Source organism: Helianthus annuus, chromosome 8 (assembly GCF_002127325.2).
Source record: "Helianthus annuus cultivar XRQ/B chromosome 8, HanXRQr2.0-SUNRISE, whole genome shotgun sequence".
NCBI classification, from domain to species: Eukaryota; Viridiplantae; Streptophyta; class Magnoliopsida; order Asterales; family Asteraceae; genus Helianthus; species Helianthus annuus.
The window spans coordinates 63098384-63170472 of NC_035440.2; positions in this window are offsets into that span (position 1 = coordinate 63098384).

Consider the following 72089-nt stretch of genomic DNA (forward strand, 5'->3'; position numbering starts at 1 on the left):
TGTTGTTTATTGAGGAGAGAGAGGGCCGGAGAAGAAGTCCGGTTAGTTTCGCCGGAGGAGGTGGTTGCTGGTGCTGGTTATTTGTTTCTCCTGGAGAAGATGGTTGCTGATGGTGGTTGTTTCTCATGTTTGTTTGTCTTCAAGATTGGGGTAGAAGAAATGAGAAAGAGAAAGAGGTAAGAGAAAGATGAGGAGTGTCATGGTGATTTGATTGCACTGATAGTACTTTCCAATTCAAAAGGTGATTCTTCACTACCCAAAATGCCCTTATAATTGTACCAGCATGGAGTATTTTAATGTTTTAAATGCTAAAAGTTGTCTAAACAAATCATGACCCTTAATCTATTAAGATGAAACAAGATCAATGGACCACATAGAGTTTCCAAAGTTTTTTAAAAAAGATGGGGTTTCTTATAGAGCCCACCCCTATGTATATATGTGTGTGTATATATATATATATATATATATATAGGGCCATGATCATTTCAGAACCATAAATATTTACAGAACTCGCAGAACTCCTAATAAACAATCTTTTTATTTATATATTTTTGTGTTTAGGATAATTTTATCATTTATATGTGTATTTTTATGATTACATACATGTTACGAGTAATTTTATCATTTTTTATTTATAATTTTATAATTACACATATGTAAACTAGTTTTTTTACATATATGTAATTAGTTATGACACATATATATAATTTTGGAAATTAAACATATGTAAACTACTTTTAACATGTATGTAATCAAAGAAATACATATAATAGATGATAAAAAGATCCTAAATACAAAAACTTATATATAAAATGATTGTTTATTAGGAGTTCTGAAAGTTCTGTAGTTATTTAGAGCTTTGAAATGAACTCAACCCTATATATATATATAACCACCTTTAGATGCGAGAACCATAGGAACCATTATCCACCCTAGATCTCTGATATATGAGTGGTTGAGATTGAATTATTTAAGTTTGAGTTGTCTTGTAGTGATTTATTGATTAAAAAGAATAAATAGTACAAGAAGGATATTTTGGAAATTTTGACTTGTGTACTATTAATGTCAACTTGTCAAACTGACAATCAAAATCATAGATTACATCATTCTTCATGTCAACATTAATTATGTTTATCTATTTAAAAAAAATAATTATAACACATGATTTTTTATACAAAAAAATTACACTACATGTATAAAAAGAAAACATCTTCAATCTTTGATCTTAATCTTCATTTTTTGTTCGTTATCCTCGTTATTTGAACATAAAAGCCCCAACACCTACAAAAAAAGAGCGTTTACATTCCACCAACTTCACAAAAATGGATTCCCCCACAACTTCCTCAGCCATTGCAAATTATTATTACCAAGAGTTTTTAGCCGATGACGGTGACACGACCGACGAGGAGGTCGAGCAAGAGGCTATTACGAGTGCGTGTCAACTCGTGGCGAGGTATATGAAACATGTTAGTCGGCCTCCACGCCCGATTTTGCAAAGAGAATATACGGAATGACAGCGAATTGCGGCGAACACTTATTTGATGAAAGATTACTTTGATGAAGCACCGATATACGCAAAGCAAAATATTATTAGGCGTTGTTTCCGAATTAGTAAACGTTTATTTCTACGCATTACCAGAGATTTGGAAAAACAAGTTTGATTACTTTAAGCAAAAACCGGATGCAATAGGGACGCTTGGATTTACCACTATTCAAAAGTATACTTCAGCGCTACACATGCTTGCCTACAGAAACACGACCGCCATCAATGACGAGTATTTAAAAATGGCTAAGAAAATAACACATGAACCTTGGAGTATTTTTGTTACAATATACTACAACAATGGCTGAAAGAGTGAACAATGTGAATCAAATGTGTTACCGACTAGCAAATTGCGCCTTAGCGTTGGATTTGGTCTAACATGCATGGTCGGTTTGGTATATTTCAAACAAGGGTGAAGAAGAAAAGGAAGATGAAGACAAAGGCGAAGATGACGACGAAGACGAAGATGAAGACGAGTATGGCGAAAGAGAAGATGAAAATTAAGACGGATAGTTATTTGTGTGTTTTTTAATATAATTTTTTAAAAAAAGAAAAGAAATTAAAATATATAATTGAATAATCATTGTAAGGGGTATCATGGGGCATTATTCCACTGCACTACTTTTGAACTTCACCCTCCATAATGCCCCATGTTGACGGGGATGCTACATGTCGATTCATGCCTAAGGAAGGGGCTTGATTTCAAGCCCCACTACATATGATCTTATATTTAAAGTAAAAACGAGTATCTACAGAGATAGTTCTTTTAAAAAAAAAAAAAAAATTCTCATATAGAGAGAATTAAACTTGACTCATGAGTCCGAACATATTTTGTCAAGATTGATTTTATCTAAAACTAAAACCCAAATGTAAAGTTCTTTTAGTTATGATATTCGAACACAATATTGAACGTTTTAACTTGTATACAATGTGTTATGGCTAAAGGGTCTTTGCCCTAACGATATTAATATGTTAGATAATGTTTTGGTTTTTAAGTGATGAGCGTCCGAACCTCGTGATAGACAAAATATGTAATTTAGTGATTGAATAAAAATGTGTGTGAGTTACCGTTTAAAACAAAATTTGTAAAAATGTTTGATCATTCAACCGTAAACAATATGTTAAATCCAAGACGATGATTGAAACACCTATTTGTGTCTTTTTATAAATATGTGGAACACAAATGGGAAACAAATGGAATCAAAATATTACTAAAAGGATCTTAGAGTACACAAATGGGAAACACATGTGGAATGAAAAACAAAATGTTTTTTGAACAAGTACTTGGGAAATCCTACTAAATCCAAAGATGACACATCAAGAGAATCATAGATTTTAGAGAATCCAAACAGACCTACTTTATACAAGTGTGGTCATCCAGTGAGATGTGACCTGCAACTGTTCGTAAATTATCAATTCTGTATTATTTCAATGAGGTAGTGGTGGAGTGGTTAGGAATAGACTTGACATTTTTATCATCCAGGTTCGACTCGCAGTTTTCCCATTATTTTTTGTGGCATCGAGGTGAAGGGCGAATATGGGTGGCGCCGGTTCGTCTTAGATGAGAGGTGAGGTTTTACCGATATTCCACTGTCGTGCTTTCGGACGGGTGGAGGTCGGATTTCTGCGCATCTGGGAGAGCCAAGGGGCTGACGGCGGTCGAGTAGTCGAAGTTGACTATAGCGCCCGGTATCATAATGGTTGACACATTGTGTTCTTTGCCATTAAAAAAAATAAATTCTGTATTATGCATTCATGATTTATGGTACAGGTAGCTACAGTAGGAAACTATTCAGTTTGTACTGATGAGAGAATTCAATTTTATATAATATTATATATTCTTTTAAACATACTCCTATTAAAAAAAGTTGCTTGGATGTTAGCACTAACATTATTTTAATTCATTTAAACCAAGAAAATATTTTTGTCAATTAACTTATTTTATTATTGAAATAAAGCTATAAATATTCCATCACTTTAGTTAAATTAGATTTAATTATTTTGTTTTGCGAAGTAAAAACTTAAGTATATGTAATTATAATTGTTTGTTTGATGGATTGTTAGGGTTTATAACAAATTAAGTATACGTAATTATAATTGTTTGTTTGATGGATTGTTAGGGTTTATAATAAAGAGTAGTGGCGAAGCTTAACCCGAATGACGGGGGGTCGTAAACGTAAATACCCAAAAAATTCTATAGAACCGGGGGGGGGGGTCGAAAATGTATATACCCAAAAATTTCTATACGAAAACTACATATATAACACTACTGAGCGAAAAGTTCAGGGGGTCGGGCGCCCCTCCCTGCCCCTTCTATACTTCGCCCCTGATAAAGAGGGTTATATACTTAGGCGAAGGTTCAAATAAAAACCACTAGTTATCGTGAAAACTCGAAAACTAACTAAAAAAGCCTAAAAAACATACCAAAATTTTTTATTTTTTATTTTATTTTTGCATATCAATTTTCGCTATTTAAATTATATAAAAAAAAGTTTTTTTCAAAAAAAAAAAAAATTGGTAGTGCACATGTGTAATATTACACATGTGATGTGTAACACATGTGTAATATTACACATGTGCACTACAAAAAAAAAAAATTTGTGAAATTTTTTTTATATAAAAAACATGCGATTTTTAATAAAAAATTGAAAAAAATAAAAAAAAATTGTGTGTTTTTTAGGCTTTTTTAGTTAGTTTTCGAGTTTTCGTGATAAAAGTGGTTTTCATTTTAAACATCCCCTACTTAACCTATATTTATATAAAGCTATCTCTATTTTTTACTAATTTACATTGTATCTAATATTCATCCACAAGGTAAGGCCGGGTAATGATCTATAGCTTGGACTGTAAAAATGTAAATCTATGATTAGGTAAAGGCTTTGTAAAGAGGACCCACAATTTGATCTTTGTTTTTGCATGGAAGACAGGGTTTTTGGAGAGAGTAGCATCGAGGTTATTGCACCAAAGAGTTGGGGCCGAAGTTATGTCTGACCCGAGTTCTTTTAGTAACGCTTCTAACCATGTGAGTTCAACCATTGTGTCTGCCAAAGATTTGTATTTTGATTCTGTGGAGGACCAACAAACTATTTTCTGTTTGTATTAGTGTGATCCAAGAGACGAGGTTCGACCCTATATACATAGTGAATCCCTGACCCTGTGGATCGATGGTCATCTGGACAGCCACCCTAGTTAGCATCTGAGAAGGCATGCAATGGGGAAGAGCCTTGTAGTAAGCATGAGTAAAGGCTAGTAGATAACAACAAAAACAACAACAACCAAGCTTACTAAATCCCACAAATAGCACAGCTATCGTATGGTCCCCTACAGTCACCAGAATCTACACACACTAAGAATCACGTCTCCCTGTCACGTGCAGAATCCATAACGTGGATGTAGGAAGTCAAAGTCACAATCACAAATAAGTAAAATTAAAAGTTGCTTATTGATTCCTGTAACTGATTACAAGAGGTACTTGGATACATACACATTCACCAACAAACTTACGAAAATTCTAAACATAATGACATATATAACCTATATACAGACAATTATACGACAAACTCGCTAAGGATAGCTAAACCGACCATCATTAGTAAACTCACTATTCTTAGATAGATATATTAACACTTAGCATATCTACTAAGTCCGCTAATACAAAGGACACATACACACATTAAGCTAAGTATGCTAAGCCTTAGCAGACTTGCTAAACCTGCTAAAGACACTTAACTCTGTTAACACTTAGAGATTTCATGAAATATATCCAAGTGTTGTACAAAAGCATAAAACATGATTTCCGAAGCTTTCTTTACCAGTAAGTGCAATTACAGACTCCCCCTCGATGAATGCTTGGAGATTTCTTCAAAATCTTCAACAAATCTTGGTCAATTCCATAAAGAAAAAAATTTCCTACATATATTTGTTCTCTCACACAAAGCTCCACCACGCGCTTGTACTGCAATGCCAACAACCTCTGATCTAGATGATATTAAATAGAATATTGATGAATCCTTTTCTAATCTTCCATTTTCAAATTGATCATACTTATTGGATCAAGAACACGTACAATCGCATCCAACAAACTCTTTCTTGTAATCACTAGTTCACTGTTGATGTGATCAACATGCCAACACTTTATCCCCCTTAGACTATCCAAATCAAGAGTTCTTAATAGAATCTCCATCATAGAGTCAGTTGGCTTGTATACCATATAATACAAGAATTTGCCAGTCTTTGAATCTTTTCTCTTTGTATCCCTGACCCGACATCCTAGACGTGGCTTGAACTTCTTCCATTTACTATTTATGCTTTCAGAATGTAATCTATTCACCAAACCATCAACATATGCCACATTCGTGCGCTTTATCAAATCAAGTTGTGCCACATGATGTAAATCACTTGCCGGAAAAGTTCTCAACTTCTTTGGCGTATTCTAAAAATACTGAACTCCATAAGGTCATTTGATGTAGAATAACTTGTTAGCTTCATCATACATCCAACTATCTTTAAACCAAGACTTGAATTTGGATGCATCTTTTTCTGGTTATTCTTCTGCTTAAGAATTTCAGCATCAACCTGATCATTAAAAATTTTAGGCATTATCTTATTCATATCCATTCTAAAGCTATCATCATTCACATAAACTGACTTCTCTTTGTTTTCTTTAACCTCAACTTCAACATCTTCATCAGATTTCCAATCTTCAACAGTTTCTCCTTCTTTTAAATCATCAGTTTCATTGTAATTCTCATTTCAGGATTCTCTTTATCATCAGAATCAGCTAACAACTCATTTAATCCAATAAGAGCATCAATTTGTTCATCACCTTAAGCATCAACTACAACAAATTTTCCTTTATCAATTCCAGGAGAAACCTCTTGATTACCATTAGCACCAACACTTTTATCACCACCACTTCCATTTCCTCTTGCTCCAGACTCCCCCTCAGCAGTAGCCTCGGTAACATCACAACTTGTGAGCTACTTGGCTGCTCGATTAACCCCAGATGCCTTACATTATCTTTTCAGCTTATTTCTTGTTTTCCTCAACTAACTTAGTAATTTGTTGTTCATGATCCTTAGTATTTTTTTCTAATATTGGATCATCAATCCTTGCTATGTAATAAGTTCTCCCTAAATCCGAACAATGATACTCTAAGAAGCAACTTGTGTAGTAAAACACTCAACAAAGTTTGGTCTTTGATCACTTGCTCCCGGTGTTTGAGGCAAAGTTTTAGATCGTTGTGGAATATCACCAGGTTGTGGTCTTGGAAATTAAAAACGTTGATGGAATGTTCTTCGAGGCATTTGATGTCACACCCCAACCGATAGTGGAAACATCAAGACTAGACTTAATAGATTGTTCAAAGACAACATAACACTAAATTTGTGACAATAAATTAAACTTCAGATTTCATTTCATATCACTAAATCAAGTATTACATTGTTCATGAAAATGGAAAATGTAATAACTGGAATTCCATACTAACTCATAAAAACATGAATAAATTTGGTGAATTTCTAGTCCACCCTAGATAAATTTCTTGTATTCGCATCATTATTGCCTGTAACATGTATAAAATATCCGTCAACACAAACTATGTCGATGAGCATACTAGTTTGTCTACATAACATAAGTATGAATAAAGTCTCAAATCCACATGTTAATTGTATACTACGTTTTATAATTATACTAGCTTACAATAACTATAAATCAAACCAAAGTGTCCACTAGCGTAATCTTATCACTAAAGTGAATAAGACCGTATTTATTGAATACTTAACAATGACCTAACAAACGTGGAGGTGTGCTACTCCTATAACGTTATAAATGTTAAGGGAGACTTGCAAAGTTAATGATAAATAGCATGCATACGAGTGTCCTAGTATATATAATTAAGTAGCATAACAAATAACATGTTTAAGGATTGAGTGATTGATTGATTGATTGTATGTGTGATTGTGAATTTAATATCGATACATGTTGTAACCCAAAGTAATTTAAAAGCGTAAAACGGGTCAATTATACTCACGGTTTGAGAAGATTTCCATAAAAGTGAGTACTCTGTCTTGAAGGACGGAGTCACCAAAATTTACCCTAAAATGCCAAACAAAGGTGTATGAGTTTATGGAGTTTAAAGACGGAATGTATTTGGGAATTTATAAGTATGAAAATACATAAAAATATATCTTGCTTAGATACTTATTTGGACGCTATTTTTAATTAGTGTTTTTTTTTCATGAGTGTTACACTCATTAGAAGTCCAATATAAGGAGTCCCAGACTAAGATAAATTCCACCTTAACATATAACATTCAACCATGGTCTCGGTTGATGTTATAGTTCAGTTTTTGGAAGTATTATTAATAAGTATATTATAGTCATGTAGTTGTCATGTATTCGAGGTAGGGTAATCCACTAACCTCATGTGTTCACCATTGCATGAGCTCGAAATTCACTTTTTGGAGTTACAACTTTCTCCCAAAAAGTGGAAGATTTTTTGATGAATTGAGAGAGTTTGAGAGTGGTTTAGCAGTGTTTAGGAGGTGGGGAAGGGTTGTATTTATAAGCGGGGATTAGGGTTTGTAAGTTAATGAAGGTAGTTGGGAGTTAGGACATTAAAGAAAGTGGTTGGGGAGATGGAAAAAAAATTCATTTTTAGTCCTTTGAGTTGTTGGGTTGGTTATTTGGTGCTCAAAACACATAAATAAGCATATTTTTACGGTTTTAAAGTGTATGTAAGCATGTGTAATGTATGAACATGTATGAATATAATTCTGAGAAAATATAATCTAGATGTATGGCTTAGTTTTTAAAATAAAAACGCGTATGTCGTGATTGTTTACGTATTGTGCATGTATGATTTAAACAAGTATGGTATAAAATATAGTTTCCACTATGATCAAGTCTTGAATTGCAATATATATATATATATATATATATATATATATATATAATGAATTAAAGTAAAATGGAAAAAGATTGAAAAATACAAAATGTAACATTTGAGGAAATGACCTTTATGGTATTTGAGGAACACCACGATGAAGTTATCCTCTTGGAGGTGGAGGAACAAATCCAAACAGACGTGGTGCTAGAACTCGAGTAAATGGTGAAGCATGTGATATTTGTATTCTAACAGTTGATGTGCGCCCTGACACAATCGGCATTGCAACACACAGTGGTATCTAGAAAACCACATGCATCATACTGTTGAAATGGCGCAAAGGATAATGAAATTGGAATAGGCATTGAAGTTTGAACTGTCACTGGTATGTCTGGCAAAGTTGTACTTGAAGTACTTGGAGCTTGTGTTACTTCATGTGTATAACTCGAACGACCTTCTTCAGTTCTGATTCTCTTGGATGGACGAATTCATACTTACTAGCATTATCGTCATCATCATTATCGGAAAAATAAGACAACCAATCTTTGTCTTTTTCTTCTCAATTTCCACTAGAGGGTTTTTACCATGAGGCGCATGACAAACCAGAATCTAAGACACCGGTCATATTGAATGACCTCTATATATGAATAAAGAAACATAAACTTTAAATAAGATGTGAAAGCGTAAAGCAAAATGTAAAGTAACCAGTGCGTAAAACACACACCCGAAATAAATAAAAAATAGTTCAAAAGGTTAAGCCATGCAAAATAATAAAATATTTTTGACACTCCATGCAATGTATCCTAGAAGTATGTGATACCTTAGCGACCTGAGAAAGACATGCAAGAAAAAATGTCAACACAATGGAAGGTGAGTTCACGGGTTTTATTATATGATAAATAGTTTATGTGTTTCAGTTAATAGCAACAATGTTATATCTATAGGTAGCTAACCTAGGCGTCATGTCACTAGCTGTTCATAACCGAAGCTAACTGTGTTATGCGTTGTTTGCCTTGTTACCATGTCTATCACTAACAATGGTGGAGTGTTAGGCCAATTTTAGACCCATTCGACGTTAACCGGTTGGGTTAGCGCGACTAACACAGATGGGGCTTGTCAAATCCAGTAGTACCACAAAAACATTCCCTCGCAATCTAATATTAACGATCCGAGATACAAGGACTTAACTTGTGATATGTGGCACTTTCATGACGATAACTGATATAACAAAACCCTAAATATTGATAAATTACTTTACCATAATCTGGTGCATTCTTTCTCCCCTTGTGTTAAAATAATTTAAAAGAGTATAGGAGCCGTGAACTCACCTTAGGGTGCTCAGCAACAGTTAAGTAACTATACAAGTTATAGGTCAACCACGTTGTTGGTGCATATTTGTGACAACAGCTTAGATTTGGTCTTTGGATATCTTGTAATTAGTTAAACGATAAACGGTTAGCGGGTTTAGCTTTGTAATAGTTAGTTGTAATGTTTGGGCTAACTAAACCCAAAGGATTGGGTGATGGGGGGCGAATTGGGCCTGTCCAATTCGCAGCCCAGGAGTCTTTAACCTAGCCCAGTTGTAAACCTTGTGTTATATAAACAAGGTTAGACATTAGGGTTAAGGTTAATCAGCCAAAACAGTTTGTGAGAGAGAGAATTCGTGAGAGCTAGGGCTTGGACGAATTTGTGGTCTTGATTGATTGTAATTCGTCAAGATTGATAATCAATAAAGACCGGTTTGAAAGTGATTTACTGTTTTCTGTTTCTACACGTTTTCTGCTAATTCTGATCAAGAGGATTCCGCACTCTTGATTGGAAAGACGATTCTGTGAAGATCCATAACATCAAGGGGACCTACAATTGGTATCAGAGCATTAGGCTCTTGATTGCTCGGTTCAGAATTGTTTGCTGTAGAAACAGGGAGTAAAATTTCGAAATTTTTGAAACCTGATAATTAGGGTTTTTAAAATTTTCGAAATTTTGGTGTGTTTTGATTCTGATTTTTGATTTTTGTTGGCTGTTTTGATATTCTGGTTTGTTTGATTGCTGTTTTGCAGGTTTTAGGGTTTGCAGGATTGTTTTTTGGTTGATAGTTTTGAAGAATTTTGGCTGAATTTCTTGAAGATTCGAAGACTGTTCTTCGTGTTCTTCATTAATTTCATCAAAATTTTCATCAAAAGTTGACTGATTTGCTTGTTTGATTTTGCAGAATTGTGTTGGAGAATAATCAGAATTTCGAAAAGATTAACCTTCCAAATTTGCAGATCTGCGAAATTAACTGATCCAGCATATTTACCAGCGATTTTGTGATTTAATTACTTGGTGACCAGCGAATTTAAATCCAAAGGCGACTTTGGTAACCGTATAATTTTCCACAGCGAAATTATTACGGTTTTTGGCGACTGTACTGGTCGTCGTAACAGCGAACTGGTTTCCAGGCGAATTTAACAGACGAAATTGAACAGCAAAATTGAACTGTTGAGCGAAATTGAACTGTTGAGCGAAATTGACCTGACAGCATAATGACCAGCGAAATTACTGACATTTCAGCGAAATAACCAGCGAAATTAAGCATATCCAGCGAAATTAAGAAAGGATTTAAGTGGTGGAATTTCAGTTGGTAAGCTTCGGAAAATTTCAGTGTTTTGCAAATAGAAATTGATCCGTAGCTCGTTTGACAGAACCGTTTGCACCGTTGAACTCGTGTGATTTTTAGGACAAAAAAAAAATTATATATCATTATATATCATTGGATTCGTCTTTTCGAGACGACTCTAACGGTGTAATTTAGTAATCACTGTTTTCCGGAAAATTTGTGCGGTTTTCTCAGTCTGTTAACGTTAAAATGTCAAACATGTCTACTTTGAACGAGCTGTTGAAGATGGAGCATGAGGTTGGTACTACCAACAAACCACCTAAGATGATAAAGGTGGAAAATTATCTAACATGGAAGGATCGTTTTCAGTCCTTCATTGAATATCAGGATACGCGCATGTGGATATGCATCGAAGATGGGTACGTGAATCCTACACACGACTTTGAGGGCAGACCACGACGAACAGAATATGTGAACATGCAAGATAATGATAAAAAGATGTACGAGGCTGAAAAGAGAGCCTTGGCTGCAATCAAAATGTCGTTACCTGATAGCATCAAACATACCTTCAAAAAGTACACTAACTCAAAGGATATGTGGGATGCTTTGGAGAAAAGATACGCTGGTAATGCTGATGTCAAGAAGAACAAGATTGATCTACTGAAGAAGCAGTTTGCTGTTTTCAAGTACATGAAGCATGAGTCACTTGAAGACATCATCACTCGTTACTACCATCTGATGTCAGAAATGGACAATTATGAGATCGATTGCTATTCTGACGTAGAGAAGAATGACAAGCTGCTAGATGCTTTGCCTACTAAGTGGGATATTTACACTTTAATGATCAAGGGTGAAGCAGATTATGAAACAAAAGAGCTTGAAGAGGTTGTAGGAAAGTTGAGAGCTTATGAGCTCAGCATGAAGAAGAAAGATACTGGATATGATCAGGTTCAAGATCCGGCAGTGTACAATAGGCTTACATCTTCTTCATCTCACAACGCTTCTAGCGACTCTGCTACTGCGTTTTTATCATGTGAGAATGAGCAGGTTATGGTGAATCAGGATGGTGATGTGTGTTTTGTTGCTGCTTTAGGAGGATCATCAGGAGTAAAGAAATCGTCAGCTTCTAAGCAGAGTACTAGTGCTAAGTCAATGCCAATGAGTGTGAAGTCTGCTGAAGAGCATCTGGCTCTACTCGCTTCGTTTGTTGCTTCCTATGAAAACTATATTCAGGGAAAGATTTCTGATCCTGCTACTTTAGATGAAGACTATGATCAGATTGACCCTGATGATCTTGAAGAGATGGATTTGCAATGGCAAATGGCCATGATTTCTAGGCGTGTGAAGAGGTTTATGAATAGAACTGGAAGGAAGTTTGTTGGGAGGTCTGTTGGTTTCGACAAGGCCAAAGTGAGGTGCTTTAACTGTCAAAGTTATGGGCATTTTGCTAGGGAGTGTCAGAAACAAAAGCAAGAAAATTCGAGTCAGAGTTCAAACAACAGGAATGCATCAAGCAACTCTAGCTCAAAGGCGTTGATCTCTACTGCAAGAGAGGGTTCATATGATTGGAGCATTCACTTAGAAAATGATGGGAATGTCACTCAAGCATTCATGGCAGAGATTACTCCAGTCGATGATGGTGAAGCTAAAGTAGATGATGCTGAAGTGAAAGTGGATGCTGAGGTGAAGGTAGAGAATAGAGCTGAAGAAAAGAAGGTTGATCAGACAACAGGTGCTGAAGATGAACAACAAAAGTCTGAATATGAAAGAGAAGCTGAGGAAAAGGATGCCAAGTATAAACAATTGGAAGCTCAGCTTGCAGCTCTAATGGCCAACCTTGACAAACAAACAGGAGAGGTAAAATCTAATTCTGTGTGTTTAAAATGTCGTGAACTACAAGGTGAGGTTGACAGGTTGTCTGCACAAAACAAAAGTTTGGTAAGCGAAATGTCTAACATTAAAGAATCAAACCTTTTTGCTAAAAGAAATGAAACGTCATACTTGAAGAAAATAAAAGGTTATGAAAGTGACATTGAAGTCGTAACATGCAAATTAAATGAAAAACTTCAAGTCATAGACTTAGCTCATGACATGATGGCTGAAAAAACAAAAGAGATTTCTGATAAAAACAAAGAGTTGTCAGATGCTCAACTCAGAATTGTTGAACTTGAAAAGAAATTGGGTTAATTCAGGGATTCTACTTTTGTTATGAAACATATGATGGGTGGGTTAAAGAAGAGTAATGACAAGACTAGTGTGGGATTCCAAGGCTATAACGAAGTCCCACCTCCTCTTAGTCATGATTATTCATTCCTACCTGATGAAGATGAGCTAACAAAGTTTATGTCAACAGCACCAAGTAGTTCCACAGCAAGTCGAGGTGATGAGTCTGAGAGAGGTGATGCTAAGAAGGATAATAACAGCAAACCAGTTTTGAAAAAGAACACTTCACAACCTAAGAATAAAAATTCGACTTTTGCTAAAAAGATAAATTTTGTTCAAGGAAGTGACATGAAAAATGAGACAGTTGTTATTGAAAATGAATCGAACGTAGAGTTTGCTAAAAATAAAAACAAAGAAAATTCTGAAATTAAGCAAACTGAACCAGATTCTTCTAAAGCATCATCATCAAAGCCTGAATCTAGTTCAAAGGCTTCAGATAAGAAGTCTTCGAAAAGGATGTCATGCTTCAAATGTCACACCAAAGGACATGTAGCCAGCTGCTGTCCTAACAAAAAGAATGAAGCACAGGTGGATGAGAGGAAGAGAGAGAAGTCACCAGAGAAAAGTGGTGATAAGCAGGAGAGAGAGTCCAACTCTCCAAAGAAATCTGCTCCTAAGCAACCAGAGACAGTTGCTGTTGGTGTGGATAAGGCTGAAAAAGGAACTCCACAAGTTCCTCGTTTTCAAAGAAATCAACCTAGATTTCAGCCTAGATCTCCACCAGGCAGATTTGAGAGACCTAGAAGCAGTTCACCAAGAATGAACAACCAAAATACAAATAATTTCAGAAGTCAAGGTCAATATCAAAATCGATACCAAAATAATGGTGGTCGAAATTTTTATAACAATGGCTTTAGAAATTATAATAATAATGCTTCTTGGAATCATAATCAAAATTTTCAAAGGTCAAATAGTCCAAACACACATAGGAACCCTCAAGACCAAAGACCTAGTGGAAATCAAAATCAAATTCCAACAGGTCTAAGATCCAAGACTCCAATTAGGAGTAATGGATATTGGATGGATGTTCCGGTGGTTGGTGAACTTGGACGACCCAAGACCATTAAGGCTTGGGTCCCCCAATCTAACTAATTTTTTGGTTGGTGTGTGCAGGAGCTGCTAAGGAGGATTATCAACTTGTGGTATGTTGATAGTGGCTGCTCCAGGCACATGACGGGGGATGCGAGATTGTTGACTGAATTTGAAGATTATGATGGAGGACAGGTGAATTTTGCGGGTGCTAAAGGTGGTAGAATTACAGGACGAGGAAAGGTGACCAATGGGAAGATCACACTGGACAAAGTGAACTATGTGGAGCAGCTTAAACACAATCTGATGAGCGTGTCACAAGTCTGCGACAAGGGTCACTCGGTCCATTTTACCAAGACTGAAGCATTAGTGTTGAAACCAGGTTTGGAGATACCGGACGATTGGATAGTGATGCGAGCGCCAAGGAGAAATGACACTTATGTCATGGACATGGGTGCTAAGGATCCAACTGCAGTGGTGGCGTGTTTACTATCAAAAGCATCTGAAGCTGAATCGATGTTGTGGCACAGACGCATGGCCCATATTCACTATCGCAAAATGAACTATCTTGTTAAAAATGAGCTAGTGAAAGGGGTTCCATTACGGAGGTTTCAAGTGGAAGACAAATGTCTTCCATGTCAAAAGGGAAAACAACACAAGAAACCTCATAAATCAAAAACAGTAAATTCCATAGATGCCCCTTACGAATTACTTCACATGGATTTATTCGGTCCAGTGAACGTGAGGAACATAGGTGGAAAGTACTACTGTTTAGTTGTCACTGATGATTACTCACGTTATTCATGGGTTTTCTTTTTAGGTACAAAAGATGAGACAGCAGAGATGTTGATAGATCTTTTTACAAAATTGGAAAACGTCCATGATGCAAAGATCAAGAGGATAAGGAGTGATAATGGCACGGAGTTCAAGAATCGTATTCTGGATCTCTATTATCTTCGCAAGGGAATTGAACATCAATATTCTGCTCCTTATACGCCTCAACAGAATGGAGTTGCTGAGAGGAAAAACAGGACGTTGATTGAAGCCGCTAGGACGATGCTTTCAGATTCTAAGCTACCAGTTCTTTTCTGGGGAGAAGCTGTGAATACAGCTTGCTACGTCCTAAACAAAGTTTTGACTGTTAAACGTTTTAACAAAACTTGTCATGAATTAATGTTTAACAAGAAACCAAACTTAGAAGGCTTTGAACCATTTGGATTACCCTGCACCATTGTGCGAAATAAAGATAAACAAAAATTCGGTGAGGTGGCTGACGAGGGCTACTTTCTAGGTTATGTACCTGGCGCACCGAATAAAAGGGTTTTCAATCTAAAAACTGGTAAAATTGAGGTTGTGTTTAATGTTGAAATTACTTCTTACAAACCTCAACAGTCAACGAGTGGACCAGCTATATTATATGATTATGAAAGTGTTTTTAAATCATTAATATTCCTGAGTTTTCCAATGCAGATGAGTCTCAGCTGATTCAAACAGTGATTGGTGATGATGAAGGCGAGTTCATGCCTAGATCGAATGTTGATATGACAGATGCTCCGGAACCTTCCCAAGATGCTGCTGGTACTGATTCAAGTGACGATGAACCCGAACCCAATCAGGGGGAGGATTTCATTAATCCGTTTGCAAATCAGAATATTCAGGGGGAGGTTGGCTCAAACCTGGGTGACAATTTGGAAGTCGATGCTGTTGCTACTACACGAGCAAATAGAGATCATCCAGTTGACATGATACTTGGAGATCCTACTGCAGGTGTTCAAACAAGAAGAAGCATAGCAGCGAATACAGGGTTATTTGTTTCGATTGAGAAGACTGGGATAGTGAACGAATGCTTGTATAGTTGCTTTATTTCCCAAGAGGAGCCGAAGAACATTCATATGGCTCTTAAAGACAATTCATGGGTTGAAGCTATGCAAGAGGAATTGGCCCAGTTTGCAAAGTTGAATGTTTGGGAGTTGGTTGATCTTCCTAAAGGTGAAAGAGAAATTGGCACTAAATGGGTGTTTAGGTGCAAGAAGGATGAAAGAGGTATAGTCACGCGAAACAAGGCTCGATTGGTGGTCAAAGGTTTCAATCAGCAAGAAGGAATTGATTACAATGAAGTGTTTGCACCAGTGGCAAGGTTGGAGGCAATTCGTTTGTTTCTGGCTTTTGCTTCCTTCAAGGGCTTCAAAGTTTACCAACTAGACGTGAAGAGTGCGTTTCTTTACGGGAAAGTCCAAGAAGTGGTGTATGTCTCACAACCAGATGGGTTCGTTGATCCAGATTATCCAGATCGAGTGTACAAACTTGATAAGGCTTTGTATGGGTTACATCAAGCTCCCAGGGCGTGGTACGAGACACTGTCTACACATCTGATCAAGAATGGTTTTGAAAGAGGTCAGATTGACAGTACACTATTCATCAAGAGGAAGAAGGAAGATTTTCTGCTGGTACAGGTGTACGTGGATGACATCATCTTTGGGTCATCTGATGAAAGCATGTGTAAAGAGTTCGAGCAGGTGATGAAGAGCAAGTTCGAAATGAGTGCTATGGGTGAGCTGTCTTACTTTCTGGGATTACACGTTGAACAGAAGGCGGATGGGATGTTTATTCATCAAACAAAGTATGTGTATGACATTTTGAGTCGGTTCAAAATGAATGATTGCACTACTCCCAACACACCCATATGTGAAAATCACAATCTTGGCCCAGATCATGAAAGTACTGAAGACGTTGATCCTACTCAATACAGGGCAATGATTGGTTCTCTAATGTACTTGACTGCTTCAAGACCTGACATCATGTTTGCCGTATGCTTGTGTGCCAGATATCAGGCGAATCCTAAAGAGTCACACATGAAAGCAGTGAAGCGGATTCTTCGTTACTTGAAGGGGAAACCTAAACTTGGGTTGTGGTATCCAGCTGATAGTGATTTGATGTTTGTTGCTTACACTGACTCAGACTTTGGAGGATGCAAGTCGAACAGAAAGTCTACAACAGGTGGTTGTCAGTTCTTAGGAGGCAGGATCGTGTCTTGGCAATGCAAGAAGCAATCCTGTGTGTCTACCTCTACGTGTGAAGCTGAATATATTGCTGCTGGAAGCTGCTGTTCTCAGGTTCTTTGGATACAACAGCAAATGCGCGATTACGGTTTGGATTTCACTCGTACTCCTATTATGATAGACAATAATGCCACTATTTCAATAACTAATAATCCCGTGAACCACAGTCGCACAAAACATATTGACATACGTCATCATTTTATACGGGATTGTGCTGAAAAGAGACTAATTGAATTACATCGAGTCGACACAGAGGATAACCTGGCAGATCTTTATACTAAAGCATTTGACAGGGCTCGCTTTGAACATTTAGTCGAACTCAACGGGATGAGGAATCCTGAATAACTGGTTTTTCATAAGAATTTTTGTAAATAGTTTACTGCTTTTCTTAAAAAAATCAAAAACACACAAAAAAAAAAAAGAAAAATCAAAAACATATAAATAAATAGAAAATCAAAAATGAGATTTCACTGTGTGAAAAAGAAGAAATGATAGTACATCGGCAAGTTAGACTGTCACACTGAAGTTGAACCATAAATTGCTTAAGTATAATAGCAGCTTCATCATATGATGTACCAGTAGGCAAAAAGCATGAAATAATCAACTTACCAATGTGATATTAAATGAACTGAATATGAGTGGGGAACACATTAGTGGTTATGGTTTAATGACCTTAATTCTTGCGTTGATAGATTGCCAAAATCTGAAGTTTTGGGTCTTTATACTGTTGTTTTATCTAGGGATATCTTGGCTGTCTGTCTGTTAGATCTAAAATTGTACATGACCCCAGGAAAGATAGTCACTTGGAATTAGCTCATTTCTATTTGAATGTCTGTATATTTCCCGATACACACAATTTTGATCTGATTCTGAAATCTTCTCTGACAAAAGTCGTGTACCTCCTCTGCTGCATCCAGATATATGCTGACCTGGAGGTGCTAGGCAACGACAGCTTCTGCTGCATCCAGATACATGCTGACCTAGCTGTTCGTTGTCGCGCTATAGATCTAATACACCCGAAAGAGGCCCTCAAGTGCCCAAAAGAAACCCAAGAAACCTATATCAAACTGAGAAAATCTCATTTGATTTGTATATTATACCATCTCTTCTAAAGATCTATTCTGTTCTCTTCTCAACCTATTCCCAGTTAAGATTTCAGAAATCGGGATTGGACTTGTGAGATATGTGGTAGGGAAGATACTTGCATGATAGAGTGTGCTGTTTATATTTCCAGGATTTGATTTGTATTTAATTGGGTGTTCATGGTTACGAAATCAAAACATGATAAAACAGGTTAAATGCAGAACTAGACACAGACAGGATATCTTAAAGGATGACATCAGTATACTCACCTACTACGATGAATCTTTGTGCATACCTTGATCGCGGGGGTATATCCTGAAGTGGGACACACTAGTATTTCAAAAAATAAAATTACCTTAACATATCATACGGTAATGGTACTTGAAATGTTCATGCATTTTGTTTAAGTGGACAAACATACTGGTAATCGTCTTGAACTGCTTTTCACTAAAAATTAAATACAGAATTATCTAATTGTGTGAAACAGTTTGATTGTGCTGATATGATCTTCTTACCAGTGATTCTCACAAAAATAGAGTGTTTATTGTTTTTGTTATTTACTTGCTTTCAGAAAATACAAAAATACAAAAATAGTGTCTTTTTCTGTTAAAATTCTTAACGTACGGAAAACTGTTATTCTTGGAGGAATTGTTACTGATAGGGGGAGACGGTGTTAGAAAGTGAGTTCAAAATTTTCAATCAGGCAGGTTCTTGTGTGTTGAACAAAAAGTTTTGCGTGTTGGTGATGAAGTTGAAAATGCTTAATCTGTGATACAGTTTAACTATCTCTTGAAAAATAATAATTTATTTAACTTATGTTGAAAAATTCTTATGGTTTCTCGAGATGTTTGTTTTATAGTATACAGATTGAAGCAGTTTGTTGCTGAGAAGTTGCTGAGAAGATGAGAGTTTGATTGGATGCATGGTAGAACCTCCTTTCTATATTGCAGACAAGATTGAAGAGTTTGAAGATTGCTTTGCAAATGCTGAACTGGAGTTTACTCAAACGCTAACGTTTTGAAGATTTGGTGATTGGATGCATCAGCTTAGGGGGAGTCTGTTGCTGACAGAAGCTATTTGATGCTGAAGCTATCCAAAGACCAAAGACAGTGCAAGACTACTTGAAGATTGCAAGAAGACTAAAGACAAAGTTTTGACACAAGACAAAGTTTTTATGAAGCTATTGTCAAGGGGGAGTTTGTTGGTGCATATTTGTGACAATAGCTTAGATTTGGTCTTTGGATATCTTGTAATTAGTTAAACGATAAACGGTTAGCGGGTTTAGCTTTGTAATAGTTAGTTGTAATGTTTGGGCTAACTAAACCCAAAGGATTGGGTGATGGGGGGCGAATTGGGCCTGTCCAATTCGCAGCCCAGGAGTCTTTAACCTAGCCCAGTTGTAAACCTTGTGTTATATAAACAAGGTTAGACATTAGGGTTAAGGTTAATCAGCCAAAACAGTTTGTGAGAGAGAGAATTCGTGAGAGCTAGGGCTTGGACGAATTTGTGGTCTTGATTGATTGTAATTCGTCAAGATTGATAATCAATAAAGACCGGTTTGAAAGTGATTTACTGTTTTCTGTTTCTACACGTTTTCTGCTAATTCTGATCAAGAGGATTCCGCACTCTTGATTGGAAAGACGATTCTGTGAAGATCCATAACATCAAGGGGACCTACACACGTCCTGATATGTTTACCATTTTATTGTTAGTTATCTTACTAGGAGATCATAGTGCGGTTTCACGTACTCACTTTTATAACATACATTTATTCATAGATTTGCCATATTTAAATAATGCATCCTCATAACTGTCTCGTGTGAAATTAACTATATTCAAGTTCTCATTGCACGTAATTCATGATCATGCAAGTTTATCAATCATCTAGTGTACACGGGCGAAGATTTCATACATATAAATTGTAGGACACCAAGTAACAAACGTTCAATACTACGTAAACATGGATTTGTATACATACACATACAAGGATCATAATCATTCTCACACTTATCAGAACAATACATACAATGTCATCTCCTTATATACGACTATATCTATGTACATACGGTTATACATCCATGCAGTTATACATACATACGGTGCTACCAACCTCGATTATGCATGTATACATACAATTCACACACATACCCACATGGACGGTTCACATGCATATACTTATATACGGTTCACATACCATCACACATATATATATGGTTTACACATAAACATCCATACATACGCTTCACATACTAACACACCTAGACTCTCTAACTCAACTAAACTACTCACCGGCAAGTGAACCGGTCGACTCTAGTAAAGAAAAGCAAGTCCGGATGTCGAACCCACAAGGACTCTAATTAATCACATTAAAGACTTTATTTAGGCAGACACTGACACTAACTTAACTGGGTTTTTTTTTTTGTGCTTTTTTAGGGGGGGGGGTTTACTAAAATCCTAGAATTGGAATTAAAATAAAACTAGACTACGACACGAACAAGAACTTAAGGTTTAATTCAATAGAGATTAACGACTACCTAGGCTTGAATCCAGTTTAACTAGGAATGGATTTCTAACGGTACTATTGTGGTATGGAATCGGGATCATAAAATACTAAACCCTAAGGTATCTCTGCTAAGACCTCCCGACCCTTCTCAGGAAGAAACCTAGGAGACCCTACAAGACTGTTATGAACACCGGTTGTTAGACTTCCTCTCAGTCCTCTAACGTCTCTAAAAGTGCCCTAATACGACAATCTACCTCTCAGCACGAAAGTCTAAGGCAATCCTAGATTCTAACTTGGTTTAATAGACACAGATGCGATTAGGGAACTAAGACCGACTTCTCTCAAAACCTATCTTAGCTACATATCGTACCGATATCTACTAACAAACTCGAGCCTCTCAGCGACAAGTTAAGCAGATTCTAATTGTATTTTAATTACCGTTTCTAAGGCTATCAGCCAATTTACCCAAAGATCACCCGAACACGCAAAGATACGAACAATCAACACAAATTCACTATGTGAAAGACATCCACCAAAATTTATGTGAAACAACAAATAATCAACAATCAAATCTAAATACGCTTGTGCACCAAATTAGAGGTTCTAAAATTCTTTACTTTCAAAGATCAATGCATAACCAAACAATAGAAAACCGTTAAAAATCCAAACTTCATTAAACTATCATCTAACCTAGGTAGTAACAAAGGTTTTAGCCAGAAAACATTATGTCTAAAATCTAAACACAAAGTTCAAAACAAGAATTCATCATGAAGAGTATTGAAAACAAGAAAAAAATGAAAACCGGGAGATAAGACCCGAACAATCTTCTTTCCTATGCTCCAAGCTTCAAGCAGGATGATTCTTGTATGCCAAAACACTTCGAAATACGTAAAATTTGCTCTAAAATTCGCCTAGGGTTTCTTGAGTTTGTAACTTGTGGTTTATGAATAATTAAATGACTTTTTATACAAAACCCTAAATGATAACGAAGAAAAGCCGTCCAGGTACCCCGTCGCATCGCGCGACGGGTATATGCCTTCAGCGTCGCGTGGCGCGACGCCTCAAAATGCTGGTAATTATTATTTTAATGGTGGCGTTGCGCCACAGTGATGATGTATAGCCATGGTGCGACGCGAACTCTCAATTTTCACAGAAGGAATCGTTCTTTTCTCAGCTTCAGCATCCCAAAAATCTCTAAAAATTATTCTAACTCTTTTCAACTCGTTTCCCAGCCTATAACACTTCGTTTTTTCGACATTTTTAGTACTGAAGACCTAGAAACACAAGATTCGATCAATGTAACGAAATTCTAAATAAAATTAAACTAACGAATACGAAAAAATGTACAAACTTTACACGAATAAGAGATGTATTTTGCAATACATCACATGTATACATACAATTCACACACATACCCACATGGATGGTTCACATGCATACACTTATATACGGTTCACATACCATCACACATATATATATGGTTTACACATAAACATCCATACATACGCTTCACATACTAACACACCTACATACGCCTTAAATGCAACCATCCATACATATACACGATTCATACACATATATATATATACATGGTTTATATACATAGTTTTATACATATGATCCCCATACATCCATCTCTATACGAATATCTATACCCCTACTCATGCACATGTATACACATATATCACTACTCCTTCATATAACAATACACACATAGATAGTAACACATGCATATAACAATACACATATATAAGATGAGGCTTTTACCGGAGAGACAGAAAGAGCCAACGAGAAGGAGAAAAAGCTGAGAAGGGTGGGGGCAAGTTAGGGTTTGGGATTTTTAAAAGAATGTTTTATTATTATTTTTTATTTTCTATTTCCACCTTGGTCCTTGATGTTTTAAAACTTTGAAACTTGGGTAGAAAGTTAACGATTTAACTTTCACAAGATGATAACATGCGCCCTTCTCGTTCGTATATGAAATTTAAGTGTTCGTGAGCTCGTGAGACACCTATGCATTTAACTGATAAATGACCTACATGTCATGTGTGTTAGTTTGCAGGTGTGAGAGCATTCCAAAATAACCTGAGGTTCAATTAAATAAGTTAACGTCATTAACCTGAAAGTGTTCGATGTCACATTATCTCCATGTTAAAGGAATTTTTGTCCCGAAAATTGAGTAAGTTGAGTCGTGTCCCTAAATCTGAGTGAAATCTTCCAGGATGTCACACTCAGCATCCATAAACTTGAACTTAGCAACCAACACGGAAGAGGGAGTGAGTGATAAAAGTTTCGTTTTATGCTTTGCTAGCTTCAAGTGCTCTCTTCTTCTTTTTTCTAACCATACTTTTCTTGCTTAAACACCGCTCTATACTCAACATCATATAACAACACCTCATCATCATCATCATCATCATCATCACCATCAGAAGGCAACCCTTCTTCATCAAACTAAACACTTTTATCACCAACATTCACATATTCTAACTTGACGTCTCCACTTTGTAATGCATTATCCACCTGTTTAATTATATTATCAACTACATTTTGAACATTTTGTTTAGATTGTTCAACTTGAGGGTTTTGAACTTGTATACCAGGATCTAGAACTTCAGGTATAAAATCATGTTGCACTTGTGCTTCAATAATTCGATCTTGAACAATATGTGGTTGTTGAACTCCCACAAGTTGTTGAACTACAACAGGTTGCTAAACTGCTACTGGTTCTTCCTGATTACCTTGTTCATCATCATCATCATCATTAGGTTGTTCTTAATTCACATTCACTCCTTCATGTAACACCCCAAAAACGGGTTTGGTAATTTAGAACCCGGTTAAGATAAAGGAATGGGTAAAGTACCGTTAGTAGTAAAAGTGAACCCATAAACAAAAATAACTAGGAATAAATTAGCCTAGTGGTGTCATGTATATAAGTAACAAGATGGTGAGTTTTAGTCCCATATGTAATCAAAACGAAATTTGAGGGACCAAAACCGTTAAGATGGAAACATGGGTTTTATTTATGAAAGTTTAACACACACAAACACACACTTCGTGTGTGTTCTAGATCGAGCAGGAGCTCCATGAGCTCAAAACCCTAATTTCCATCCATTTCATCAAATTGAAAGGCAAGATGAAGCTTAAATTCATAACCGAGCATGGATTAATGATCACCTTCACAAGGGGATCTAAGGTATGTCTTAAAACCTAGGTTGGTGATTATGTATGAAGTGGGTTATGTTGTAAATCACGAATTCGTATGAAATTTAGTATGCGTATGTGTTAGAATCATCATATAGAATATGGATTATGCATGGTTTGGGTAATTTGATGTTTGGAGGTGAAACCCACTTCTTGTGGTGAAGATGGCGACATGGGTGTGTCACCCGTGTCCAATCCTTGTTCAAATCTTGTTGTGCTATGTTGCATGTGATGCGTTCTTGTTAGGTAGATTGAATGTGATATGAATTTGTTGATGTTTTGTGTTAATTGATAAATGAAAGCATGAATTAGGAAGTAAAGCATGAAACACTTGTACATTGTGCATAAATTGTGGTATGCACACCAAGTGTTTGATGAAATGCCTAGGTGAGATTAATAGATGAAATGGTATGCAAGTAATGGATGAAATTGTATAATATGGGGATATGATGTATTTAATGATAAATAAACATGAGAAATCTATTTTTAGATGGAATTCATGTAGGATTTGGTTGGCCATGTTATTTGGTAAAAGTATGCATTAGAATATTGTACTCTATGTTGAATTGGTATGATGTTTACTACATGTTTAAATAATTGCTTAATCAAAATTGATGAGTAAAAGTACTCTAAATGTGAATCATATGAGATCATTAGAACAGGATGATGTTAGAATGATGTCGGGTTTTTAAGCATAGGTCATGGTGTTAGTTGTACAATTATGTTACTAGAATGAACGGAATTGAATATGTTTAGTGTGTGCATATAACTAGATGATCATGTGGTTGTATGCTTATTGCATCGTGAGTATGAAATGCATAGAGTGTCATTAGTATAGTCTACTATAATGACATAGATGTATGAGCTTAAGTCGAAAGTTCATATGATAAATCGTTGACTTTCTGAAAGTCAACTGTGCATAAGTAGCGATGTTAGACTTTTTGTCACAATTGTAATATTATAGAAAGTCATATGATGCGTGTTATATCCATATGTGTTATATGTGATGACGTGATGAATTATATGAGTTTGAAAAGATTGACTTGTGGAAATATGCCTTATGCTTGTTGGAATTGACTTATGAAAGTCAAATGTGAAACATGAATTTGATATGATCGTTTATATGTACAATCATGTATGATAACAAGAATGTGAATGCGATGACATGAAAGTATAGGGATCATGTCAAGATGGATGGAAGCATGGAAGGCTAACGGGTCAAATGGAGGCGAGGAAACGGATGCGAATACGGACACTTAAGGTAAGTGATTTCTGGAATCACTTCTTATTTATAAATGAAGTTTGGTATGTTGTATATAGGGAACCATGTAAGAATTTATGGGTAAGGATAAGTACCAAGGTAAGTTCATATGAACTTCGTCTATCCTTAATGTAAATTAAGATGAATGTCCATCGTGTTAATGAATGTTCATTATGTTGCTGAATGTTCATTATGTTGCCGAATGTCCATCGTGTTAATGAATGTTCATTATGTTGCTGAATGTTCATTGTATTAATGGAATGTTCATTATGTTGCTGAATGTTTATCGTGTTAATGGAATGTTCATTATGTTGCTGAATGTTCATGGTATTAATGGAATGTTCATTATGTTGCTGAATGTTCATCGTGTTAAGGAATGTTCATTATGTTGCTGAATGTTCATCGTGTTAATGGAATGTTCATTATGTTGCTGAATGTTCATCGTGTTAATGGAATGTTCATTATGTTGTTGAATGTTCATCGTGTCAATAGAATTTCATTATGTTGCTGAATGTTCATTGTATTAATGGAATGTTCATTATGTTGCTGAATGTTCATCGTGTTAAGGAATGTTCATTATGTTGCTGAATGTTCATCGTGTTAATAGAATGTTGATTATGTTGCTGAATGTTCATTGTATTGATGGAATGTTCATTATGTTGCTGAATGTTCATTATGTTGTTGAATGTCCATCGTGTTAATGAATGTTCATTATGTTGCGGAATGTTCATTGTATTAATGGAATGTTCATTATGTTGCTAAATGTTCATCGTGTTAAGGAATGTTCATAAAAAAAGTTGTTGAATGTTCATTGTGTTAATGGAATGCTCATATGTTGCTGAATGTTCATCGTGTTAATAGAATGTTCATTATGTTGCTGAATGTTCATTGTATTAATGGAATGTTCATTATGTTGCTGAATGTCCATCGTGTTAATGGAATGTTCATTATGCTGCTGAATGTTCATCGTGTTAATAAAATGTTCGTTATGTTGCTGAATGTTCATCGTGTTAATGGAATGTTCATCATGTTTGTTGGAAGTTAGTCAGTTATGTTTGTTTATAATTGCATTGATTTGTGTTTATATGAGGGTAGATGAGACTCAACTTACAAATAAGCGAATGTGACTTTTATGTATGTATGTATGTATGTAGATATGGATCTGTAGCGTGTGTAAGTAGTGCGAACTCGTATGTACATACATATGAATGGGATACGTATGAATGTACTTAGATATATGAAAGTGTATACACATGTTGTAATCTAATGATTGTAGATCACTAGTATACGTATATGTAAGGATGTGGGTTTTCAATATGTTTGGGATTATGTACTCCTAACCATGTTACTTATAAGAATGAAATAAATGGAGTGCAGGTATGGGAACGCCGGACTCTCGAGGAATTGATGTCGGACTCGAGTAAATAGAATTGAGAGGATGTTTCAATGGAATACCTTACATAGTTAGAATGTGACATAGCCTTTTAAGTATATGTATTAAATTATATATGATGTTACCATGTACTAACGTGTTGGTTATATATGGTGACTGCAGGTTAATCTAATATTCATGATGGACATGTGAACGAGGATCAAGTTGAAGTTCATGGATTGTACGGGAAAGTGGTCACGTTGTTTGTAATCATTAGTTATCATAGCTACATTAAATAAATGATAAATGATGTATTTATGTTAGAAGGGTTGACCTAAGCAGTATTTATGTATGTTAGAGTAGTTAAAAGAAAGAAATTTTACGGTTCATTTTCCGCTGCATCGTTTTGGGTCAAAGCGTGAATAGGGTCTTACACTTCAATAATTAATTGCCAATTTGGATCATTGTCGGCGTTGTAGTTTTCATTTATCAGAAATCCAATCAATGGTGTAAATTTAAGAATCTAATTTTGATATTTAAGCTCTTTGCATAATTACGCCAATGAACAAAGATTCTTCTCGACATCCGATCCAAATTTGTCACACCCCGCTTTCCACGTGTCTCACCGGTGGGCCCGGTGGGGGATTATCGTGACGTAGTTGGCAACAATATAGTCAAACCACACAATTATATGAATGCACAGCGGAAGCATAAAGATAAATATATTTCAACATTGAATGTAATATCAAAGTATCACCATTGTTGAAATAAAATCCATAGGGGATCAAATAAAAATAAAGATAATTGTTCAACAGACGTAGGCATCTTAAGCTTGCGAGACTCTTTATTGATGCTAAGGAGAAATATCCAGCCAATTACGCTTAGTACCTGCATTTAGTCTTTTTGGGAAAATACGTCAGTTTACACTGGTAAATACATTCAACCGACACTTTTGTAAAATGTTTAATAAAATTGATTTGAATGCACAAGGCACAAACTCTTTATAACTTGGGATAATTTATAATTAAATCTTGTAAAGAATTACATGTTTACTATGCGTTCGGTCGCCCGGGTCGTGCCGGGTTAAAGTTTAATAGACACACCACATAGCATAAAACCGTGGCGGGAAAGCCAACGGCTATACTTTTATAATTATGGACATAATGCCGGGTGTACGCCTACACCCGGATGTCAAGGTCGTGGCCATTTCGTAAAATGTTGCCAAGGATATCCGGGACATGGTCATTAAGCCCCCAAAGGCATAAAGCCAACAAAACAAATTTTTAAACGGGTCACATTGATAATACCCAACTACTAATGAGTTGGGGTCAATTGCCCGACCAAGCGGTATTTTAAATACCGTAACCCAAGCCCGTATAACGGAAAATAAGTTAAAAGTATTTACCTTTGCAAGTATAAATCCTTAATCGAATAAATTGCAAATAGCTTTTACTGGTCTCCTATTCCGGAACGAAGGTTTAAAATAACCTATTAGAATCCTAGCGGGTCTTTAATTTAGCCGTAGCTTAGACCGGTCAGTTTCAAAGGATAGTTACGGTTTAATTGCGTGAAAGGCGAAAACCGGGAATGGACTGTGATTTGGACCCAACAAGTTTGAAGACTTGTTTTATATGGGTATAATAATCACACTCTGGATTTTGGGGTCAAAACAATATGGTTTGACCCGTTTCGGCTAGTTTATGTAAATTAGTTACATAAGCCGAACCGTGCGCGCAAAAGGCGCAACGGGTAACCGTAGGAGTCCTACACAGGTTTCCTAAGTCAATATGCTTTAAAGAGGTTGTGGTATCAGTAGGATACCTTCCGTAATGCCTGTAACGAGTTTAAGTTCATATTATGCCCCGTAGGGGTATTTCGGTCTTTTTTAAAGATTATAAAAGAGGTTTCTGAGTTCTACAAGAAATCTGAGTTTTCTGAACAGTTTATAAAGTCCAAAATACTTTATTTATTATTTAAAATCAGTCGCAACTGGAATCGGGTCAAAAGACCTTGTAGAACTCAAGTTATGCCCGAAAAGGGTATATTCGGTATTTACCGAACCGTTGCCATAACCGCAGGTTATGAGTAGGTTAAAAATAATTAAAAATCTTTAAAAATCCCAAAATATTATTTTACATCAGTGTGTAAAAGGTTTGGTGTCGAAATCTGGGTTTAGATAGGCGTTATGCTAATTGCGCTATTTAATTACTAAAGTTTCCGTAATTTGCGCTATTTAGCATAACTCCTATTCTGGACCTCGGATTGACGTAAAATTTTAAGGACATGCTTAGAAATCAGTAACCAAGGTTATGGTCCTTTCACATGTTCGAAATTCTTTTTTTAAATTAAAAAGGGCGTTACGGTCAACTTTTAGGCATTTAAGGGAAAGGTGTAAAAGACTCGGACAAACAACGAACCGGTCACAGAGGGTTATACCATCATGTAACCTGGTCCTAAGAGATTCCAAAGGCATATCTAAAACATACTTTAACGGGTCAGAACTGAAGTGAATGCAAAAGTCAAAGTTTTGCGACTTTCGGCTCCGAACCGGGTCAAAACAGTAAATGGTCAGATCAAACAAGCTTAGACTAGTTAATATACTTATTATCATGTTTTATGAGTGTCAAAACAGGTTACACGCCATCTACATTACTGATTATGCATTAAATCGCAAAATAGCATTTCTGTTGACTTTTTCTAAGCACGTTTGACTCGACATTTGGACTAGTTAGAATGGAAATCAGAGGGTGCCCTTTTAGGGGTTTAAAGCCCACATGATTGCCAACATATAACTACCTTTGATTCGACAAACCACTGGACCATTTGTGATTTATCGCAAAGTCAATCGTTAACTACGACGGATTGACTTTTAAGCTAAACTATGCAAAAACTAAGCCACAAAAGGGTAGGCATACTTACAGAAGCTTGGTGCACGACTAGTGATGTTAGAGGAATGCTTTAGAGCTCTAGAAGTGAACCAGAAGGCAGGTTTGAGGTGTGTTGAACATTGGTGCATCACATTGCCTTTTATAGTAAAAAATGATGCACAAGATCATTACAACTCATCCTACAATGGTTCATGGATGATCAGCAGGTGTCCTATAGTGCTAGGGGACATGTAGAGGGCGCCCATGCTTCAATTAATGCATCAATGATCGTTCACAGGCTCAAACAGTGAATCTGTCCAAGTTTTCTACATCTGGGACTGTCACGCGGCCCGCATTAAGATTCAGGCTAGGCTCACGCGGGCCGCCTGAATCTTAATGTCAGTAACCGTATCAATAGATGGCTCGCGGCATGCCTGAACTTCCTTGATTCGCTAATGCGGGCCGCCTGAGGTGTTGATGCATGAAATGTCTGTTGACTACGTCTGCATGAAGTCTTTGGCCAAGTTAGGTCAACACAGGGTCAAAAATGTCAAAATATGTATTGTTAGATGTAGGTTCGCCTATATGTCAAAGTAGTATATAGGTCCGCTCATACTGTCTGAATCAGGTTCGCTTATAGTGCATTTAGGAGGTTCGCTTATGAAGTCCGCTCATATGGTGTCCATATGAGGGAACCACTGATGCCTATATATAAGTTGTTCATTTGAGCGGATCAATGATGCGTGATTGTTCTCTGGAGCGAAACTCTGTCAAAATCTTATTAGAAAGCAATAAAAGCAGTGGAATTGAAAGGATGAGCTGTTGTAACCTTGTATACTCTGTTTCCGCCTTTGTATATGAGGATGAGCTACCTTGACTGACTTTTCGGGTCAAAACAACGGTCCAACAAGTGGTATCAGAGCTCAGAACGAGGAGTTCATACTACTACAGCTTATATCTGCAGAAATCTCTTACTTCTACTCACTTTCTCTCATACTTTTTCGATTTTCAAGGGTTCCTACGGTTGAAATTGTCTGAAAATGGAATATAACGTGTAAAACACACTAATAACAAACCCTAGAAAGAATCAGGTTAAAATCCGGACTAAAAATGGTTAAAACAGGGAAAAACCAAGGTTCGCTTTTTCGGACAAAATCGACTAGGTTCGCTCGAAATTCACTAGTGGTTCGCTTGTAATTCATAACTGGTTCGCTCGAAATAACCTGTTTGGTTCGCCTTTTCAGACAAATTTACTGAGAGTTTCGCTCGAACGGACACATACAGGTCCGCTCGAACGTACTTTACTGGTCCGCTCATCTGTCAAAGTGATAGATTCGCTTTTACAGTCCGTTCATTTGGACAATTTCTGGTCCGCTCGAACGGACATATTTGGGTTCGCTTTTTGATACATTTTCTGGTTCGCTCTTGTGATATTATTGGGTTCGCTCAAACTGTGATTTGCTTATTAGGTTCACTTATTTGAACCTTATTGATCCGCTTATCTGTCATCTGTACAGATAGATTCGCTTTTGTGTACTGATTTTCAAAAGTTTCGAAAATTTTTCTAAGTGTTGGTTAATTTTTCAGGTACACTCAAAATGGATGATATTTTCATGAATCCCTTCAGCGACATGTATGCTTTCACAGGGAGTTCTGGAAACAATGACACCTCTTCAAGCAATGCAAACAAGAGTCCACCGAAAGAAAGAAGGAAGCTTGGGAGTCCGAAAGCGCATTTGGAACATTTAACAAACCTCCTAAGCTGATGGCTATAGAAGATTACAGCAGGTGGGCAACAAAGTTCGAAGACTGGTTGATGGCATTCGCTTTTCCCAGCTGGAAGAGTATGAAGAATGGTTATGCCGAGGGAAAGAAGAATGGTGAAGCATTGAGATCGGTTGATGAGATTGATAGTTTTGTGGCCGAGCAAAAGTGTGTGGCATTATTGTTTCAGTCGGTGCGGGAAGACATAATTTCGCTGATAGATTACTCCAATGCTAAAGATCTGTGGGAGAAACTCGAAAAGAAGTGTCTTGGAAGCAAAGAGATTGTAAAGAACAAACGAAAGCTTCTTAGAAAAGAATTTGATCTTTTTGGATGTCTAAAGAATGAATCGGTGTGTAAAATGATAGAGAGGTTCGGTCATCTGAAACTAGAGTTAGCAAGACATGAAATCAAGTTTTCTGATGAAGAACTAGTTGACAAATTGTTCGATTCATTACCAGATGAGGTTGATTGGAGATATTATGCGCTTATGTTGAAAAACACTATTGCTCCTGAAAAATTGACTCCATATTTGGTGATTGAGAGACTTGAAAGTCACGAGCTGGAACTGAAGAAAACTTACAAAGTCAATCACTCTTCTTCTCAGCAAAATTTGGATCTCTATTATCCAAAAAGCATGATGCCAAAAGCAACTTCTCCAAAGACTGCATTTTCAGCTGAGAATGTTTCTCCAGCCAGCAAAGAAAGTCAAAGCAGTCCAAGCAGCAGAAGCCACAGTGGTTATCACGGTGGATCTTCGTCTTCTGAAAAACGTCCTGATGCGAAGTTTTCTTGTAACATCCGCGATAGATCTGAAGAACGCACAGAATTTTGATGAGGAGTCGGCTAAGCAACAGATGGTCTTTTTGGCATCTTTGTTAGATTCATATGAAGGTTTGGTGGATGGTAAGATCGGGAACACAAATCTGATGAAAGAAGATTACGATCAGATAGACCCCAAAGAAATGGAGCTTATTGACATTTGTTGGGCGATGGCGAGTGCTGTTCGACGTGCTCAGCATTTCATGGATATTACCGGGAGAAAAACAATTGGTGGTCCGTCTACAAAGTTGGGGTTCGATAAATCAAAGGTGACATGCTTTAAGTGTAAGCAGAAGGGTCACTTTAAGAGAGAATGCATGAATGCATATGCTGATGAGTCAGAAAATCCGTTTCGAGACGATTATTACAAGAAGGCAATCTACCATCAAAATAAATCTGAGCCGCCGAGATTGAAGCAGATTGAGGATAACAGAGACAAATCAAGGGCTCTAGCTGTGATTTATGATGATGAGGGGTATGATTGGAGTAAGGAAGTTTTACCGGAAGAAGATGCGGTGGGTTACGCATTCATGGCAAGTAACGATGAACCTATTCCGTGGAAAGATAATCGAACAGAGGATCAGAAGTATAAATACCGGAAGATGATTGCTGAAAACAAGATTATCAGACTTTCTTGTATATTTCTGGAGGCAAAAAGAGCAAATAGATGGGATCCAGATAGAGAGTGCTACCTTGATAAGTATGGCAACATCGCGATTGATGACAAAACGCTAGATATCGAAGCCATCATCAAGGAGTACAAAGAAGAAGATGAATACTGGCAGCACAAGTGGTGGGAACGCCAACTGAGAAGATGATTGAAGAAGAGAAAGAGAATGAGAGAAAGGAGTAAAAGGAGAAAGAGATGAAAGAAAAAGAAGAGATTGAGAAAGTAAAGAAGGTTGATACGGACTTGATCGATACTACGCAGGAGTTGACGGATGAGAACCTGGGAAAGATGGCTGACAAGGTGCTGGCTGCGAAAGCACTTGAGGTAGACCCTAATTCTGTTACTGAGTCAAAGGGGCTGGTCAGTCAAAATGTGTCAACAAATGCGTCAGGTAACAAGATTGATGGAAATGCTGACTTCAAAAATTGCACCAAACAATGCAATTTTTTGTAGCACTGTCACGTACCTTAACAATGAGAAAATCAAGAATCTGACAACGAAAGTTAAAAGTGTTGAGGATCAGATTCTTGGTCGTGACAGAACTGTAAAAGCTTCAACCGAACGGATCAAAGAATTAACGGCTCAAGTTGAACATGATAAAACTGAACGTGAGAAAGTAAAATGTGAAAATGAAAAGTTAATTCTTGAAAACCGTCAGATTTCAGAAAAGTTTGAAAAACTTAAAACCATTGTGAAAGATAGTGATGATCGAAATGGCAAAACATTTAAAGAAAATGAACATCTGAGAGCTGTGGTGAGAATAAAAGAAGAATTAATTAACAACCAACTGGATGAAATTGCTAAACTGAAACTTAAAGTTCAAGAAGCAGAAATTGAAAATGAAAGAATTCAGTTGAAGTTAAACAGCTATAGCTCAGCAAGCTTTGTTTTGCAGCATATTGTTCCTAAACCCATAGGGAAAAACAAAGCTGGCGAGGATGTGTTTTCTGATGGAACGGGTGTAGGGTTTCACAAAGTTCCACCGCCAATTTTAGACAATTACACGAAAAAGCAGTCTAGTTTGTTGGAAATTGAGGAAGAAAGTGATGTTAAACTTCCTGAGAACATTGATGTCACGTTCACGTCTTCCAATGACGAGGGTGTCCAAAATGATGTGGTGAAAAGTGTGGTAGACAAAGTGCTTAAACCGGATTGTGACACTTTTGAGGAGGATGGGTGTTTCTTGGATAAATACATTCCGAAACAAAAGTCCAAGAACAACTTAGATGAAGAATCAAACCTTGTCACGTACAAGATGATGGGTTCGGATAAGTTGTTTTCGGATTCAGAGTTTCCGATCGAGAATGTAAACATGAACAAGTTGACAAATGTTTTTAAACTGGTTGAAGTCGAGTTGTCAGCTGTGAACAATCTAAGTCAAAAGAAAGACAGGGTTTACAACAAGAAAACTGGTTATCCACCACGTTTTTACAATAACAACAGAAATAATTGGTCGGGTGGTTATCAGGGGGGTAAACCATATCAGAAAAGAAATGTTCCAAACAAGAGGTTTGTCGAGAAGAAAAAGTTTGTGAACAGTTCGAGTTCATTGGCTGATGAAGAGAAAGAAATTTTTTCAAAATCGAACAAAGAATTTTTTGAGAAGAGAGCTTCACAGGCTCAGTCTGAAGGCACGAGTCGGGTAGCTGATACTCGTACTTGTTTTAGATGTGAATAGGTTGGTCACATTGCAAGAAAATGTACATATGTGAAGCCTAAGACTGAAGCTGTGAAGGTTCAACAAAAGAAGGTTGATGTGAAGGGTAAAGCACCGATGGCTGTTGAGAAGAGAGTTGTTGAGAAGAAGATTGCTAAAATTGACAACTTAAAAATGAAAAATGAACCTGTAAAGAAATTGGTAACTAAAATTGATACATTTTACAAACGGATTGCATTAACTCAACAGGTGTGGAAACCTAAAATTGAGTCAAAAGTTGAGAAGAAAAGTTCACATTCTGATGAGAAAAAGGCTGAAGAGCCAATTACTGTTGATTATGATGCAAATTTTCCGCCTCTCAAGGCTGAAAATTTCAAAATTCAAATTGCTAGAGTCAAGGTTACACCTAAGGATGATGAGGCCTGGGTGGACTCAATGTTTGACTAAACAGTTTGAATTGCCGGAGCTTCCTGGTTAGCGAAGCATGAATCGGCATCTTTCTTGAAGTTGTTTAAATGATGATTTGTTATGTGCAGGATCTTCCAAAACTTGTATCCAGGTGGATCATGGATTGTGGAGCATCGAGACATATGACAGGGAAGACCGCGTTACTATATGATGTGAATAACATTAACGGTGGTTACGTGGGTTTTGCGGGTAATCAAGGAGGTAGGATCATAGGTGAAGGACCGTTATCAAACGGAATCGTGACGTTTGAGAGAGTTAACTACATCGCTGAGCTGGAGAACAACTTGCTGAGTATCTCCCAGATCTGTGACAGGATGAATACTACTCATTTCACCGACAAAGAATGTTTGATCTTGAAACCGGGATTTGTGATACCTGAGGAATGGATCATCATGAGGGCACCAAGAGTCAATGATCTGTACGTGTTGGACATGAGCGTCGCTACTACAACCACGGGTCAGGCTCATTGTTTTGTGTCCAGAGCAACGGAGAAAGAATCAAGGTTATGGCACCGAAAGATGGGGCATATTCACCTAAGGAAGATGAATCACTTGGTGCATAACGATTTGGTGACAGGAGTGCATGTCAAAGGTTTTCATCTGGAAGGGGAGTGCATAAGTTGTGTCAAAGGAAAACAGAAGAAAAAGTCACACCCTACAAAGCAAGTTAATTCAGGTTCAAGACCATTGGAACGACTTCACATGGATTTGTTCAGTCCAGTGAATGTCAAGAGTATAACAGGAGATTCCTACTGTTTGGTCGTGACTGATGATTATTCCAGATTTTCTTGGGTTATGTTTTTAAAATCAAAAGACGAAACGTTTGACAGCCTGATGGCGTTGTTTAAAAGAATTGAGAATTTGTACCAGAGGCCGATTTGTAGAATTCGAAGTGATAATGGTACTGAGTTCAAAAATAGTAAGATGGAAGAATTTTGTGATGAAAAAGGTATACTGCATGAGTTTAGTGCTCCGTACACTCCGCAGCAGAATGGAGTAGCAGAACGCAAAAACCGGACGCTAATCGAGACAGCCAGAACGATGCTTGTAGACTCTAAGTTACCAATTAATTTCTGGGCTGAAGCTGTTTCTGCTGCATGCCATACTCTCAACAGAGTTCTTACTGTAAAGAAGTTCAACAAGACGTGTTTTGAGCTAATCAATAACCGCAAGCCGAATTTGAAGTATCTAGAACCGTTTGGGTCTCCCTGTACGGTGATAGAGCCTAATGGAAAGTTTGGTCCGAAGAGCATTGAGGGTATCTTTGTTGGCTATTCAAGTCCTACACGGCGTGTCTTCGTTCCAAGCGAGAAGCGGATTATTGAAGCAGCGAATGTTGAATGTCAGGGGTACACTATGCCGCCACAGAATCCTGGTGATTCATGGTGTTATCATTATGACAAACTTTGGGATTCGTTTGACATGAGAGAAGAATCAGAGGAAGAAGAAGATTTCTTTGATGAGCTGGATATTTTGCGAGAGTATGAGTCACAGCTCAGGTTCCCAGCGGAGTATTCTGGAAGACCTCGGGAAATTTCAAATGATGATGAAGCAGGTCCTAGTAATGCTGGTGAACATGATGATGAAGTTGCTCCTGGTAATCAGTCGGAGGTGAATGATGATCAAGAAGCTGATAACATGCCAGTATTTGACCATGGTGATTCAGATCTTGAGGGGGAGCAGATCCAGTTGTCAAGTCAAACAAACCAAGTTAGTGAACAAGATGCAGAGCAGAATGTTACTAATCTGGAGGGAAATGTAGAAGTTCCAGGCGAAGTAATGCCGCGAACTCTTTCTTATCATCCAGAGGAGTTGATCATAGGAGAATTGCAATCGGGCGTTCGCACGAGACGTCAAATTGACCAGGGCTTAACATGTTTTTACTCTACAGTAGCACCTTTACAAACGGAATTTTCATTAAGTTGTTTTATCTCGCAGGTCGAACCGAGAACTTACAAAGAGGCGCTTACTGAAGACTCTTGGGTCATAGCGATGCAAGAAGAGTTAAGTCAGTTTGAAAAATTGGGGGTGTGGAAGTTAGTTGATTTGCCGGATGGTCAAAGAAAAATCAATACAAAATGGGTTTTCAAATGTAAGAGGGACGATAGAGGAGTGGTTGTAAGGAACAAAGCTCGACTCGTTGTTCAGGGCTTTAGTCAACAGGAGGGGATTGAATTTACCGAAGTCTATGCTCCTGTAGCACGACTAGAGCCTATCAGAATTTTCCTAGCATTTGCGTCTTGGAAGAATTTCAAAGTATATCAGTTGGATGTAAAATCAGCATTTCTTTATGGGAAGGTCAAAGAGGAGGTTTATGTTGGTCAGCCACCGGCTTTACTGACCCAATCCACAAGAACAAAGTTTATCTGCTGGACAAAGCGTTGTATGGTCTACATCAGGCGCCGAGAGCCTGGTACGAGACTTTGTCTCAACACCTACTCGCTAAGCAGTTCATACGTGGAAAAGTGGATGCCACTCTCTTCACTAAAGCCGTTGATGGTCTTCTTCTGATAGTACAAATTTATGTGGACGATATAATTTTTGGGTCAACAAATGAGAAATTGAGCAAAGATTTCGAACAGGTGATGAAGCAGAAATTCGAAATGTCATCAATGGAGGAGATGAAATTCTTTCTGGGTCTACAAGTTGAACAACTTCCTGAGGGAATTTTCATTCATCAAACGAAGTACGTGCATGATATTCTAGAGAAATTTGGAATGTCAAGTTCTACTCCAGCTGCTACCCCACTTGCGACTAATCATGGGATTCACCCAGATCTCACCGGAGACAGGGCTGATGAAACGTTCTACCGTTCCATGATAGGTTCTTTGATGTATCTGACTACTTCACATCCTGACATCATGTACCCAACGTGCCTCGCAGCAAGATTTCAATCTAACCCGAGAGCATCGCACATGATTATTGTCAAAAGGATATTACATTACCTGAAAGGTACTCCGTCATTGGGGTTATGGTATCCTAGGAAACGCGATTTTACGCTCGAAGGGTATTCCGATTCGGATTTCGGATGCTACAAAGTCAACGCGAAATCAACAACTGCAGGATGCCAGTTTTTTGGTCCTAGATTAGTTACCTGGCAGTGTAAGAAACAAACATCTGTGGCGCTATCTACATGTGAAGCGGAGTACGTTTCTGCTAGCAGTTGCTGCTCTCAGATCCTGTGGATACAGCAACAGATGCGCGACTACGGTTTGCAGTTTCTTAACACACCTCTGTTTGTTGATAATGAGGCCGCAATTAATATAACTAAAAATCCAGTACATCACGATAAAACTAAACATATAGAAATTCGTCATCACTTTATTCGCGATTGTTTCGAGAAAAAGTTGATACGAATTGAGAAAATCCACACTGACGAACAAAAAGCTGATTTGCATACCAAAGCTTTTGATAAAAATCGGTTTCAATATTTGTTAAAACATAATGGTATGAAATTGCTTTTGGTGTCGGATGGTATAGTGAGCGTTGATGAGAGTACTGTTGCGGATGAAGACGAGAAACGATCTGTGATGGTTTGTCGATTTTTTACATGTTTTGGTATTTAGGGGGAGATAGATAGTTGTACATAGTTTAATTTCAGAAAAATACAAAAACAATAAAAAATGCAAAAATACAAAAACATGATAAAATTGAAAAAGAGCTTGTGTATATAGGGAAAATGATAGTACGTCAGCTAGACAATTACAGTATGCTAAAGATTTGGAAAGTCAAAATGAGTTAAACAGTCTCATTAACGATGTGTCGATAGGTTTTCGCACATTTAGTAAATTTATTCGGGATATAAACCTAAAATTTCATACTTGTGAAATTCGTGGGGAACACTACTTGGATATATAGGTAACCCCTGAAATCTCGTTTGAAAGGTCCCATATTCTGAGATACTAGGTCTTTATACTCAGTGATATCTGGGGTATTATTCCGGGACTTCTGCTGTATGGAAGTACTGACCTAGTCCCCGAATAATACTTTCTGCAAATGCTTGAAACATAGCATCGCCCTCAGCAAGCTGATGAAACATTAAATATTGATAGTCGCTGCTGTTGTAATGCTAAAAGATCCTCTAAAGGGGACACACCAAAAGTCGAGCCGTCATCTCTCTGCTGAACGGAAGTTCTGACCTGAGCTCTCACGGTTTCGCATCTAACCCCTTACAGATATCATCTGTGGTATACTCACTTGTAAGACTGAATATCTGGGATTCTGGATACGGGAGTATATTCAAGAGGTGGGACACATGAATTGATCTAAGTTCTTAAGACACTTAAACTGTATCCTGAATAGATTGAAGTTTGTGTGAGAATTTAAGATGGATCAGTATATCGACAATCGAGGTGAATTGTTTAAGTCTGAGTATGTAAATCTGTCTGAAAAGCTGATATGATTCCCTGACACGCTCGCCAAAATAAACTTGTAAATAGTTTACTTTCTGCAATTTAAGTTTTCTGTTATTTCATTTCTTAGCTTAGATCTCATTAAAAATCCAAAAAGATTTTGTTTTCTGCTGTATTTTAGAAAAACCAGAGTGGAAAGTTGATTGTCGGTTTCTTGAAAGATGAAGCAGATGCAGGAGATTCTGAGCTGAAGAATGAGGAGAGCTTACATTGTTGGAAGTTTGATTGTTTTCTGTGTCAGACACAAGTTCATTAACTTGATACTTGTTATTTTTTCAGAAAAAAGTTGTAAATGATTTTACTAAATCAGTTTGTTTCGTCAAAAAGATCAACCAGGGTCATTAAATTGAACTTGGTAGATTAATCAAGTGATCAGGGTCATTAACTTGAATCTGAATACTTGAGTGGATATTTATAACTAATTAAGTGTGAGTTTTATTGATTGATAAGATAGATTGTGATGTTAATGGTTGAGTAACAGGTTTGGAGACTTCATTATTCCCACGGAGGCAAATTGTCAAAACTTGAACCAGATATTTCAAGATCCCAGCATACTGAGAGGGGGAGTCTGACAAAAGGGGGAGTCTGGATCAACAGCTAATGGGAAGTTTGAAGATAGAGCTAGGAGACAGTCCTGGAACCTGTAAAGAATGTTTATGAAGAGAAGACAGAGTTGGAGAAAAGACCAAGACCGAAGACTCTGGATCTGAAGACTGATAAAGACTACGTCAACATCCAAGGGGGAGTCTGTTGATGAATGAAATGTCTGTTGACTACGTCTGCATGAAGTCTTAGGCCAAGTTAGGTCAACACAGGGTCAAAAATGTCAAAATATGTATTGTTAGATGTAGGTTCGCTTATATGTCAAAGTAGTATATAGGTCCGCTCATAGGGTCTGATTCAGGTTCGTTTATAGTGCATTTAGGAGGTTCGCTTATGAAGTCCGCTCATATGGTGTCCATATGAGCGAACCACTGATGCCTATATATAGGTTGTTCATTTGAGCGGATCAATGATGCGTGATTGTTCTCTGGAGCGAAACTCTGTCAAAATCTTATTAGAAAGCAATAAAAGCAGTGGAATTGAAAGGATGAGCTGTTGTAACCTTGTATACTCTGTTTCCGCCTTTGTATATGAGGATGAGCTACCTTGACTGACTTTTCGGGTCAAAACAACGGTCCAACATGAGGCCTGAATTTCAAGATTTTCAAATCTTTTGTAATCATTAACCTGACCTTTCGGTTTCGAAGGGGTAACTTTGCGATTTGGCCCTTGATTATTTACGAATAAGGGCCTCGTGACTTTAACCCGCATTGTTAAGTCCCCGGTTAGTTTAATTATTATCCGAAAAGCCTTAACTTTTATTGTTTACGCTTTTAACCCCTCGCATACGAATTTGATCCTAACTTTCTCGTTGTACAACGGAACTTCGTGAAATTTATATCGTATATTCTAGTGAGCGTATTTTACTGTTACAAAGTCTCGGGTTCGTCAAAGGGTCACTCAGAGGTATAAATTAAACATGTTGACACATTTGACCCCTGTAGTTTGTAATCTCTCACTTTCTTTCGCATTTCGTTCCGTACGATCCATGATTTATTCGTTTGAAGGTACGAGCATCATTTAGGGTTACTATACAGTATATTTACCCCTCGTTGACATTTTTAACCCTCGAATTTACATACTTTCAAGGTTTGTCAACTTTAGTCTTTTATTTAGTTTTTAATACCACGTGTAAACTCATGACACGTGGCAACACATTATTGGACACAAAATTTCGAGGTGTTACATCCTCACCCCCTTAAAATAAATCCTGACCCAAGATTTACTGAAACAAATAAGGGTATTTTTCTTTCATCGTGGATTCAACCTCCCACGTGAATTCGGGACCTCTATGGGCATCCCATTTGACCTTAACAATAGGTACATGCTTCCTTCGAAGCTTCTTTACCTGTCGATCTTCAACCAACAAAGGTTTTTCTACAAATTTTAAGCTCTCATCTATGTGCACATCTGTATGTGGTATTACCTGTGATTTATCAGCGAAGCACTTCTTCAGATTGCAGATGTGGAACACATTGTGAATTCCATTGAGCTCCTCCGGTAAGTTTAACTTGTAGGCAACCGACCCGACACGTTCGATAACCTCGAAAGGTCCTATGTATCTCAGGCTTAGTTTGCCTTTCTTACCGAAACGCATCACTCCCTTCCAGGGTGATACTTTAAGCAAGACTTTTTCACCTACTTCGAAGTGAAAATCTTTACGCTTTGGATCTGCGTAACTTTTCTGCCTATCTCGGGCAGCTTTGAGACGGTCTCGAATCTGGACAATCTTGTCCATCGTTTCGAAGACTATCTCTGGTCCTGATAATTGAACATCTCCAACTTCCGCCCAACACACGGGCGATCTACACTTTCTACCGTATAATGCCTCGAAGGGCGCAACCTTAATGCTGGTATGGTAGCTATTGTTGTAGGAGAATTCGATTAGTGGTAGGTTCTTATCCCAACTACCACCCAAATCGATCGCACATGCACGTAGCATGTCTTCCAACGTCTGAATAGTACGCTCACTTTGACCGTCTGTCTGTGGATGGTAAGCCGTACTAAAATTTAAACATGTGCCCAAAGATTGCTGGAAACTTTTCCAGAAATGTGACGTGTATCTAGTATCTCTGTCAGAGATAATAGACACAGGTATGCTATGTAAGGCTACAATCTTATCAACGTATAACTGGGCTAACATGTCGGAGCTATAAGTCTCCTTGATGGGTAAGAAATGTGCTGACTTAGTCAGTCTATCAACTATGGCCCATATTGTATCATTTCCTTTCCTCGTCTTGGGTAACTTGGTAATAAAATCCATAGTTACCATTTCCCACTTCCACTCGGGAAGTTCAGGCTGTTGTAGCAAACCTGACGGTTTCTGATGCTCGGCTTTGACTTGCGCACATGTCAAGCATTTAGCTACATGAGTGGCTACAGACTTTTTCAAGCCTATCCACCAATAATTTGCCTTTAGATCCTGGTACATCTTATCAGCTCCAGGATGAACAAAATATTTGGAACTATGGGCTTCCTGGAGGATAACATCTCGTAGTCCTCCATAAATTGGAACCCATATTCGTCCATTCAATCTTAGAATTCCATCCTTGCTAAGAGTTAACTGCTCCTCAGTTACTCCTAGCTTTTCATTAGGATAGTTAGCTTCCAACACAGCTTCTCTCTGTGCAGCTAACAACCTTTCAATCAAATTATTCTTTACTTCAATGCTCTTCGCATTAATTCGGATGGGTTTCACCCTTTCCTTTCGACTTAAGGCATCAGCGACTACATTCGCCTTGCCAGGATGGTATCTGATTTCACAATCATAATCATTTAAAGTCTCCATCCAACGGCGTTGCCTCATGTTTAAATCCTTTTGATTAAACAGATGTTGAAGGCTCTTATGATCAGAATAGATCACAAACTTGATACCATACAAATAATGTCTCCACAGTTTTAGTGCGAACACAACAGCACCCAACTCCAAGTCATGGGTGGTGTAATTCTTTTCATGCACCTTTAACTGTCTTGAAGCATAGGCAATAACCTTGCCTTTCTGCATAAGTACACATCCCATGCCAGTGTGTGATGCATCGCAGTAAACTACGAACTCTTCGGTACCTTCAGGAAATGTCAGCATAGGAGCGTTGCTCAACTTCTGTTTCAGAATATCAAAGGATTCTTGCTGCTTAGGGCCCCAAATGAACTTTACTTTCTTCTTGGTCAAGGAAGTTAGGGGTGCAGCAATCCTTGAAAAATTTTCAATGAAACGCCTGTAATATCCTGCCAATCCCAGGAAACTACGAATCTCTGTAGGCGTCTTCGGCTCTTGCCAGTTCATAACTGCTTCAACCTTAGCGGGATCCACTTGGATACCATGCTCGCTGACAACATGTCCACGGAATTGGACTTCTCGAAGCCAGAATTCACACTTAGAGAATTTGGCATAGAGTTTCTCATGATGCAGGAGTTTAAGAATACAGCGAAGGTGTTTCTCATGGTCAGCTTGGTTCTTAGAGTAGATAAGAATGTCGTCGATGAAAACGATGACGAATTTGTCTAAGTAGGGTTTGCAAACACGATTCATGAGGTCCATGAACGCGGCCGGTGCATTAGTGAGCCCAAAAGGCATCACTAGGAACTCATAATGCCCATAGCGAGTTCTAAATGTGGTTTTATGTACGTCTTCATCTCTAACCTTCAGTTGATGGTAGCCTGACCTCAAGTCAATCTTCGAGAAATAACTTTCCCCTTGTAACTGATCGAACAAATCGTCGATCCTCGGCAAAGGATACCTATTCTTTATCGTGACTTTATTAAGCTCGCGATAATCGATACACAGACGCATCAATCTATCCTTCTTCTTGACAAACAAGACAGGTTCTCCCCAAGGAGACGAACTAGGTTTAATGAAACCTTTAGCTAGCAGTTCATCCAATTGGGTCCTCAACTCCTTCATCTCGGTTGGTGCTAACCTGTAAGGTGCTCTAGCAACAGGAGCTGCTCCAGGGATGATATCAATCCTGAATTCCACTTGCCTATCTGGTGGCAAACCAGGTAGATCTTCAGGGAAAACTTCTGGATATTCCGAAATGAGGGGAATGTCTTCTATCTTCGGTTTAGGCTCGTCAATAATCACTTGTGCCATGTAGATGACACAACCTTTCTTTAAACATTTTGAAGCCTTGAGCATAGTTACTTGCTCAGGTAATCCATACTGGGTATCTCCCCGAATGGTAAGCGATTCACCAGTCGGAGTCTTTAACACTACTTGCTTTCTGTTGCAGACGATTTGGGCTTGGTTGTGAGATAACCAGTCCATACCCAATACTAGGTCAAAACCGGGCAATTTAAAGGGAAGTAGAGATAGAGGAAAAGAGTGGTTCTTAATGGATATCACACATCCATCTAACACAGTGGAGACGGTTTCTATGGTGCCATCTGTGATCACGTTATCGTCTAGGATCGCTTCTTTGGCATCCAATCGAAAGACTCTAGCATTTGTCTTCTTGACCTCTTCAGGTTTCTTGGCATACTTAGGGCAGTTGGTTTTGATATGCCCTCTCTCATTGCAGTTGTAGCATGTGGCATCTTTTATCTTCTTGCACTCTATTGACTTGTGCTCTTTAGACTTGCATATCCCACATGCAGGTGCTCCTAAGTTAGAATTGGATTCAAGTCTGCATTTTCCAAAGTGGCGTCTCTGGCAATTCGTGCACTTTAGTTTTTCCTCTGTTTGCTGACTGTTCCTTCCAGACCCAAACTTCTTAGAATCAGTGTTTCCCTTGTGCTTCTTCTCTGACCCTCGTGAGTTATCATCCTCACGCTTCCTCTTACTTTCTTCAGATTTCTTTAGCGATCTCAACCTGACCGCATCTAAAGTAAGGGATAAGGAGAGATCAGCTGTTGACCTAAACGTAGCAGGTCTTGAAGCCTTAACACTGGCCTTGATTTCTGGGGCTAAACCCCCAATGAAGCGAGCAATTCGCTTGGGCTCTGGTGTTACTAGGTAAGGAACCAGTCTGGACAGGGTATTGAAACTGGTGAGGTAAGCTTGACAATCTAAGTTTGTCATCACCAATGACAAGAAGTCAGATTCAATTCTTTCGACCTCATATTGAGGGCAATAGTTCTCCATAATGAGAGTAACAAACTGCTCCCATGTCATGTTGTAGAGCGGGATCTTCCCAGCAGCTTGAATGAGAGACCTCCAGCATGCCAGTGCCTCTCCTTTGAACGATTGGGATACATACTTTACTACATCCCTTTCAGCACAACCGCTGATGTCCACCACCGTGTCCATTTCAGCCAACCAGGTCATACAATCTACTGCTCCCTTTTCCCCAGTGAAATCTCGGGGTTTACAGGAAACAAAGTACTTATAGGTACAAGACTTGGTACGTGGTTCATTATTGAACACTGGTTTCTTGGATGGGACACTGTGTTCATTTGATGAATGACGATCGTCATCCTTCTTTGGTCCTTCATTTCTAGAGGGTGGCTTGTTATGAGGCTCTGAATGAGTTTTAGGGACAGATTTAGAGCGGGGTACAGATGAGGCTCGACTTAGATACAGCTGTGTTAATCAGTGAACGAAGCTCTCCTTTGGTTATATTAACCCTATCATTATCATCGTGGTTTTCCAAAGGATGACTGTTTATCTCATCAGAGTCAGCCATGTAGTCTTCGCTGCTACAAAAAGAAGATAGGGGCAAAGTTTATTTAGAAGCCCCTTCAGTACTATCGTTCTTAAACGATTTATTAACCATGCTTTTAATACACATCTTAGGTAATTTGTTAAAGATAAAGTTGTTCAGGATCTTTATCATAATCCTAAATTATAAGTTAATAATAGCACAAAAGGCCTAGTCACGTAGACAAGTTTAATTTACAAGCCATGATTTTGGAGAATCGAGGCATTAAGGTTCGAATCAAAGTTCAATACCTTGTCTTGACAGGGAGTCATAAGCTACCACTGTCTTTAGTCTCGGAGGACGTTAGTCATAGCCCGTGGGCACTTCATCCATAAGGGATGATTATATAGATAAGGGGATTTAGAACAACCCTTTTAAAAATGACTTATGTGATTTTTATCGTATCACACTTTGTCAAGCATATTAATACGCTTTCAGATTTTTAACAAAATTTTGAATCTCTTAGATAGGTTCTACCATCTTGGCCACGTCTATAATGACATTCAGGCTAGGTTTTACTCTTTAGATTCTTTTTAGTAATTAACGTAGAACAATCCTTAATTGGAATGTTAACGAGGATCTGAATCTAATTATGGAACTACCATCTTGGCCCTGTTTTAAAATAACACATGAGCTAGGTGTTGTCCTTTTTAGATTTTGCCATCTTATTATAATGGTAGATCTTATATAATATAGGAATGATATCTTACCATAATCGTTCCTTTTTAAAAATTTTAAAACAAGTATATGGTTGCCCTAAACGGGACTTCTTAAGAACATGACTTGCCCATGCAAGGGCTAATCAGAAAAATAACAAGGAAGTAATGAAACGAAGTGGAATTCGTCCTATGTTCTTGTCTAGACTCAAGAATGTGCAATTGCATAACTGAGATTAAACACAAAGGCTAGTGTTTAATTCACTCAGTTGTTGGCTCTGATACCAACCTGTCACACCCCGCTTTCCACGTGTCTCACCGGTGGGCCCGGTGGGGGATTATCGTGACGTAGTTGGCAACAATATAGTCAAACCACACAATTATATGAATGCACAGCGGAAGCATAAAGATAAATATATTTCAACATTGAATGTAATATCAAAGTATCACCATTGTTGAAATAAAATCCACAGGGGATCAAATAAAAATAAAGATAATTGTTCAACAGACGTAGGCATCTTAAGCTTGCGAGACTCTTTATTGATGCTAAGGAGAAATATCCAGCCAATTACGCTTAGTACCTGCATTTAGTCTTTTTGGGAAAATACGTCAGTTTACACTGGTAAATACATTCAACCGACACTTTCGTAAAATGTTTAATAAAATTGATTTGAATGCACAAGGCACAAACTCTTTATAACTTGGGATAATTTATAATTAAATCTTGTAAAGAATTACATGTTTACTATGCGTTCGGTCGCCCGGGTCGTGCCGGGTTAAAGTTTAATAGACACACCACATAGCATAAAACCGTGGCGGGAAAGCCAACGACTATACTTTTATAATTATGGACATAATGCCAGGTGTACGCCTACACCCGGATGTCAAGGTCGTGGCCATTTCGTAAAATGCTGCCAAGGATATCCGGGACATGGTCATTAAGCCCCCAAAGGCGTAAAGCCAACAAAACAAATTTTTAAACGGGTCACATTGAGAATACCCACCTACTAATGAGTTGGGGTCAATTGCCCGACCAAGCGGTATTTTAAATACCGTAACCCAAGCCCGTATAACGGAAAATAAGTTAAAAGTATTTACCTTTGCAAGTATAAATCCTTAATCGAATAAATTGCAAATAGCTTTTACTGGTCTCCTATTCTGGAACGAAGGTTTAAAATAACCTATTAGAATCCTAACGGGTCTTTAATTTAGCCGTAGCTTAAACCGGTCAGTTTCAAAGGATAGTTACGGTTTAATCGCGTGAAAGGCGAAAACCAGGAATGGAATGTGATTTGGACCCAACAAGTTTGAAGACTTGTTTTATATCGGTATAATAATCACACTCTGGATTTTGGGGTCAAAACAATATGGTTTGACCCGTTTCGGCTAGTTTATGTAAATTAGTTACATAAGCCGAACCGTGCGCGCAAAAGGCGCAACGGGTAACCGTAGGAGTCCTACACAGGTTTCCTAAGTCAATATGCTTTAAAGAGGTTGTGGTATCAGTAGGATACCTTCCATAATGCCCGTAACGAGTTTAAGTTCATATTATGCCCCGTAGGGGTATTTCGGTCTTTTTTAAAGATTATAAAAGAGGTTTCTGAGTTCTACAGGAAATCTGAGTTTCCTGAACAGTTTATAAAGTCCAAAATACTTTATTTATTATTTAAAATCAGTCGCAACTGGAATCGGGTCAAAAGACCTTGTAGAACTCAAGTTATGCCCGAAAAGGGTATATTCGGTATTTACCGAACCGTTGCCATAACCGCAGGTTATGAGTAGGTTAAAAATAATTAAAAATCTTTAAAAATCCCAAAATATTATTTTACATCAGTGCGTAAAAGGTTTGGTGTCGAAATCTGGGTTTAGATAGGCGTTATGCTAATTGCGCTATTTAATTACTAAAGTTTCCGTAATTTTCGCTATTTAGCATAACTCCTATTCTGGACCTCGGATTGACATGAAATTTTAGGGACATGCTTAGAAATCAGTAACCAAGGTTATGGTCCTTTCACATGTCTGAAACTCTCGTTTTAAATTAAAACGGGCGTTACGGTCAACTTTAAAGCATTTAACGGAAAGGTGTAAAAGACTCGGACAAACAACGAACCGGTCACAGAGGGATATATCATAATGTAACCTGGTCCTAAGAGAGTCCTAAGGCATATCTAAAACATACTTTAACGGGTCAGAACTAAAGTCAATGCAAAAGTCAAAGTTTTGCGACTTTCGGCTCCGAACCGGGTCAAAACAGTAAATGGTCGGATCAAACAAGCTTAGACTAGTTAATATACTTATTATCATGTTTTATGAGTGTCAAAACAGGTTACACGCCATCTACATTACTGATTATGCATTAAATCGCAAAATAGCATTTCTGTTGACTTTTTCTAAGCACGTTTGACTCGACATTCGGACTAGTTAGAGTGGAAATCAGAGGGTGCCCTTTTAGGGGTTTAAAGCCCACATGATTACCAACATATAACTACCTTTGATTCGACAAACCACTGGACCATTTGTGATTTATCGCAAAGTCAATCGTTAACTACGACGGATTGACTTTTAAGCTAAACTATGCAAAAACTAAGCCACAAAAGGGTAGGCATACTTACAGAAGCTTGGTGCACGACTAGTGATGTTAGAGGAATGCTTTAGAGCTCCAGAAGTGAACCAGAAGGCAGGTTTGAGGTGTGTTGAACATTGTGCATCACATTGCCTTTTATAGTAAAAAATGATGCACAAGATCATTACAACTCATCCTACAATGGTTCATGGATGATCAGCAGGTGTCCTATAGTGCTATGGGACATGTAGAGGGCGCCCATGCTTCAATTAATGCATCAATGATCGTTCACAAGCTCAAACAGTGAATCTGTCCAAGTTTTCTGCATCTAGGACTGTCACGCGGCCCGCATTAAGATTCAGGCTAGGCTCACGTGGGCCGCCTGAATCTTAATGTCAGTAACCGTATCAACAGATGGCTCGCGGCCCGCCTGAACTTCCTTGATTCGCTAATGCGGGCCACCTGAGGCCTGAATTTCAAGATTTTCAAATCTTTTGTAATCATTAACCTGACCTTTCGGTTTCGAAGGGGTAACTTTGCGATTTGGCCCTCGATTATTTACGAATAAGGGCCTCGTGACTTTTACCCGCATTGTTAAGTCCCCGGTTAGTTTAATTATTATCCGAAAAGCCTTAACTTTTATTGTTGACGCTTTTAACCCCTCGCATACGAATTTGATCCTACCTTTCTCGTTGTACAACGGAACTTCGTGAAATTTATATCGTATATTCTAGTGAGCGTATTTTACTGTTACAAAGTCTCGGGTTCGTCAAAGGGTCACTCAGAGGTATAAATTAAACATGTTGACACATTTGACCCCTGTAGTTTGTAATCTCTCACTTTCTTCCGCATTTCGTTCCGTACGATCCATGATTTATTCGTTTGAAGGTACGAGCATCATTTAGGGTTACTATACAGTATATTTACCCCTCGTTGACATTTTTAACCCTCGAATTTACATACTTTCAAGGTTTGTCAACTTTAGTCCTTTATTTAGTATTTAAAACCACGTGTAAACTCATGACACGTGTCAACACATTATTGGACACAAAATTTCGAGGTCTTACAAAATTATACGTTACTAAACCATCAACTTGTAAGTTTGGAATCAATCTTTGAAAACACATCATAAAGAACCTCAGATAGATAGCCACTAATCTATCAGCACTACTCGCCCTTAATTGAGCTTTGATTAAGTTGACTATATATGTTGCAAAACTAAATTGCAAATTGAATGTCAATGCAATCAAGTCAGTCTGCAATTCTTGATTCATTCATTTTAGCCTAGCTTTCCTGGGTGCAAAGCACTGATTTAGCACGTGAAAGAAGTATCGCCATTAATATTTAAGCTTACCTTTTCTCATATGTTCATCAAGCAGCACTCTAGATGATCCAAATAATCTGAAAGCTCATTCTCTAACAGTGTCGTGAAATCTTGTTAGTCCTTGGTCTAGTTCTCTAAATTGTAGTGCAACTCTCATCACATCTACAGTGATTACTATTTCTTGGTTTGCAAAAGTTGCATGTAAACCATTTGGAATTGGATTTAGCCGTTTTCCAAAAAGCATCAGTATAATCCCGAACAATCACCACTTCATGAGAGATTGCATGTCTAATTCTTTAACGCATCAAGAATCGCATGATTTGACGATAATCATCAATTTCTGGTGTATTGTCATCTAGAATAGCAACCTCATTCTACTTTGGGTAAAACGTTTTATACAGACGAGGATTCACGACCATATCTGCATACAAAGAAAACAGACAATTATAACTAATTATTTAAATTTTTGACTTAAAACATAACTCAATTTTTATCAATTGCAAAAATTTTCTAAGTGTCAAAATTTCATGTTTTTCTAAGTCAAAAAACGATAAGCCTGATTAAGAAGTTGACTTAGTCAACAACCTTACTATGGTCACAAACCTGCTGGATAGGGCTGTAAATGAACCGAATGAACACGAACAAAGCCTTGTTCGTGTTCGTTCGTTAAGAATATTATGTGTTCACGAACGGTTCATGAACACTTACCGAACGAGATTTTTTGTCCGTGTTCTTTCGTTAAGGAAATGAACGTGTTCACGAACGGTTCACGAACACAAACGAACACAAATAAAATCGACGAAGTTCAATTGTATATTGCGATGTGAATAATAAGAAAGAAAGGTGGAGGTAGTGTTTCCTATTTTATTTGTTTGGGTAACGAGATAAATAAGAATTAAGGAATATAAAAGGTTTAGATAAAATAAATAAATGCTAAAAAAATATTTAATGAACAACATAAACAAACGAACATGAAGGAATGTTCACAAACACATTACCGAACGTTCATGAACGCAATTGAACGAACGAGACGGTTGTTCGTGTTCGTTCAATTAACTAATCGAACGAAATTTCTTGTTCATGTTCGTTCATTAACTAAACGAATGAACGTAAACGAACTTCTCGCTGAACTTTCAGTTCGTTTACAGCCCTATTGCTGGACACTAGTAACTTGGTCAACAAGTCCAAACCTGCTAACCTTTAAACCCACTATTGACCTAGTAAAAAAACCAAAACCCTCGGCACTGTGTACCATCTTCTAGATCCAAACATCAAAACACACGCAAAATCTTTTTGATTTTTGAAAAAAAAATAAATAACAAACATAAAGGAGTAAAAATAGCAAAAGCGAATTTGTAAAAACATAAATAATAATCAATAAAATTGCTTAGTGTGTGACCATATGGTATGTTCATTAACATAATAATCCAATAATCTCCTATTTGCAGAAATTTAATATGCATCAATGCAAAAAGTGTAGAACATCTACTAACACCCCACTCCCCTTAATCATATATGACTTAAGTCCCCCACACATATGCATAAAAAATGATGCCTTATGGTAGAACTCCTAGTTATCCTTTTCCGTGTCAGACATCTATTGAACATTTCATATTGATCAGCATTAATCTCAAATGGTACTCAATTATTATGTTTCTTGATTAAGGTTCAAAGTGATTAATCTACCTATTATACTAAAAAAATACACTTAATGCCACATGTCCTTTTCTTAAGCAATCATTTATTGATGTGGCATGTCTCTTTGAGCAGAGAATTGGTACATGGGCGGCAATTTGTTTTCCCCTCTTTCTCCTTATTCTCCTTATTTCAAATCTTCATCGCCATCGCTCTGTCTCTCTTCTTTCCCTTTTTTTTCATCCTTCGTTGATATTCAAAGACCCTAATCTACGTCCTCTGTCGCCACCAGATTTAAAATCAAAAACCCTAGAGCTGATTATATATTTCACGTTGTCGATTCTTCTCTCAAAGGATTCTGGTCAGCTAGGGTTTCCTCCGCAGCAACTGGTGGTAATGGTTGATGATAACAGAGATGACGGTGGTGGTGGTTCTGGCTACGATTACGGCGACTATCGGTACAATGTTAAAGATTGTATACATCTGTTCGGTTGGTGATTGTTTAATATTTGATGTTTTATACCTAATTTTCTTTGATGATTATATTTTAATGTATGTTTAAACAGAATGAGAGGAATCGACAGTTGATGTGAACCCTAACCCTACTTCAGGTCTTCAACGATTTTGGCTGGTTCGACAATTTTTTCCTGTTTGTTCATAAAAAAAAACCCCATATCAATTCCAGAATAGGTATTTTTATAGTTTTCCTAAACAATTTACATAGTTGTTATGCTAAGATGTTTATGGTCATGATCTGATTTTCTAATTGGTTTTGTTAATGTTTCATATCATGTATGTGTATGTGCATTTTCTGTTGATGATTATTGCAAACATATCTTAATAATGCACGATTAAGTTAAATATGTTGGGATCTTATTATTTGTGAGTACACTAGACCGTATGTTGGTGTACCGATGTGTACAGCTTCTGGATACTAGCATGTAGTTTTTGATTTCTCTTAATAAGTTACTGTTATATTTAGGGCTTCAAGTGATTATATTAAGTTTAGAAGCAGATAAGAAGTCAAGGACTCAGTTTTTTTAATCATATTATTATCTCAAAATTATACATGAGATGAGCTTGATCTCTAAATAGTCAGAGTCATACTAATAGTATGAAAATGATTATACAAATTATCATGAATCGTCTTTGTTTTGTTTTGGTTTAATTTAGTTTCTCAAACATGATGAATTTTGGTAATGATTTATTTTTAAATTCATTACTAACTTTCATCTCTTATTATCTTCTAGGAATTCAGATGTTATATTTTCAAAATCATTGAAGGATGTGAAAACCAAAGATTTCCAATGAAAGAGGGACTTTTAACTCAATGGCGTGTTCACCTTCTTCTATTGAAAGGTCTGTATCACCACTTATTTTCATTTCCTCTTTTAGTTTTATTAATTTATTCAAGTGTTAATTTACCAGAACACCCTGTTTTGTGGGTATGTCATAAAGACTAGGGAAATGAGCAGGAAGTCGCTTTGTGGTTGTTTCGTAAGCCAATTTCTATCACGAACACGACACGAAGATTTATGTTTTCCTGTTTTTCGTGATTAGTCAATTACAAAGTGATCATGATTATCATGAAAGTTAAATTAAATACTAATTTCTAGCATTTACAAGTGTTTTCCTTAAAATTTGCATATTAATTACCATGTCATACGAGTTATGTATTAAAAGATGTTGCTGATGTTTCTTTTCAAGACGTTCATTCCGGTGAAGATGCACTCGAAAAACATTATGTTAATGACTATAAGATTTTGCTGTTGTTTCTGTTTCTTTAATATGTGTTACATGAAGGATATCTTAGACCCATATGAATTTGATGGCAACATGAACCTTTAGGATATTTCTCACCTACTTAGTGTAACGTAAAATAGGGTTATATTATCGGATACCTTCTTTAATGATAGTTTCGTTGCTAATCATCCACCGCTACAATCCTTTCGGATCATGCATATCATCACTGATTTCTATAACTTACACTCTTACATTTTTGTATTTGTTTGTGACTTGAATCAAAAAGTCAAAGATTAAAGAATTTTGGTTTTTGAATGTTTATGTAAGTTATGAGCATGAATTCTCGGACCCTCTGTACCAATTTTTCATTTGCAGTGCATTTGTGATTGATTTGAAAGCTATATTCGGTCGTTGCGTCCCGAGTTTGATTTCCGGCTGTGATGGCTTTGGTAAAAAAAACTTGGTTCGATGTTGCATAGCATGGATGGCGAGTGCGCTGTTTTCTTCATGCAACCTGTTATGCAGCCATGAGAACAACAATACCTATTCTGAGCCCTTTGTTAATTGGTCATGAGGTATTTTTAATAATGATGTTGGCAACGACACCCTACCTACTGGCATTGTCGGTATATGGAACTGTAACTTATATTTGTTTGTTCCGTCCCGAGTTCGGTTTCCAGATGTGATGACTTTTATAAAAAAAACTTTGTTCGAGGTTGGATAGCAAGGAAGGCTACTGCCCTGTTTGCTACCATTAAGGTATTACGCAACCATTAGAAGTCATTTTTATTTGTATTTAGGGATCCGACGCTAATTATTATGTTAATATTTTCAGTTTAAATATTTATTTGGCCTAATTATTTTACCAATTTTTCATTTGCAGTGTATTTGTGATTGATTTGAAAGCTATATTCGGTCGTTGCGTCCCGAGTTTGATTTCCGGCTGTGATGACTTTGGTAAAAAAAAAGAACTTGGTTCGATGTTGCATAGCATGGATGGCGAGTGCGCTGTTTTCTTCTTGCAACCTGTTATGCAGCCATGAGAACCACGATACCTATTCTGAGCCCTGTGTTAATTGGTCATAATGTATTTTTAATAATAATGTTGGCAACGACACCCTACCTACTGGCATTGTCAGTATATGGAACTGTAACTTATATTTGTTCGTTCCGTCCCGAGTTCGGTTTCCGGATGTGATGACTTTTGTAAAAAAAAAACTGTGTTCGAGGTTGGATAGCAAGGAAGGCTACTGCCCTGTTTGCTACCATTAAGGTATTACGCAGCCATTAGAAGTCATTTTTATTTGTATTTAGGGATCCGACGCTAATTATTATGTTAATATTTTCAGTTTAAATATTTATTTGGCCTAATTATTTTACCAATTTTTCATTTGCAGTGCATTTGTGATTGATTTGAACTGGCATTTTTTCCAGGTATGTCTTTTCTCGATCCTATTGAATCGTGATTGATGTTATTGATCATCGATCATATATAACATAACGTTTGTCCGTTTATTTCTTTTAAAGTGATTGATCGTCTATGATATTTTGCATGATTCTAATTTATCATTCATTCATGTGGCTAAGATGTAATTTAAAAATTCTGTTACTTTTTTTACGTTACTTTGATTTATCTTAATTTACTTTTTAGGTCAACTTTTATATATACTATGTTTGCCCCGGGCTTGCCTGGGCTTCTTTTAGTGCCCGTGTCTTTCGGCTCTGGCACGTTCAACGGGCAAGATCCGCCACTGGTGCTGAGGTACGATCTCTATAATTTTGCATATCTGATTTCGTATTGTACGTATTTTTTAGCATCATATTTGTAAACCAATCTTGATTTCAAATTAATGTACTAAAGCAACTTTTTAGTCAACTAGCAAAAATTGTTTGTGAACGCCCAAAAAACACTACTTGTGTCTGATGTTTAACTTATTACTTTGTATTGTGACTGACTTACTTTTGCTTCTTTTTGTCGTCGATGATATATGCTCTGGTAACATATATCATGGAGATTGGAGAACTTAGGCACAATAGGTGGTCTCTTTGTTTGGTTTTATGCATTGGCTAGAAACTGGACATCTTTTAATACACACCGAAGTGGAAGAAAAATTAGGGTGTAAGTCACTGTTTGTGCTTTTTTAGTAATGAACATGTGATTCAAACTCCTCACCAAAATTAAGTGTACTCTATTTCTTAATTTGTTGTTTTGATTTTCTACTCTTACATTTTGGTTTAGGGTACAGGAGGCAGAGTCGTGACTTTGTGGATTAGTTAAAGAAGAAGAAGCATGGTTTGTTGTATATGGAAATTGATGGAGGGATTGCCAGCTATATCATGTATCATCAACACTAAACCTGCTGGCATCATCATCAATTAATTTTCTTTTTCAGTCGCTTATGTTTATGAATCTTTTTTTACTGTAACAATTTGAAAAAGGATCATCATTAATCAACTTTTGAGACACCAGGTAATCAATTTTTTGCACAAAATTTCAATCTTTTGAATGTAACAAATTGAAAAAGGATTTGATACTGATTTGTTAAATTGAATACTAATCACATACTAGCATTACTCCTGGAACTATTATGAGTATAAAGAGATTTTCAACGAATTGTGATCGTTGCATATTCATGTATTTTAATTTGTTGTTGTACTATAATATATTCATTTGTGTTTTAACATGCATGAAATCATAATATTTATGTCAATGGTGATAATGAAGATATTTTATTTTAGCAACCCATGTAATACACGGGATCTTAAGCTAGTCTTACACTTTTTGAGCACGACTATGCAATTTTATGAGTTTGAATCAACGAAAACCAAGAGATGTCAACTTCTTAAAGAGGAAACATATCCCAATTGGGCTACATACGCCTCTTAGTATCCATCCTATTGTACCCAACAACAGCCCTTATAATTGTTTGGTTAAATGCAAATGATTCCGATCCAACTGGTTGATGCACCTGGGTTTTACCCATGATACCCGAGTTCGACCCCCTCTCGAGGCGGCTCTTAACTCGTCAAGCCCCATAGTTGGACGCCAGGCCATGCTCTGATGCCAGCTGGGGTATGGTTAAGACACTCACGTCTGGCCGGAGTACGGCGACGGGCATCCCCAATGCGGAGGGGGGGGGGGTGTGGGGTGTCTCGCACCCAAAAAATGTATGACACCTTGCCGTTCAAAAAAAAATTATTTGGTTAGATAGCAGCTTTAAACTATGTCAAAGTACAATACTTAGTATAAGAAATTCACTAATACATATCTCTAGTCAGAAAATAATGCGACATTACCAATTTTCAAACTTACTTGTGACATTGATCTATGAGATAACTTTAAATGGTGTCACTTCCGATGTTTATTTTCCATTAAACATCCATTAGTATTGGTTAGCAACCTTTGTGCATTCATCTTCGTTATGTATCAATCTAATTCATAATGGTCTTAATTCAAGATTGTTCCCACTGTTTTGACCGAATGGGAGCAATTTAGAATAGGGGAATTGGCATGTAATAACCCTACCTAGACGTGATTGGCCATTAATAATCCCATCTTAGAATATCCCCCCACCAGTCTCACCTTTCACCTATTTTTTCTACAATGGTCCCCCGTTAAAAAAACTTAACGGAGTTAAGCTTTTTTCCAAATTACAAACAGATTTTTTAGGGATTTTGATTAGAACGACGATACGAGTCCATTGATGTAAAACTTGCCTCGAAACGGTGCTCCAACCGATGAAAACAGTGCTTTAATTCGGGTGTTTAAATTTCCAATTAACCAAAATCAAGTCACTTGAAGCACCATTTCGAAGTAAGTTTTACATCAATGGACTCGTATCATCGTTCTGATCAAAAGCCCTAAAATATCTGTTTGTAACTTGGAAAAAAAGCTTAACTCCGTTAACTTTTTTTAACGTGGGACCATTGTAGGAAAAATAGGTGAAAGGTGAGACTCGTGGGGGGATATTCTGAGCTGGGATTATTAATGGCCAATAAGGTGTAGGTGACATTATTACAGGCCTAATACATGCTAACATATAATATTAATGTAACAGACAATACCGGATATGTAATCAGATAAAATGAAACTGCTACAAATTTCAGAAAAATGCAAGTAGTAAAATATAGTTTAATTCCAATTAGTAGCATATGGAAGTCCAATATCCGTGGCATGCTCCTCAAGTTTAGCTTGAGGCAAGGGCTTCGTAATCGAATCTGTTAGATATAGCGTTGTATGAACTTTGCTAATACATGCATATCCTCACTCCACTATTTCTTTAAGGGGAGTGGGGGTGGTCATTAGTGATAGAATTCTATCACTCACAAGCATTCAATCATCTCCTGCCATATCATCAGCCACTATTCTATCACTCACAAGCATTTTGTAGTGGCGGTGGTCACTAGTGATAGAATTCTATCACTCACATTTTTTTTTTAATTTTTATTTTAAAATTAGAAATTAACAATAAAACACTAAAATTATAAATTTCATTAAAATTAAAACATACTAGTTCAATTTAACATACTTGAAATATTTTAGGCTACAAACTAAAAAAAAAAAAATACTAAAAAACTCTACTCCTCGTCCGACTCATGAAACTCCAAACCTAAAAAAACCTACTAATTCGATTAAATCGTATCTCAACCGAAAGTGGGTTTCTTCATTACGCAATTCTTGTTGGATATTTTGTGGAACTTGAACTTGTGTAGGAGGATCCGACACCCAATCTGGAGATATTGCACGTCCGTCTTCTTTGATTAGCATATTGTGCAATATGATACATGCATATACTATGCTATGTATTGCTTTCTTATTCATCGTACGAATCGGTCGGTGTAGTATACCCCATCTATCCTTTAAAACACCAAAAGCCCTCTCAACATCTTTTCTTGCCGATTCTTTCAATTTTTTGAACACGGTTTCTTTAGCCTCGACAGGAAATGAGAGAGCTTTCACAAAAACAGACCATGACGGGTAGATACCATCCACAAGAAAAAAGCCTCGTCTATAATATCGTCCGTTAACATAGAAAGGAGAGGAAGGTGCGGTACCATCCGTTACGGTTTGAAACAACGGCGACGTGTGCAACACATTGATGTCGTTGTTTGAACCTGGAACACCGAAATATGAATGCCAAATCAATATATCATTCGACGCCACCGCTTCTAGTATGATGGTTGGTCTTTTGATGTCACCCCTAACATACTCCCCTCGCAACTCTCTTGGACAATTTTTCCACTCGATATGTGTACAATCGATGCTACCGAGCATCCCTGGAAAATGTCATCTAGCCTCATGTGCGGCGTAAATACGTGAGATGTCGTGGCTCGTCGGTTTACGTATAAACTCTTTACCATACAACTTAATGACCGCGTTGCAAAAAAATTGCAGACATTCACGGGAAGTTCTGGATGCCATAGCTAGGTATTCATCATATTGATCGGGAGGGTTACCTGTCGCTAGTTGGCGAATGGCGGACGTGCATTTTTGTATCGCCGTGAAACTTGGTTTGCCCCTCGCATCGTAACCTTCTTGAAACCATTCCTTGCTTGCTTTGATGTCTCCAACAATCTTTAAAAATAATTCTTTTGGTAAACGAAACCGATCTCTAAACGTTTCGGCATTGTACAGCGGATTCTCCACAAAAATAGTCATTCATTAACACTTCGTTGGCACGTATACGATCACGATCTACTATCTTCTTCTTTGGGCGGGACGAACTAGTCTCAAGTTCGTTATACACCGACACAAAATATTTTAGCGTCTCATTGTCGGAAGACGACTCGGTATCGCTATCGCTAGACATCGGAAACGTCGAATCCGTAGGGAACTCCATTTGAGAAAGATGTAGATTGTGTGAAATGTGTTTATGTTTTGGTGTGTGTGAAATGGTTAAAAATGGAGATATATATAGATAAAAGGTTTAAAGGTTTTTTTTTAATATAGTTACCGTTGAATTAACGGTCAAAAAGGAATCAACCAACGTTCAAATTTTCCAAACTTCAACGCGTGACCAATTCAACACGTTAATTGTGACAACCCTCACCAAACCAGGTATCCGTACGACTTAATTAATAATTAATTTCTGCTTAATTACTGTGCTTGATTGAAATTATGGATAAACTGCTATCTGAATACTGATACATGAACATACTTGCATCATACTTTATTTGCTGTCACTCTATTATTACATACTGAACTCTAGTGACAACCTTGATGCACAAAAGCACAGTAGCACTATGAACGGATAACCTATTAAACATGCTGATATAGCCAGCATCAGGCAGACACTACCTCTAAGGCCTGTATGAGCCCGAGATAGTTTACTACACTAGTAGAGAGTGTAGGGATAAGAGGGTTGTAGAACTGCGTCACTAGGTATAAGTTATAGTGACCGGATGTGCCTAAAACGTACTTTAAGTACAAAATTCAGCACTTTAATTATAAATTCAGCATCTAGCTAACAAATAAAGTGCCAAAACATGAGAAAAATATTACTAGACACTTTCCAAAGTGTCGGGAATAAGTTGTGTCACTAAATATAGTAATAACGACACTTTAAAGCTTTGTCAAGCCCTTTAACGGATCACTATCCAACCGAACAACCGGACTTTACCCGGAACATAAAAATATTGCCATTTACACTGTTTTTTCTTTTTCTGAACCAGTTAGGGTCCCCGGATACCCTAACACCCGCTTTAATGCATAACACGCTAGTAACCGAGTTAACCTCCAACTTAACTTAACTAAATGGCTAACTAATGGTTGAAATCTAACTAAGGACCCCCCCACTAACCGAAGTCGTCCCCAAGGGGACACCCTTTGTACTTTGATGATTATTTAAATCATCTTTGTCTAATATCAATTAGACATTGGGACCTTTGGTTAATCTTGGAATGATTTGTCTATAAGTTCTATCATAAGCACACCATAACCTTCATTTCACCACAACTCACCAACACACTCTCTCCCTCTCTTGCTCATTCTCGGCCGACCACCATAGCACCACCACCGCCACTTTTCAATCTTGATCACGCTATTCCAAGTACATACAAGGGTCAAGAATTGCGTATAAGGAAGCTCGGTGCACTCGGATCGTGAAGGACCTCGCTACATTGCTTTTATCCACACGATTTCCGACTAGTTTCTTCCCTAGCCTCGAGCTAGTAGTAAGTGACTCTAAACGACTTCTTGATCTATTCTAAAGTGGTTAAAATGAACTTTGTCGGTTAAAAATCATGAACATACAAGATGACATGTTAAAAGTTTACAAAAAATGTTAAATATGTTGGATAAAAGCTATAGAATTGTGTAAAACTTGTAAGACTTGTTTTGTTGTGATTATTTAGTGTTGATCTATACTAGTAGTAGCTCGGATCGTCATCTAACCCGGTTAAGTCGTGTCCATGAAACATGACCTAGAGTATGTTTAAGTATGAAAAGGGTTAAATGATGAACACTACTACTTACTAAGCATGAACTTGTGTAAAATCAATTTTTCTTATGAAATAGTGTTCAAAACTAGTAGATCTACGGATCTACAAGTGGTATTTTCAAAGGACCAAGCGTCAAAAGAAATCATGTTTTCTAAAACCGGGATCTACATAAACAAAAGTGATTTTTGTAAGCATACAAGTGTGTAGACACTTGTGTAACACAAAGCTTTAAAAATGAGACTTTCGAGAAACCAGATTGATTTATACAAAGATCCACTAAAATAATGAAAGTTACTACATATTTTGGACAAACCACAAGTTCATGTATTTTTGCGATTTATATCTGTTTTGACTAGTTTGATGGTTTGGATATTGTTATTGTTAATGTTGGGAACATTGATAGGTTTGAATTTTAAAAGAAAATGATACGCTTGAAAGCGTGGCCACCTCCAGTTACAGGGGAAACTCTGGCGAAATTTTTCCAAAAACCTAACACTTGGAAATATTTTCACTACAAGTATTATAAATATATTTCTAACTTGTTTTCAAAAATATAAATTTCGCCACAATTTTTATTACAACATTTCTAAGTGTCGGAGGTGGGATTTTCACAAAATAAAACTTGATAAATATATATTTGAGTAAATTTCAAAGTTCGTCCTTTATGTATGTCTAATATATCAAAGTATGTCCTTTATCTTTAATATCTTCAAGAAACATACTTAATGTTTGCAAATCCTTACATGTTACGTCCTTTACTCCTAATCCAGTTACTTTTCATGGTTAAATCAGACAAAGTGTATCCTACATAAGGGTATTTTGGACATTTTACCATTTATTTATATAAAACAATATACCTCCTCTCCTCCACCAGACACAAACACTCTCTCTCTCTCTCTGCCATCACCTCCACCAGCCACCACCATTACCTCCACCAGACACCCCCACCAGCCACCACCACGACCACCGCCAGACACCCCCACCAGCCACCATTCTAACCAAATCCAGATATCAAAACATTAAAGCCAAAATCCATAATCAGGAATTGAAACCCAGAAGCAGAAATCAAGATATTATAACCAAATCTAGACATGAATCACTAGAACCAAAATCCAGAAGCAGAAACCGAAATCGAAACACTAAAACTAAAATCCAGAAGCAAAAATCAAAACATTACAACCAAAATCCAGAAGCAGCAATCGAACATTAGCAAAATCCCGACCTTCTGTGACTCGATCCGACTCGCCGGAGACTTTATAACTCCGGCCATGGCCCGTCTTTGTCATCCTCCCACCACACCCTCACCTGAACCCCACACCGAACACCTAAAATCAACAACCAGCAGCCGCCTCCTTCCAGATCTAAGAGATGAATGACCACCACACCCCACCTGCAACCACCAACATCACCGCTGCACCACCACTCCTGCTACAAAACCCCCATCACCGCTGCACAAACCTTTTCACCGCACCACTGTTGCCGTAAAAGGAGGGGGGCGTCGCTGCCACTGTTGCCGTAAAAGGAGGGGATCGACTCCTTTCTTCTTCTCCGTCTCTCTCTCTCTCTTCGATCTGTCCGATCTGCTCAGTAGGGGGGTGTGGGTGTGTGTGGGCGACGATATCGGGAGACAGAGGAGGATCGGGTGTGAGTGTGGTCGCCGGAGAAGGAGCGACAGAGGGAGGGAGATGGTGGTGTCACCAGAAGTTAGAAAGAGAGTGGGGCAGGGAGAGAGTTTAGAGAGAGAGGGAGTCTTGTTCTTGTAACTATATACGTAAATATATATAATATATTTTAATTGTTTTATTTATTACTTTTTATATTTATTAATTTGAGTAAATAAAGTAAATGACCAAAATACCCTTATGTAGGGTTCATTTGGTCATACTTAACTGTAAAAATTAACCTAGTTAGGGCTAAAGGACATAACTTGTAAGGATTTGCAAACATTAAGTATGTTTCTTGAAGATATTAAAGATAAAGGACATACTTTGATATATTAGACATACATAAAGGATGAACTTTGAAATTTACTCTATATATTTAGTATATATTTTTCATAACAACACTTGTGAGATTTTTATGATTATTTTGCGAACTGTACAAATATTATTTTTAGGGTAAAAATAATATTACCAAATAGTAACGATTCCAAAATAATACGAACGCCTTCACAATAATTATTTAAGTTACACCGGTAATTATTATTACCACCCGAACAGTACAATGTAACTTACGTATTTTCAGAAAAATACTAATGAATGTGTATTTTGACAAAGATATTATTTTGGAAAAATTATGTGAAATAAATTATAATATTTTTGGGAAAAATATTTATATTTTGAAGAAAGGATTAAAATATATTTTAGGTGAGACTTAATAATATATTCCGAAGATACAGAAACGTACATGTATTAAAACCCCCATCCTTGGGAAGGAAAATATTTACTAAATAATTACTAAGTGTAATTACGAAATAGTTGTCTAACTATTTCCCAAAGACATTAAACCTTAAACTAAGGCACGACCGTCCGTCTAATAGAAGTTAGTACGTGTAGGTCGTCGCACAGCTGATTGATCCGGAGATTTACTTGATAGAGACGCACCACTGTGAGTTCATGTCCCCCTTTTCTCTTAACTGTTTTCAGTTTTCTAAACTGCGGGGGTGAAATACATGTTACTATGATTACGAATACTTTTTACATGGTATGGTTAGCGTAAGGAGGGTTACTACTTAGATCATGTGAGTGGGTAGGCGGAAACTTGAGGCCATTAATCCTCATTATAGGACCGAGGAACAGTAGCGGTAGATCTATCTGGGTGTAGCGAGCCCAGCCCCAGGCCCAGCATAACGGACCTCGGGGTGACTTTGTGCCCAACGCATAAATCCGCTAGGTTTGAGTCTTCCTACTTGTACTTCACACATATCAATGGCCTTGCAAACCATTGGTGATCTTTTTTTCCTTATTTGCTACATAACAGGATTTTATACTTACAAAGGTTTTATTACTCACTTACACATGAACTCGCTCAACATTATTGTTGATTTTTCCAACTTATATGTATTTCAGGGAACTAAAGATCTGGCGCGGTATGTCACGTTTTCCCACTGTTTAATGGTTACGAGGTCATCCAAGTTTAAGGGATGTGACTTTTTCCTGGACGAGTCACAGTTCTTAAACTGTGTTTATTTCATGTTGATGTTTGTGTCTTCTAAACAATGTTTTATGTTATCCGGGTGTAGTTTCCGTTGCTTGAGTCAACGTCCTAAGACAATGTTGCTGTATTTGGTTTTTGAAACTTCATTTAATGGATGATCTTGCATGGTTTTTATTTCATATAGCTTGTTATGGTTAAGCTATGGTATTAAGAAGTCACACGAAAATAACCACACTTCCGCAAAGCCAGGGTGTGACAGCTTGGTATCAGAGCTCTGATCATAGCGAACTAGGACTCCTTCTCGAGTCTAGACTATGATCACTAGGGCTCTCACGAAAACATTTTTACACTGCATACCACTTAAGTCCAGATCCAAAACGTTTTTACAAACAAATGTTGAGCACATTTTATTTATTAGTTATAGGCTCAGTCTGGGAGGCTGAGGCTCGGTCTGGGAGGCCGAGGTAGTTGTCTAGTGGGACTAGGGAGTCAGTCTGAGAGGCTGGGAGAATTGGCTAGTGGGACTAGGAAGAGCAGTCTGAGAGGCTGGGAGAATTGGCTAGTGGGACTAGGAAGAGCAGTCTGAGAGGCTGGGAGAATTGGCTAGTGGGACTAGGAAGAGCAGTCTGAGAGGCTGGGAGGCTAGTGGGACTAGGAAGATCAGTCTGGGAGGCTGGGAGGCTAGTGGGACTAGGAGAATTATTTGATTGCTTAACTGGTGACTAATGTGTTTATCTGATTGATTATTTGTGCATATTTGTGTTTGTGTTACAGACACCATGGATTCATCAGGCACTGGTGAGTCGGACACTACGGGCCCTATGCCCATCGTATCAGACGACCGAGAGTCTTCAGAGCCTGAGGTGCACACATCGGATGTTACTAGCACGGATGAGGATGATTTCCAGCCCTTCGCGCTACCCGAGGTTGCTGTCGAGCTCGCTGATGGCCCTTTTGCTGGGGACATACCGCTCGTGGAGATCCCTGCCCCCATACATTTGGCCGCTTATCCTGCTCTTGATATACTTCTCGACACCAACGCTGATGACGACGTCGATTTGTTTGATGACGAGCCCCTGGAGGATGATATTGAGGGCGAGGCCCTTCTAGCTGACGGTGGTCTTTTGTTGCTCGCAGATGCTCCAGCTGAGGAGTCACCTGCTCACTCACCCGTCCCGGACTCTTTCGAGTCTGTGGCCTCTGCACAGTCACACACTCAGGGTGCGCAGCACCATTCTCATGCCTCAGATCCTGACAGGGCATCATCTGCTGCCCCTGCCCCGAGCTACACTTTTGAGCACGACCTTGAGGAGGATTCCGACCCTGTCTTTCCACCTGGGTTCGACCCAGATTAGGATATCGAGTTTATACCCATGGATCAGCCTATGGAGGACCCGGTAGACCCAGTAGACCTTGCTGACCCTGCGTTTGCTGACCACGCAGACTTTGAGATGGCATTCGATGACCCCGAGCCGATAGCCGCTCCGGACCCTGTGTTTGAGCACTATTCGCGACCCACATTGATCCCTGTTATGCGTACACCCAGAATGGGTGGATTGACGCTGATGATGAGCTCCCACCTTATCCCCCACATACCACCGATGCACATCACGTGGATTTCCCTTTTTCGTTCCCTCAGTTCACACCTCCAGCTCGACCTGGAGAGGGTTCCTCGGCTCATCCCTTTGGACATGTGCCGACATCTATCCCAGTTATACCACAGTTTTCTACTACTATTCCCCCTATTCCTCCATTACCTGTATCACCTTTTGCTCCAGCCAGTGAGCCATTTCTTTGGACGTCACCACCTGTTATGCCGCCATCTGACCCCTACCATCCTTTCCATATGGGGTATTCTGTTGAGGATGTACTTATGTCATTTGTTGTCCAGCAGGAGGCGCTCACACGGCGTGTACAGGAGCTCGAGGGAGCCCAGCCACCGCCGTGCCAGTGTCAGGGTCAGACCTGTCACACCCCCAAAATCCACTCGCGGTGTACCACCGCTTGGAGGCGTGACATGACCAGGATCAAGCCACCAATCATATTGAACATGTAATTAGATAGTAAAAGTTATCCATCAATACGAAAGGTGCTTATCGAACCAACATAAGTAAATGTAGCGGAAGCATTAATGTAGAAAACCCAACATAAGTATTAACGTATGAAAAATAATAATTGTTTGTTCACGATCCAATTCCCACAACGACCTGCTCCTCCTTGTGCAAGCTCCTTTAGTACCTAAGGTCCTGCAAGGCATGCAGCAGAGAGTCAACAACTAGTTGAGCGAGTTCACAGTAAGTAAAAGCATAACAGTAAGTCCGTATGTAACATGTGGCTCTACTGGGCCAATAATGGTTTCTATTGGTGGGGGCTTCCCATGTTATTTATCCACTAGACTATGCGTTACCATAAGTGTTCTACATATCCCGAGAACAGTAATACGTACAAGTTTACGTAGGTTTTACGTAAGTATCCTTCACAACCGAGGATAGGGTTACGCGGGGTTTTACGTAGGTTTTACGTAAGTGCCTGACACAACCGAGGCTGTAGTGAGTATCCGTTCACGTAGGTTTTACGTGAGTGTCCTTCGCAACCTGAGGACAGTAAGTAGCTTAGGTATACGTAGGTTTTACGTATGTATCCTGCACAACCGAGGACGATGGTATGGTAGTCTAGTAATGGTATCCGTATAAATCTATTCAACCTTATCCTTCCAATCCCATTCCCAAGCCCTTGGGAATCCCATGCCTTAGTAAGGGTGTGAACTCACCTTGGGTTTGCTCGGCAGATACACAAAGTTCGGTTAAGCTATATAGTGATCAACCACGTCCTAGTATGGTTATCATACAAGTCAGGTTCGTATTCGAATATAGCACACAGGTTCTACACGTATTGTGGCAATTATAATCATGGCATGCACAAGTATTCATAACAGTCCAATAGCAGACACGTAACAAGTTTCAAGTATCCGGCCCAATCAATTGGGCTCGTGACAGTGCAAGTCTAAACAGTGTGCATGTGTAGCTGGTCTCGAGTCGAGACTAGGGATCTCGAGTCGCAACAAAAGGAGGTCTCGACTTGTGCCTAAATCACTCGAGACTAGGTGGTCACGAGTCAGGTCTCGAGTCGCAACGGGACTCGCAAATGCAGGTCTCGGGTTGTCATGATCATGTCGAGATCACACAGTCTCGAGTCGCAACCGGACCCGCAACCGTGGTCTCGGTTTGTGTTGTTTGTGTTGATAAGGTGGTCTCGAGTCGAGACTGAGGGTTCTCGACTCGCAACCCTGGTCGAGACAACGTGTAACAGATTTCCATCTTTTGCAGCTCAATCAATTCCTAAATATCAGCAAACATCTTGGCAATTTCGAAAAACAGATCAATCAACACAATATCCAAACATACGGTTAACCTAACATCGATCAAACAGGCCATCACATCATGAACTCGTATGAACCCTAACCCAATCAACATGAACAATATTCACATGAACAATAATCTATCCATATATATGAACATCAACCTATATACGCATAACCGAATTTTGTGTGCATAATTTTCCATCGTTTACTAGCATGCATAACCCTAATGTAAACATATACAATTAAAACAATCACAACATCATCTAATATAAACTAACCGATTATATCATCAACATCACCAAGCATGAAATCGGTAAACATATACTAACCGGATTAGAGGAATGAAACAAGTGAGGTCTCGAGTGAACAAGGGTGATCCGAACAAGGAATGATCTTCGATCGCCAAAGGGTTGTTGCCGTCGGTTTGAGAGAGAGAGAATGAGAAGCTAGGGTTTTGTGTATGATAGTGTTTTTGCAACATGTGAGAAAGTTACAAACACTCTAAGTGTTATGCGCAACAAAGGAATGGGCCGAATCCAAGAGTGTGGCCCAAATGGGCTTATGCGACCGGGTGAGCCTTGTGCGATCGGGTTATGGTGTGCGGTTTGGGCTCGTTTACTATACTAACATTTAATACACACATATCACATAATCATAACATTCAATTAATAAAGTTCACGTAATTACAGAACGTTGCACAAAGATAGGTTCGAAAATAGGAGTTGTCACATTATCCCCAACTTAAAAGAAATTTCGTCCCGAAATTTGGTACGCACTCACTGAGGAAGCTAGGTAAGTTATATCGTTCACTGACTTTCCTGGGGTGTCACATCCTCCCCCCGTTGATCTGGAATTTCGTCCCGAAATTCCGCAGTAGTAGCTTTAGCCTCAGTAGTGGTTGCATTGGTTCTGAATAACTGGGGGTACTTTTCTGTCATCTGGTCTTCGTGTTCCCAGGTGTACTCTGGGCCACGTCTGGAGTTCCAACGAACTCGGACAAGAGGGATTCTCTTGTTTTTGAGGACCTTCACATCCCGGTCCGTGATTTCAACTGGTTCCTCGACGAACTGCAACCGCTCGTCGATAGTGAGTTCCTTAAAAGGAACGATGAGGGTCTCATCTGATAGGCACTTCTTCAGATTCGACACGTGAAATACATTGTGAACTGCACCGAGTTCAGCTGGTAGGTTTAGCTTGTAGGCCACCTTGCCTATTTTCTCAATGATCTCGAACGGTCCGACATACCGTGGATTTAGTTTGCCCCTTTTGCCAAAACGAACCACACCCTTCTAGGGTGAGACTTTTAATAAAACCCGGTCTCCGACCTGAAATTCCAACGGTTTTCTACGCTTATCCGCGTAGGCTTTCTGACGGTCGCGTGCTGCCGCCATGCGTTGTCGTATCTGTGCAATCTTTTCTGTGGCGTCCACTACAATCTCTGGACCCGTAATCTGACTATCCCCCACCTCTGCCCAACAGAGAGGTGACCGGCATTTACGTCCGTACAATGCCTCGAATGGAGCGGCTTGTATGCTGGTGTGATAACTGTTATTGTATGAGAACTCCACCAAAGGGAGGTGCTTTTCCCAGCCATTGCCGAAATCAATAACGCATGCCCTAAGCATGTCTTCAAGAGTTTGGATTGTTCGCTCAGACTGCCCATCCGTCTGAGGATGATATGCTGTGCTCATGTCTAACCGTGAGCCGAAGGATTTGTGCATTGCTTGCCATAGTTCTGATGTGAATCGTGCATCCCGATCCGAAATGATGGAGGTGGGCACTCCATGCCTAGAAACAACTTCTTTAAGATAGATGTCTGCGAGAGTGGAGAACTTATCCGTTTCCTTTATAGCTAGGAAGTGTGCAGACTTGGTGAGTCGATCCACAATCACCCATATGGTATCATTCCCACGCTGAGATCTAGGTAGGCCTGTAACAAAATCCATGGAAATTTCTTCCCATTTCCATTGCGGTATCTTGGGTTGCTGAAGTAGGCCCGCTGGTTTCTTGTATTCCACCTTGACTCTCGCACAGGTCAAGCACTTGCCAACGTAAGTAGCGATGTGGGCCTTCATGCTAGGCCACCAATAAGTAGTTCTGATGTCGTGGTACATTTTGTCCGACCCTGGATGTACCGAGTAACGAGACTTGTGAGCTTCATCCATTACCAGCTCGCGTAGACCGCCATAAAGTGGGACCCAAATACGCCCCGTTAGATAGTAGGCGCCGTCTGCCTTCTGTTCTAACCGCTGTCGTGAGCCGCGTAGGGCTTCTGCCCTTACGTTTTCTGGTTTCAATGCCTCTGCCTGTGCATCTCGTATCTGTGCAGGAAGGCTAGACTAAATCGTAAGCTGCAGCGCTCGCACGCGCCGAGGTAAAGTGTCTTTCCGACTGAGAGCGTCAGCCACAACATTGGCTTTGCCTGGATGGTACTGGATAGCGCATTCGTAATCGTTAAGTAGTTCAACCCATCGACGTTGACGCATGTTCAATTCCTTCTGCTTGAAGATATGCTCGAGACTCCTGTGATCGGTGTAAATTGTGCACTTGGTACCGTACAGGTAGTGTCGCCATATCTTGAGCGCGAAAACAACAGCTCTCAGCTCTAAATCGTGCGTCGTGTAATTTCGTTCATGTATCTTAAGTTGACGCGAAGCGTAAGTGATAACCTTATCCCGTTGCATCAATACACATCCAAGACCCTGGATGGATGCATCACAATAGACCACAAAATCGTCCGTGCCCTCTGGCAATGAGAGGATAGGTGCACTGCAAAGTCTATCCTTTAAGTGCTGAAAAACAGTTTCCTGCGTGTTGCCCCAACGGTAGGTGACACCATTCTGTGTCAGTAGTGTAAGCGGCTGAGCGATTTTCGAGAAATCCTTGATAAACCGTCTGTAGTACCCCGCCAAACCCAAAAATTGGCGTATTTCCGTTGGTGTACGTGGTGTAGGCCAGTTTCTGATCGAGTCTACCTTGGATGGATCGACATGGATCCCATCCTTGTTCACTACGTGGCCTAAGAAGTGGACTTCACGAAGCCAGAAGTCGTATTTCGAAAACTTAGCGTACAACTGTTCCTTCCGAAGGAGTTCCAAAATAAGTCGTAGATGCTGCTCGTGTTCCTCCTGACTCTTGGAGTAGATCAGAATGTCGTCGATGAAGACAATGACGAACTTGTCAAGATAGGGTTTGCACACCCTGTTCATAAGGTCCATAAATACGGCAGGTGCGTTCGTTAACCCGAACGGCATGACAAGAAACTCGTAGTGACCATAACGAGTTCTGAATGCGGTTTTGGAGACGTCCTCATCCCGGACTCTCAGCTGATGATAACCAGACCTCAAGTCTATCTTGGAGTAGTAACACGACCCTTGCAACTGGTCGAATAAGTCGTCTATGCGTGGAAGAGGATAACGGTTCTTCACCGTCACCTTGTTGAGTTCCCGGTAGTCTATGCACATCCTGAATGTACCGTCCTTCTTCTTCACAAATAACACTGGAGCTCCCCAAGGCGAAGAGCTTGGACGGATGAAACCCTTTTCCAAGAGCTCTTGTAGCTGCTTTGACAGTTCCTCCAATTCTGATGGAGCTAGACGATATGGTGCGCGAGCTATGGGTGCTGCTCCTGGAGCGAGCTCGATTTGAAATTCGACCTGACGGTGAGGCAGTAATCCAGGTAAATCTTCAGGAAACACCTGAGGGTAGTCGCGTACAACTGGAATATCCTCCAGTTTCTTTTCCTTCATTGATGCATCTGAAACGAGTGCCAAGATTGCGGTGTGACCCTTCCGCAGACATTTCTGAGCCTTCAAGAAAGAGATGATGCCAACCACAGCACCATTCTTGTCGCCTTGGACTTCGAGAGGTTCTTGACCAGAACAGGGAATGCGAATAATCTTCTCACTGCATAAGATTTCAGCCTGATGCTGGGATAACCAATCCATCCCAATAACGATATCAAAACTTCCCAAGACTATGGGAATAAGGTCGATGGAGAAAGCTTGACCGGCTAAGACAATACTACAACCCCTGACTATTTGCGTGGCTTCTAAACTCTTACCATTAGCTAGTTCTACGACGTGTTTGGTGCTTAGAGGTGTTGACGTACGTTTTAACAATTTACTCATTTTCAAAGACATGTAACTTGTATCCGCACCCGAATCAAACAAAGCAGTAACATAAATGTTGTCGAGAAGAAACTTACCCATAACGACGTTGGGATCATTCCTGGCATCACCCTGCCCCAACACAAACGCACGACCCCTTGCCTCGTTGCCGTTGTTGTTTCCCCCGTTGTTGTTGTTGCCATTGCCCTGATTGTTGTTATTGTTCCTGTTCAGCTGAGGATAGTGCCTTTTGAAGTGACCTTCTGCACCACAATGAAAACATCCCTTATTGCCCTGTTGCTGATTTTGCTGTGCTTGTGGCTGCTGCTGGTTCTGGTTCGCAGGCCGAGGGCTTCTACAATCCTTGGCCTCATGACCCATCTTGAGGCATCTTTGGCAGCGACCCTTGTTACACTGGCCACTGTGGTGTCTGTTGCAATTGTTAC